The sequence below is a fragment of the Dermacentor andersoni genome, chromosome 4, assembly GCF_023375885.2.
Source record: "Dermacentor andersoni chromosome 4, qqDerAnde1_hic_scaffold, whole genome shotgun sequence".
Lineage (NCBI taxonomy): Eukaryota > Metazoa > Arthropoda > Arachnida > Ixodida > Ixodidae > Dermacentor > Dermacentor andersoni.
Window position 1 is genome coordinate 30,078,650 of NC_092817.1, and position 57,113 is coordinate 30,135,762.

The following is a 57,113-nucleotide window of genomic DNA, read 5'->3' on the forward strand; positions in this document are numbered from 1 at the left end:
CATGGTGGTTGTGGCGTACGCGGCAACTGCGTTCGAATGGTGGAGGAATGCGAAAGTTCTCGTGTGCAGTGCTTTGGGTGCCTGTTACGTAAACCCAGGCAGAGAAAACTAATCCGAGACCGTCCACCGTCGTAGCACCTGCGTTACTCCAGGGCATTAAACTCCCTCAGTAATCATCATTCAATCGAGCCTTGTCAACTCAGGCGCCATTGAACATAGGAGCTGCGATAACGTCAACGTAACATCGCAGGAGACACCGAAGCGCGACGCGAAATTGCTGGAGTGACGTTATACGATCCTGCTGTTTCTTGCCTTGCAGAGAACGGTATTGGGCAACTTTCGGCGTGCTACTTTTGGAATTGAAAAGCATACTCGTTGCACAGAACGAAACTCAACCATGGAAGCTTATTCCTAACAAGAAAGAAAGAAAGAAAGAAAGAAAGAAAGAAAGAGCCCCTATACAAATGGCAGATACAGCAACGTACACCTGGTGTGAGCTGTTCAATTGAACATGGCCTAGAAGTGATTCCACAAAGCCACTTGATCCACACGAGTTGGGCTGACGGACCAAGTAGGTGAGCACGAAAGTTCCTCCTAGTACATGTGACGAAATATAAGCTGTGTGGACAAGAAGGCTTGTTTCCGCGAACGTTTTATTTTATGAACGAGACTAAGATTAAGAAATGTCCACTTTTTGGTCTCGCTGCTACAACAAAAACTCGCCCTTGCCAGTTATGTCTCCCCATATGCTGCACAATAACTCCGGGCATATGTACTTACGCAACCAGGGCAGAGTGGAAACCTCCAGTGGAGGAAGAAGTTTATTAGTAGCAGCCCTAGAGTTGCTGTTAAATTATGTACTCTGGGAAATACCAAGTACCTAAACAAGGTTTGTATAAGCGCAAGTATAGAGTTCTAAGTTATGGTACTCGAAAGCTTTGACAACGGACGGTAGATAAATGCGCGAGAAAGATACGCAGCCTCAAGTAATTGAGTCCTTTAACAACGAACAAAAGAAAACAAACTGTATTGTGGAAACAGACACCCGCTTACTACTAGAAATAGCAGCGAAATCCCAGTAAAATTGACAAAGATGGAGTCCCGAGAGAATAATTTGAGTTTAAAATGATTTATCGTTTCTCATTAGCTTTGCTCCCTTTAAGCGACGTGCACAAAGCTAAACCTCGATATGACGAAGTGAATGGGTCCAGATAATTATTTCACTAAATCGAGAGGTTCTTTAAAATAATAACATTTAAAACACGCACGCGAATACAACACTCACGTTTATTCAGGAGCGAAAAAGATGTAATTCTTCGTGCACTTATCGTATACAGCGAACGCGTTGAGCGCGTCTTGTTTCCCTTGATTGGAGTGGCACACCTTAACAGGTCAATGGCGTCAGGCACATGTTATATTCAGATTCAGATTCAGATAAAACTCGCCATACAAATATTTCAAGCCATAGTTGCCCCCAAAACGTCGTTAAATCGGGTGACAAGTTGAATTCACTTCTTTGTTTTGAATCTTTTGACGAGGTAGCACTATGAACTTGTGCCGGGAACTCAAAATAACTTAGTTCTAAAGTTTCGTAAAAAGGATTTACTTAATTCGAGGTTTCTCGACAGAAAGCAGTCTGTCCTGTCGCTGCTCAGCCAGGCACGAATGACGCCGCGTATAATCAGATCGAACGAACCTTGACACTAGTTATTTGTTTTATCTTAGCACATAGAAAAACAAAACTAAGTTTCTTGTCCTGCGAATAAGGCCTTAACAAGCAACACTTTGTGAGCACCGTACTCGTCAACACTTCCATCTGCATACGTACGTTAAACGAGCGGTGAAGCGATGAAGTGCATGGATGCCGTCGCAGCTGCGGCGAGCGACAGTCGCTCTTGCTCGTACATCGCGACCCGAACTCGCGCGGCATTGTTTCCTTTGGAGCTGGTCTTGTTCAGGATGAATTGTTTTCAGGCGCATGCGTACCTTCATTAAGCGTTTCGAAGCGCTTTGTTGCAGCGACTGCTTAGCTGTGTGTGGAAGCGTGCTCGGCAACAACTGCTAGCGCGCTTTGACAAAACCGCTCGTGAGCAATGAAGGACGCACTCGGGCGACCGCGTTAGCTCAATAAACGAACCAAAAACTGTGTAAAGGCGTGTTGCCACCGTGTGACAATCTTAAACAGGCTCTTTTTTTTTTTTTTTTTTTTTTTGAAAGCGAAGCTATTTCTGCCTGGCCCACCACGGTGTGTGTGACAGAGAAAGCGTTTACGGCATACAATAAAATAAGAAACCCTATATGCACGCCGGTTGCAAGCTTCAACAAACTGGCCTATATTAACACAAAAAAATGACTGATAAAGTAGAGCCAGTGGGATCACCTCCGTTCTCTGCACACGTGGAAGCAAGTGAAGCGATGCTGCAATGTGCGAGCAGCAAACGTCTTCATATAACGACACTCAAAATTATACAACCGAGGCCATTCAGCGCGTATGAAAAATCCAAACAGACTGAACCCGCGTTGACAAATTCTTAATTTTATCACGATAATTTGTCAACTGCGGCTGACATTTGCATTACGTACATTTCAACTGGAAATGTCAACAACGTGTCGTGTTAATATACCCACCGGCCACAGTTACACATATATACCAGTGGCACATATTTTTAGACTGCACAATCTGCGGGATCGGCCCGCGAAAACACCGAGATCCACGCCAAAGACTGGGTTGACTCGGAGAAGAATGCTTCGCATTAAAGTTCTGCTTCGCCAGATTAATATATCCACCAACCCTGGAATCATTTAATCCTAGCCACTCCCACGCGGCTCACGTGTAACCTGGCCGATGTCGCTCGAACTGTTGCTCTCGGTTGTTTACACAAAAATCACCCATCCCTTCGATCTTCTCCGTCGCGCCGCATTCCACCAACGACACCTGCTGGAACACCAATCAACAGGTCGCCTTAAAAATGCAATGTGGCGCCACTTGCGCGGATATTTGTTTGTTTGACAGAGTATCTTTTTGTTTAATTTTGGGCTCTTCCGTCCAGAGAATATGGGAAGAGCGGCCACACGCGTTGGAATGCGGTGACAACATAGTTTACCGAACTGCAGTCCGGTAAACTATTACCTTGTGCCATGACCGGACTGTAGTCCGGACATGGCACGAGGTAATAGGCGCTGCTTAGTTCGATTCGCGGCCACATCTCTCTGAGGTGGGGTGAAAAAATGTGTCTCGCTTTGCGTCCCCGTTGAAGAACGCCACGTAGTGAAAATAATATAAACTTTCCATTACGGCGCCTCTCACAGCCCTTGTGTAGCGCTTTGGCACTAAACCCCAACGATCGATAGCTCGGCGTATACGTGCCTTCGCCCTCGCACTTGCGGGTGGTTGATGCTCCGCCGCCGCTAGCTCTCCCGACAACGCCAGCAGTTATCACACGAAGGTGCCAACTTGCGAGACCTGCGCAATCGACAATAGAGTGCGTAAATCCAACTTTAATAGATGGTTACGAGGTTGGTCCCAAAAGTTCATGCCCTGAGTCAGCAAAAAAGTGGGAGACGGTGCAGCGGTGCCGCTTTCTCCACTATAAACTAAGGACTAGGTTGACCTCTAGTACGAGCCGGACTGCTGTATGACAAGGCACAATATTATGCATACGCCTTTTTGTGCAACACAATTTTAGTCTTTGTCGAAATGGAGATCGGCGAACAGTCTCGTTACAAAGAATCGACCAATATCGAATTTCTTGTGAAATTGGGCAAGAGCGGTGCAGAAATTCGTCAAGCCTACGGCAAGGATGTCCTGAAGGAAAGAACTGTGTTCGAGTGGGTGCAGCATTTGCGGGAAGGCCGCGAAGGCACCAAGGACAATGCAAGATCAGCCCCCATCCTTCATAACCTCGTGCGAAGATGAAAACATTGATCGTTTGCGTTCTCTTGAGTCCAGTGTGCGCCGACTGATTGTTATAATGATAGCAGCAGCTCTTTTTGTTTGTCAAAATTGTCCGTTCACAGGATATTGACAGAAATTTTGGAAACAAAAAGAAAGGAAAGAGAGAAACGCAACTGCCGACTCCCGAGCAAAGGTTGCGACGAAAAGAATGTTGCATTGATCGAAGAACAGCGACGAATTCTTGCAAAAGTTAGTCACCGGCAACGAAACATGGATTTACGGATGCTTATAATTTACGAATACACTGTGATGAAGTCACACGGCAAGGGGTTGAAAAATAAAGGCGATTAAAAAGCCAAATAAAAAAAAGTGCGTGGGAGCGAAAATTAGCATGCTGACCGCGTTTTCTTGAGTGCCATGAAATCGTGCACCACGAAGTTGCATCTGAAAGTCAAACTGTTAGTTGTGTGCGATCAAATTTCTCGAAAGAAGGGCGAATTGGTTCTCCACAACAATAACGCACCTGCGCGCGCACTCTGCATTGACAGTGCGCGAGGTTTTCGTACGCAATTCTGTGCTGGAACACTTTCCATATACGCACCGTATTCAAAGCACCGTGCAACTTTTTTTTTTTTTTCCCAGACACAAACTAGTGCTCCGAGGGCTGCATTTCCGAGATTTCACGACAGCTTAAAAAAAAAAAAAACGACATCGCTGCTGAAGTGCTTAACAGAAGAGGATTTCGAAGGGTGCTTTCCAGCAATGGAGGGAGAAGTGGAAGCAGTGTATTGTAGCTTGAGCCCAACAGGGAATGTAGGACGACAGAGGAGACGAAGACACAGCGCTCTAGCGCTCCTTGACATCCTGCGTGCCCTGCTGCGCTGTACCTCAAGTTATGCAGTACGTTAAATATGTCGAATCTCGAATGGGAAGTGATATGAAGGTCACCAGTGATCACGCTGATGTATCTGAAAAAATGTGAACTTTCTTTTTAAACGTACTGCGCTAACTTATGGGGCACACCTCGTAGGTGCCCATTTGATGGCGTACTCGGAAATTTTTATTTGGAGATGAAAGGTGTCTGTGTGCGTGTTTACGGTTACGTGATTACATGGTGCACACCACCTGAACACTTAGAGTGGCTATACATCGACTGCTATACAGGGTGTCCCACGTAAGTTGAGCCAGACATTAAATATATGCACATAACACGTAGATCGGCGGAAAATAAGCGCACTGGAAAATACACACAACAGCCGAGAAAGGCACAGGACAGGCGCTAACTCACACCTGTTTTATTTGCAGCCACACCGGAAAAGATATGCGGAAAGGATGACATGCGCAGTGCATAACAATGGAAAAAACGTAGTGACAAGGCAACCCAAATCATTAAACCTATAACACACGTTCAAGAAACTTGATTTCTGCCCTGAAGAGCTTCACAGACGTATCGCTCACATATTTATCCCCCCTTCTCCTGATATAAAAGGCTTCCAATTATTCAGGCGCAGTCTTATCGCGATCTTTGCCTAGGATTCTTATATCACTCAGTCGCGGTTCACACGCTGTGCAGTTGGCGCAATGATCAGCCAAATTTGTCCCACCTCCCCTAATAGCCCTTAATGATTTGGGTTGCGTTGTCACTACGCTTTTTCCATTGTTATGCACTGCGCATGTCATCCTTTCCGCATATATTTGCCGGCGTGGCTGCAAATAAAATGTGAGTTAGCGCCTGTCCTGTGTCTTTCTCGCCTGTTGTGTGCGTTTTCCGGAGCGCTTATTTTTCGTCGATCTGCAATGCACCATATAGCCTGTATGCAGGTGTTGTTAAACATGAGACGTCGCTGGATAGAACCAAGGTAATGTTTGCCATCACTTGGAGATGCTCAGGTTATATTTTTTTTCTTTCAGCCTAATTATATTATTCTTAATTCATTAATCAACTTCTCAAATATTGAAAGGTGATAAAAAGTGTCAATGACAACATTGTAGAGCAACATGAAAAACTGCCCATAAAACTTTCTGTTGCTCGATACGTGCTACATAAAACTGTTTTTCCGAGCGTGAAAGTAGCCCGCGAACACACACAAAGTGCCTCGAGCGGCCAGTGTCAATGACAACATTGTAGAGCAATATGAAAAACTGCCCATACAACTTTATGTTGCTCGATACGTGCTACATAAGTGTCAATGACAACATTGTAGAGCAACATGAAAAACTGCCCATACAACTTTCTGTTGCTCGATACGTGCTACATAAGTGTTTTTCTGAGCGTGAAAGAAGGCCGCGAATACACGCAACTCCCTATACAACTTTCTGTTGCTCGATACGTGCTACATAAAACTGTTTTTCCGAGCGTGAAAGTAGCCCGCGAACACACGCAAAGTGCTTCGAGCGGCCAGTCACGCGACAATCTCTCTTTAGCTGCGATCTTGTGACAATAAGTAGTACCATGTAGCGTATACACTGTGCCGCCCAACCTTACCAGATTAGCTTGCGCTGTCAACGGTCTACGAAAACATGTGTGAAGGAAATAACTAATAGGGTGCGTTAATTGTGCAACACAAGTGAAAATAGTCAATCCAACACGTGATCACGTCACGGTAAGATTGTCTTCCACCGCCGCCCTCAGCGCACGCTCTTCCGAAAAGACAACGGGTGCGACAGCAGCATGCGGCTGCCGCACTCGAACGTTGCAACGAAGACGATAAATTTATACGTTGCAATGCATGACCGGAGTTACACAAGCATATCGGAAGAAAACGTGCATAGAGCATTTGGAAAGGCACCCCCCCCCCCCCCCCCCCAACGAGTGCGCGTCAATTAAAACCTACCAGGAATCAAGCACACTGGGCTGTACTGGGCAGTCTGCCAAAATAGGGTCACGTGTTGGGCCGACCTTTTGTGGGAGAAACTGCATAGAGCATTGTCTTCAAGAAGAATTTGCTTGCGTAGGCTGGATGTGTGACGCAATCCTCCACCCTATAGTTTACTTCCTTCCTCCGTGTACGCTGGTCATGAAAACGTTGCGCGTGTTGCATGCCGCAGACCTCATATGCTCTTCTCCAGAATGCTCGGAACAGCGTCACATATTAAAATGAGATCTCCTAACGACAAGCTATGTGCGTGCCAAACGGGTAGTTCTAAATAGAAGGATCTAAATGGGCGGCTTGTGCCTAAAAGCAGAAGCACCTCGTGTGGTGAAGCCGACCACGACGGCTGCATGCTGTCGAAACCGCAAAGCGGTGCCGTCCACTGTCCCCGACACCCCGTGCTGACAACGGTGCACAAGCCTTACCGGCACAGTGCGACTCTACGGAAGCCGCTCAGCAGGGACGGTTGCTTCCCTTGACCCTGCTTCAGGAGCCGAATTCTTCCCGAAGGCTTTGGGTTCTTGATGTTCGCAAAGGTCCTTGTTGCCCTAGTTCCATGCTTTAAAATGCCCGTGCCTTGAGTGATCGAGGCACTACGAGGGCGCCGTGGATGGAGCTGTCTTGACATCGCCCACTTAATGGCGATGCTGATAGCGAGACACCGTTTTGACTAATTTCCGCATGGCCGCGTTTTGTCAAGCGCTCTTCTTCCGAAGTCGAACACATATAGCGCTAAAGCACAGTGCCTTGAAGGCGCGCACAGTTTAATGCGCAAGCTTTTTCCCGCCAAATTAGGGTGCCTCGGCAAGATAAAAGACATTCTTTTACCTTACCGCCGAAGCCGGCTAACGAGGACAGGCGAGGTGGTCCGGTGCTTATCTGCGCCTCACAGTTGGTGCGTGGAGCGAAGTCGCGTGGTTCGCGCTCGCGCAGTTCCCGTGGAAACAAGTGCTCGATCTGCTAGAGCATCTGCGCCTTTTGTTCTCTATTTTTCACTTGCACCAGCGCCATGAAAGCACAGCGCGGCGATCAAGAGCAAACAGATGACGAGCGGCGAGTGAAGACGCGTGCGGTGAGGGCAGGAGGAGTGTCGTTATCTTTTAGTTTATTCAGGGGGCTTCCGCCAAATAACGCATGTTCGCCCTCTCCGGCAAAATGACGAATTAACGACTACCGCCGTGAGCTGCCTACCCTGTCTCAACACAGCATAATATTATGAAAAGTGAACGAAAGTAAAAAATAGCAGAGACGAATTCTCCAATGACATGTTGGAGTAGGTAAATACACGTTTCGTGCCTGAATTCGGTGCAGCCGCATAATCATACCTACATAACTATCGCTAAATGTGTTTCACAGCTTATCCAAGGCTTGTGTTGCTGTCCTTAGAATGACAAACTAAAAAAATCTACATTTTGTATTTGATTGCAATCTGCATTGTAAAAACACCACAAATGGTATGTCGAATATGCTTTTCTTCCTCTCTCTTTAAAGTGTCATGTAGGAAAACACACTATAATAGTTGTCTGGTAAATTTCCTGAATACATGAATTTCCGATATTATTTGTTGGTGGTGCTGAAAACACCTTGCAGTCCCTTTATTTTAATTTTTGCCGAGACCCACAAAGCTGGGAGAGCCCATAAATATGTAACAGTGATTACATGCATGTCACGCAGCAAGCAACAACTGAATCGTGCTACGACAAAAATTAAACGTTTTTTTCTCGCAGCTGGAGTTTCCATTGGCATTTGCACACAAGTTGGAACTTATTTCCCGCAATACTACATAAGTTTACCTCAGGACCGAGAATAAAATGCATCCCTTAAAAAGCTTTGTCAATCTTTGCTGACGGTGCAAATTAACAGATGAGATCTTTCAGTTATCTCCACAACAAAAAGCGATTACAATTTAGAATTTAGAAAAAGCTGTGCAACTTACTGTGCAGTCAGGGAATCAATATGCACACAAAAAACACAATCAGTAAAATTGTGTATGTTTATTCACAAACAGGGTGAACATGTAAAAATACATTTCTTCATGCTATTTACTTTTAACAATCCAAGCAACAGTGCTCTTCACAAGGGTTTTGGTGCTCAAGTGTAAACAGTAAAAATGGACGGAATACAGATTCTGGTGGCCAACAAGCACGTAGAGAAAGTGCTGCACAACGTGGCCACTCTTAGTGTTATCTGTTTTAAGCAAAATAAATCAGCACATTCTTAAAACATGATTGCTTGCAGCGAAGTACTAAGTGAAAGATGGACACAGAATGCATAAAACAATTGGCATAAAATCAAATGACTGTGATACAATGTTCAGCAAGAAAATAAAGAACTCCATAGTAAGCAGCATTATAACATAGTTTGTACATGTGATCAAAGTCCCCAACAATCTTGCTTGAACATTTCTGTGCCAAAAATAACAATTCATAAAAACTAATTTCACATGCCCACTTAATGTTCATAAATGCATCCACCAAAATGAATCAAAACAATGCAACAAATTAAAAGTATAAGGCACATAAAAAAGTTGTCAACGTGGTTTGGAATGTCACAAAATTTAAGGGATCATGCAACGTGTTTCGAACACGATAAAGAAACTTGCTCAGTCACTGTGTATTACTATCATGAGCGTCTGAGCTAAATATTTCTGTGAATCCACTGAGAGTCCACAATTTCATTTAAAAGGCTGCCTCCCATTTCGTTCAGCTTTTCAACACCCCTGGCAACACAATGGCTATGGGGCAGATTTGTTGAAATGCCATGGGTAGAAAGCAAAACCGAATTGGAGGAATGTTATAACTGACAAGCAGTGGTCAGATCTGATGGTGGAAAATCATACCATTGCACATTACAATAGCCTCAAAGATTTGTAGCCTGATGCTACACATCTCAGCTTGATATGTAGATCTGAAGGCAACATCAATACAAAAGTAATGGTGGATAGATCAACACTGTTGATCATGTTGGCAGCATCGTTCCATGTGGGTGTGGTGCATAACATTGAGTGCAGTAGGAATGATGAAAAGGAGGAGGTCAGAAGGGTGCATTAGTGGCAGCACTTCTTGCTGACAATTTCATTAATGCATAGCTCCTTCCAGAGCTTTCTATTGGAAATGATTTGTGAGGATATGCCTTTTAGCATCAGTTAAATTCTACACTTTCATTAAACATGTTGTAGAACCCACTCTACAAAAAAAAAAAGAGAAAAAAAAAGGAGAAATTTCTAGTGTTATGACAATGTTGGATAGTGCTAAAGAATGATAGTATAATATCTGGTGAAGGAAAAGCTGATAAAAATGTGGGCCAAATTTTTACATGTTCCTAACCTCACTAGAGAAGTCACCATTGTATTTAAGTTACATTAACCATTGTATTTAAGTTACATTACGTCAATTCTGAAAGCTTCCATAGTCAGCTGCCGTCAGTGAAGGAGTCGTTACCAAACGAAACGGCTCCTTTCGCGAAGATGGTTAAAGGGAGCATTCAGAAAACACCTGCTTCTTCCATCCATGCTTCATGGTAAGGAGGCATGAAGTGCCCCTCACATAAGGTTAAGAAGTGTCCAGAGGAAGGGAAGGTTTTATCATTTGGCCCAGAGGGTAATTAATGGTGCATAACACTACTCTCCATTAGCAGTTACTTGAAGAGTATTAAATGTTGCGGGTAATATACACAGCCAATTTTGGGAGCAACATGGATTATCTACCAGGGTGTGGCCGATCTAAAGAAAAAAGATTGTTTTTGATCAGAGTTTGACTCTTCGGAAGTATACACCGGGAGCAGACTATAGTCCATAGATTACAGTACAAACCATTACAAGTTCTTTACAAAGCTACTGAACTTAGACAAACGCAGGAACATGAAATGACAGTTCACAAACTCTAGTGAAATGCAGCAATGTTATCAAAAAGTCGCAGTTTCGCCCGAAAGGTGAAGCATCGATTGCGACAACAAATTAGTGGACAGCTAGCTATACGAAATAAGGATAGTAGTTTTATCGGCCATATGAATTTGTAAACATTGGCACACTAACTAAACTAACATCTCACTCAATGACTGCGGAAGCTCGCTGGTCATGAGGAAGCACGGCAGCAGCAGCGAGCGAATTTACCTTTGTGCTGCATCTTGCATCAACGCGAACTAAGCTGCAAAAAGGCAGCATGCAGTGGACTCTGTCCCCATCACAGATGGCTTTCAAGATACAGAGACATGGACGGCCGCGCACATGCCCAGGCTGTCCGGAGTAGAATGCGCCCCCCCCACCCCCTCACCAGCCCCAAAGCCTTGCGCGTAACGGAAGATGGCACAGTTCCTCTCCGCTTTCCTCGCTTGCGTGCGCGAGATTAAGCTGCGTTCACCGGCTCACCCTCGCACGCTTTCACTCGCACAAACAGCATACGGCACGCGGCAACTATTTTGTTGCCCTTGGATTTTATATGGAACCTCACGGCGACAGCAGATATGCACCTGGAGTGTCCATATAATTTCTATCACAATAAAAAGCCTTGAAATATGATTGAATTTGCAATGAGATTCATTTTGGTTCATGGCTTGCCCACAGCACAATATCCAAATGCAGCTTCGCATCATTACACTGCCAGCAAGTCTTGGTTGTGCAACCGTAGTTGAAATGTGTCATGCTCCCTTAAAACCCACAGAAGAATCTTATTTCATGCATAGGCTACCACACTTTCAGATGTGCAAAAACAATCTCAAAGCATCAAAGAAGCCAAATGAGTCCACTCATGACAACCCATACACAATGGATGCTTACATGTAAGCAACCAAAAAGGAAACATATTACAGCTTTTCGAAGTATTACAAACATTAGGTTTCCGCAACAAATGAGAAAATCTGGGATGTCACAAATGCATATCAAAGTATGCAAGATGGTGATAATTTAACATTTTAAAGGGTAAGTCGCCTATATTTACTGACTGAAATTCCTGAAAATGTGTCGTATATTCTCAATGGGAGCCACTTTTCAATAAGCAAAGCAGTTTAGAGAAACCAAATGCGAGAGTAAAATAGTGTTAATAATGTGGTTGTAAAAGAAACAAGACCACTCGCTACACAACCTCAAGCCACTTTTCACATGTCTGTGGCAAAGCAGTTGCCTTTGCACACCTTGCAATGTTCATGTACTTATGTTGAACTAGTTTCTGTTAACTACACTAAATGTGACAGATTGAAAGTCAAAAGCCACAATATGAAAATCTACCGTAATTGCTCGAATCTAACGCACACAATTTTCCCAATGCAATGGTTAAAATATTGCGTGGGCGTTAGAATCTAGTACGACCCTAAATATGTGTTACCATATCGCCATCGGCATTTGAAAATGGCCGCCTTGTACGCGCTTTAAGCGTAGCTGCCGTACCTTGCTCCATGTGCTGTAGTACGTATGGTTAGGTTAGTCCACCGTCCATCTTCTCGTTTTCTGCGTGTGCTCTATCAGAATGGAAGTGCCAACTGCGAAGACACACCGAGTGTTCCTCACGATGATGCAATTAAAAGGAAAGTGATCATGTGTGTGGAGAGGGGTGTTCGTAGTTCCTGAAACATGTGTGCGGGATTGGCGCAAACAGGAGAAGCGTTCTACTCCGGTGCCTGCTGCGTAGGCATGGCTGCGCGGCCCCTATCTTGAAAGAGATCTGCGATCTGAAGACAGTCTACGCACCTAGGCGCACCGTGCTGTGTTCTCGTCGCTTAGTTCACGTTGAAGTGAGAGGCTGCACAAAGGTCAATTTGCCCACTTCTGCTACTGCACCTCCTCACTCCAGCATTCTCATAAAAAGTTTACACAGTCATTGAGTAAGGTGTGTTCATGTTTGCTTGCGCACGCGTGACACCATGCTTGTTAATTTAGTTAGGAAACGAATGTTTAAAAGTTTAAATGGTCAATAAAACTACTATCCTTACTTTTTGTATAGCTGCCTATTAATTTTCTATCGCAATCGATGCTTCACCTTTCGGGCGAAACAGTGACTTTTTTTATTAATCGTAACTTTAGTACATTGGGAGTAAATCTTTGTTTTTCCAAATGAGAGAAAGTTGTATTTCTGTATGAAATAATGAGGTGCGCGGTATTGTAAAGGATTTTTGTTTTTGTAGGTCACGGCAAAAGGGTGTGCGTTAAAATCTAGGATGTTTTTTTTCTTTCTTTTTGGTCATGGAAAACGGGTGCGCATTAGAATCGAGTAAATACAGTATTACATAAAGGACCACACTTTGGTGAATTGCTCAAAGGAAGAAACTGCATTCAGAATTTTTATGTTCCTAGTTGTTTGGCTGGAATACACATGTAACACACATTGGTAGTACATTACAACGGGAATGAAAACAGCCTCAGTATGCCCAATTTCAAAGAAGCGCTAGAGATTCTTACTCCACAGGTGGGTGTTGCCCTAAGAAAACAAAAATGCTAAAATGCAGGCCAGTGCAGACAAAGCCATGAAGTGCCATATAATACAAACGAACAAGTCAATGTACGGTCACCCTTTACAAGCTACTATTTGAATGACAGCATCTAATTTGGTTATTTAAGAAGTCTCTGAAAACATAAGACAAAATCTTACACAGCCTATCGTGATTAAAGATCATATAGACACAGCCTTCTATCATGTGTACGTGCACCTAAATGACATGAAAATCAGTTTAAAGTTGTCACACGAAATGTGCCACAACACTTCTGGACAGCTATGTTGGTATTCGAAAATTGGCCAAAACAATTTGTTTTAGACATATGAGGTAGAAAGCAGAGCACAGGGCAGTAGAACTCTGGACTTTTTAGGATCAAATCATTTATGTATAATTTACTCAGAATTACTGTTATTTATGAAGTGCTGTCCCACAGGTACATAGCGTGTTCAGATCAAAATCGTTCTTTAGTACACTTCAGTAGGATGATGAAAGTGTAGCATAGATAAAGTTTACAAAAGAATGCCATCTCACTGTGAACAACATGCTTAACTGACTCGATAGCTTATGAAAAAAACTACAAACCTTACAAAGCTATTTCAAGACATAACACCATCAGAAAGTGCGAAACTGCACACACCACTTACTGAAAAGCAAAAGAGTTAGGAATAGATTACTGTCTTTGTATATGAAGGCTACATATACTCCCATAAAATAAAGATTTAAAGCCAAACTTTACTACAAAATGTTATACAAACTATTGTGTGTGCTCTATGCCGTAAAACGATTCAGTTTAGTTTTACTCTTGTCCAACAAAGCAAACTTTGTTCACTTGTCATACTGAGGCCACATATAAAAACAACTGCCTCTCATTTGTAAAAGAAAAAAGCAGTGTCTGTACAACTGGTCATTCATTCCAGCTTATCCTATGACCATACCACAGCATATCTGGTACTAGTGGCTTGTAAAATGCAACCAATAAACATATATTCATGTAATAGAACTTCACAGAGAACAAAAAGGCCAGCAGTTCACTCTTATGCTGATGCTGTAGACAATGAGCCCTTGGCACTAGTTGTGGACTGAAAGCTGATGTTGTGCGGAGTCATGCTGTGAGAATTCTTCATGGAGTCAATGGAATGATGAGAAACAGATCGTGATGCATTGAGGCTGCTCAGAGTTCCGAGCTAAAAAGAGAACGAGAGAACAAAGAAGAACAACATTAACAAAGACCACAAGGTTACAAATGAGTGGCTGTTTGTAACTAAAAATTTTTTATATAAATTATTTTCTGTTCAAATAGTGCCACTACTATAACTTCAGCACTGTCCAATACACCTACGCGTCATGCAAATGCTCTCTACTAATTCTTGAGCTGGGATAAACTGGAGCGATAATGTACGTTTCGATGGTAGTGGTCTCAAAAGGATGCAAGGGTTTCCTGCATCTGTTTTTGTTTACACTTTCAGCCACATGCACAGAAAAATAATGTGGGCTTAAATTCTACCCTAGAAACGTGAAGGCGGACATTATTTAAACCAACCACTAGCACTATTTTACAAAGACAATGTGGTGTTATTGACAAGCCACAGAAAGAAACCTGAAATATATTTGTTTTATTATCTGTTTCGAAGAGGACCGAGTCTTTGGGAGTGTTACAATACCAAGGGATCAGGTCACAGCTCCAGAGAGTGCTTACTACAGACGCAGTATGTAACCTAGACATAGCCATGCCAACTATTCTCAATTACGTCCAGAGATTTGGGAAAGAACTGTACACAAAAAAAGTTATGCACCATGTTTTCCTTGGCTCATGGGCGCTGTAAGCTTTCAGCCACCTTGAAATAGCCGCGCCATGTGGAAAGTTGTAGTGGTACTATGGTTGACCTTCGGCAATTCTGGTATATGCCTGTAGGCCTACCAGCAAGCCCTGAAGACTAAGCAGCATGAAGTCATACTGCCTTTGGTACCCGCAGTACTACATTAATTAAACCTTTGCAACTCTATGTACACAATTGTGCACATTCTACAAATGCAATAATTGCAGCATATTTCTTCAAAGCTAGGCATATTTAATTTACCCATACGTTGTGCTTCTGCTCTGTTAATTTGCATGTTTACAGAGCCATCTGACTAAAGAAGCATTAATTATTTACCGAAACAAACAGCTAGGTCACACCTGTGGTAGCTACAGCTGGTAAGCGCAAATAATTATTTTTTGTTTTTTGCATTTCTCAAGTGTCCTGCGATGTTTACAAATTTGTCAAATGTATGAAATTCTTCAGACTGCACATGTACAGTAGCAGACCGATTTTCCAGACCTTGAGGGGACCGAAAATAGTCGAAATAAAAGAACAGTCCAAAAGATCCGCGAGTCGCAAAACCAAACATTATTCCAGCTAAACTGGACTGAAGATGTCACGGATGGTCCCTTGTTTTAAATTCCTGCTTTTTGTAACGACGTCTGCTTGCATCTGTGCAAGCGTCATGTTCTCATCATGCACACTAGACAACAATATTAGAGCGTTGACGTCTTGTGTTGATGGTTGCGGGCGGCCGGAGGTGTCGTCGTCGGAGTCAGAGTCTTTTCGTAACGGTGCAGTCACCTGGCGCACAATCTCGTCGTCCGTAAGCTCCACGCACAACTCTGTTGTTGTCGATCACGGTAAACTCAAGAAAAATAACACCAGCGGTAAGGTCCATCCCACTGCTGCGCAAGTCGGCAATCAGCTGCTCGCCGGTGTAAATGTCTTCAGCAGTACTGTTTGCTTCTTCAGTAACGGGCTCTTCAAAGTTGTAAAATCCAGCATTCCTAAAACAATTTGCAATTGTCGAAGGCTGAACAGCCTTCCAGGCGTCCGCTAGCATACCGAGTGCCAAGAACAGGTTAATGGAGTACGTCTTCCCGTTGTCAAAGCACACGACTATGCAGTCAAGTAAACGGGCCCGGTAGTGCACCTTGAGGTTTTTAATGGCCCCTTGGTCCATTAGCTAGAGCACACTCATTGTATTCGGCGGCAAGAATTCAAGACAAACAGCTTGCAGGTTGTTTACGGCGCCATGCGCCCCGCAGTTGTCTACGACCATTGCCACTTGTCTCTTCTGACGCTGAAACATCCTTTCCAGACGGCGGACATCATCTTCGAACAAGCTTTGTGTAATCCAGACCTTTGTATTGCTGTTGTACCACACAGGCAGGTTCATTGCACCCTTAAAGCAAAGCGGGTTTTTCGCCTTCCCTATCGCTAGAAGGGGCAGCTTCTTGGTGCCAACCGCACTTGCCCCGACCATGACAGTTACCCTTTCCTTACTTGCTTCCCACCAGTCTCGTTAGTAAAGGAAAGAGAATGGTCCGGCAGCATTTTGAAGAATACGCCTGTCTCGTCACAATTAAAAAAATCTGCAGGAGCATAACTCTTGTAGCAGAGCCTTCAACTAACTCATCAGGTAATCCGTGACAGTAGATTGATCCCCGGAACCGCTTTCCCCCTAAACTTTCTTGAAAGAGACTCCGTGCCTTTTCTTAAACCCACGGATCCACCCATTGAAGTGAGCATCTCTGCTTTCTGCTTGAGCATGTTGCCTGAAACAGGGAGGTTCTTTGCTAAGACTCCTTTCAACCACAGCTGCAGGGCTGCACAGCTGCAAGCTTCTGATGTTGTCCTTTCCGGTCATTTTTGTAGTTTTGCAGTGCAACTGGTCGACTGCAGACGTGATCTTTGTTTTTCATGTAATCAGACAAGGTCTTTTTGGAGATATTAAACTCCTTCATGACGTCGACTTGGGTCCGCTCTTGCTCGATAAGCCTGATGATGGTGGCCTTTTTGTCCAGCGCCATGGTCGAATATTTTCCACGCTTCTTCGACACATTTGGTTGTGGCGGGGGAAGAGAAGGGGCCATGGCGTTGAAAACACGTCGGCGTTGCGCTGAATGAATGGCCGCAACACACTGAAGTAGCGATGATATGTTGTATGGCGGCTAGTGATGGCAGGCGATGATTTCAACTGCACTGTACTGGTTAAAAGGTGGTAGATCACTGCTGGACAAAAATGTCCGTGACAACACCTACGACACCAAGGCAAAACTGATGATGATGGTGGTTATCATGAGCATTACCTGGTGTTCATAGGTGGTGTCCAAAACTGCCCGCGCATAAATGGTTTCCGGCTCTAAAAATCGCTTCCGCCGCAGGCTACAGGCAAAAGCATGGCCTTTAAGATCGACGTTTCTTACAACAGGCGCCACCGTCGCCACGTGGATTTGTACTTCGCCTATACTTGCTAATCAAATTACTATACCGATCCATGCCAATTCAGGTCTGATCCGAAGCTAGTCAGGCGGCTCAAGATTAAAAAAAATCTTGTCCGGAAAATCGAACTTCTGGCTTTATGTTGTCCGAAAAATCGGTCGCGAAAATGCATTATCTCTATGGGAACCCTGATGGTGCATTTATGAAGTCAAGAATATCCATCAAGTCTGAATTTTTGGAGTCCGAAAAATCGATCAGCTACCGTAACAAGGTTTGTAGCCTTGCTCCTAAGAGTATTTTGCCAGCAGTGGAATTAGTGCATGGTTACAAATGTGTACAAAGCGTGAAAATGGACGCGAAGTAACGCCCCGCTGGTACTTATGCTCTTTCTTGTGTGTACCCTGCACAACATTCTACAGGAAAAAGTCTCATAAGCAGAAAAGTCGCACAAAAGCAGAAAGGACGCTGCTTGAAGACATTGATTCCAGTAACGCATCAGATTTTGGTGAAAGCGATGGAAATGACGTTGACTAGGAAATACTCATTCGCAGCGTTCTTCTGACCACAAAAATAAAAAAAGCTGCTGGATATATTACAGCAAGAAAATACTTTTGTCAGCAAATGTTCAGAGGAACTTTTAATAGAGGAGACAATATTTTTCTCTGCCTAAGACGGAGTTCTGCAGCCTCATTGACAGCAAGATGAATCGTATATTCTATACAACTGCTTTGAAATGTATGTGCTTGAATCTCTTTTTGAGTATGTTGCAGAGCACACCTACACAGCATCTTGACATTCTGAAAATAAGCACATCTCACATCTGGAGAGAAAGAAAAGCTCTTTATTGCCCATTACGGGTTATCTAACAGGACAGATGACAAAGCTTCAAGTCGATGCACTTGTGACGAGAGTTTGCAGAGGTACTCATTGCATCTGAGCCAAGCACAAAGAAGCATTCAAAACTAGAACTTCAAATTTAAGGCCTATCGCCTGAACTTTTCTGGGAGAAAACGTGTTCAGTGGCCCAATCTCGATGCCCAGTACTATGCTGCTGTTGAGCAAGGGCCTGAATCTCGGGGAACAAGTACGTTCGTCCAGTTGGAATTGTGAAGGATGCAAGCGTGACTCAAGAATATTTTGCTGATGTGCCAGGTGTCACTGTGTCTTAGCAAGAAGGGGAGTCGATCCTTCAAACATTTTACAAATAGAATCCCTCTGCCAGCTACATGACCACTGAGATGCTTTGTACACAACTGAGTACACTTCCTTAAAAAATAAACCGTGTTCGTTTTTTCTCAACAACCTTGCGATTTGGTCTTATCTGATCACATAGACGGTTTCAGGCGAAAATAAAGTTTCTTTTGGGAGGAAAAGTAAACAGCATCTGAAAAGGTTAAATGAAGCAGTACAAAGGGACAATGACTGGTCTTCCTTTGAAGTTCAGGAAACTGTAGCAAGGCTTGCTTACCAGCACCACCTCAACGAGGTGCAGGATGGCGATTGGGCTAGATAGGTTTCTATTATAGAGAAATCTTCTGTTCCATAAACATATATTAAATAACACATACAAGATGCCTGATAGTGTCGTACATAGCCCCTGTCATCGAACTTGTTGAAGCACTCAAGCAAATCAATGGCAGACAGTCTTGGAATTCCAAAGAAAAAACTAGAAAGGTGGAAAAATCAATGAAATAGACTGCACTGAACCTGTATGTGACTGGTAACAAGAGTGATTTTGTAAAGGAGGTTTGTTTTATAGCAACTACAGGGCAGTGGGCTACTTATACGAGGCCTGCAGCAGAATTTCCCGATGTGTTTACTGGATGTGAAGTACATGCCCAACGTCGCCACAATTTGTTGCAACAATTTGCAGAAATACTTACAGGATGTTGTGCTGCAAAAGCCCAGCTTTGAAACTTGCAGCAGCTAGCAGACCCCCCCCCCCCCCCCCCTACTCATGTTCCACTAATCAAAACACTACGCAAAGCTACCACAAGAGTACTGGCTTTGTTACTTTGCTTTCCTAAAGAGGGTGAGGGTCCACACTGAGTCACTTGCCCCATGGTGTAACCAATTACAATTGAACCTCGATATAAAGAACCTCGACTTAGCAAAAGCCCCAATATAAAAAGCTTGTTTCATTTCCCAATCTTACTTCCATTAGACTCCATGTATTTTTCCACAGAACATGCATTTCAGTTGAACAAGCTATAAGCAACAATAAACTCCAACTGCCAAGTGAAGGACAGAATGCGTCACTGTGCCATCTATAGTGCAGTGCGAAAACTACAAGGAGCCACCATTTGTTCCTGTAATCTCACAGATGCTCCTAAATGCACCTGCGGTCAGTCCAAAAAGGAAAACACCAATCAGGTTAGATTCTGGAGTTTTACATGCCAAAACTACGATATGATTATGAGGGATGCCATAGTTGAGAGCTATGAATAAAATTTGACCAGCTGAGGTTCTTAACATGCACCCTAAATGTAAGTACCACTAGCATTTTTGCATTTTGCCCCTACTGAAATGCGGCTGCCACGACCGGGATAGAACCCGCAACCTCGAGCTCAGCAGCGTGACGGCGTAATCAATGGGCTAGCACGGCAAATCACACAAAACGGAACCAAAATTACCAGCACCTCGATAATGACACAAGGAACGTGTATTCTTTCTGCATCATAATAGCCATGTTACTTGGCCTCAGAAGGTACAGTAGGCAGTTTCCATTAAATATTTCTTGACTAGATCCTGTCCTCGTTGCACACAGTGCAGCTGCAAGAGCAACAGCAGAGGAGGCCTTTTCAAAACAGCACAAGCTACGTACACACTTTAGCTTCCGTCCAACAACCCCTTTGGGTATCACCCAGTCTTGAGTTCATCTATGGTGCCTTCCACTCACAATAAATGTGTACCTTGCATTGCTGCTTTGCGAACATTATGCCAAAGAGATGTCAGTGCTCATGCATGGTCTAACATGTTGAGCCATGCTCATCAGAAGCAAAAGTAGACAAACATTGCACTATGCTCTCAAAACTCGGCCCTTGGCAATTCCCAGAATATGCAGCACAGCCGTGGGAAGCATTCCTTCTTTCATGGCATGTTGTGGAAAAATTTTTTTTGCAGTGGTCATGTCTGCCGTGGTCAGTGTTTTGCTAATAATTCGTCAATCAGCAGTGAATTGTATAGTGAAACTTAGAAGTGGTGGCAGAAAAGCAGAGAGAAATCAGACAAGCTTTGGACATATTCTATCATGATCTGGTAGGACACCCACACTGCTGAAGTACTATCAGTATCAAAAGTGTATAGGGCATAGGTTGAGCAAAAAGGCTGAATTCTTTTCTGTGCATTTGTATTTGCAGGCTGTAACACAGTACAACACTGAGTTGACCACACTTGGCAGGGCAGACTAGAAATCTTGTATGCCGGAACATTCACCTTTTCAACAATTCCTGAACCCAGCAATCTTTTTATACCAACATCATGTATGGGTATACATATTTTCTTTAAACCTAGTGCAGTTCCTAGTCTTAATTAAGCTTGCATACGATAAATGGTTATCATGCTCACCTTCAGTTTTGCCATATCCTCAAGCCTTGTGATGTCTGTCAACTCCTGATAATTAGAATACACGATAAGCCAAGCAAATACCTGAAAAGAAAACAAGAGCGATCTGCTACAGTGAATTCAGATCACTGAACATCCCCAGTAACAAACAATGAAAAGTGCTTAAATCACATCGCTACTCGTTAAGGGGGAAACGCTGATATAGCAATTTCCTGCCTTAAAAGGAAGCTTGTGTATTTGAGACCCAGCTTGTCTAACCATGTAGGAACATAGGTTCTCATGCTCATCAATGGCCCGCAAGAAAAACACAGCGACTACAACATGCTTCTTCCCGTGAAGCCAGGTCAGCTCAGACTACTCAACATCTCAAGTGGGCAGACCAGAGCTCGCCTTGTGCCACATGCCACAGCCAGTCATTCTCCCAGCAGCCAACAAGAACAATGATAAATGCTTGAATGCATTTATCAGGCAATCGGTGAACTTACATAAATCAAATATGTTAGCTTGAAAATTAAATGACAAATTCTTTGAGATGCAAAAGAAGGAACATGCACCAAGGCCCTCAATTTCTAAAAAATAATTCAGGCACAATATCTTGAGGCAGCAAGTATGCAAGTAGGGCTGCAGCAATACTAAAATTTATTATTTTAGAAACCACATCTATTAGGAAACTTTTAACTTTGGCCTTTTAACTCTTTAATCGTGGAATTATTAAAGGTACCACAGCAAAAAATTGTTACAGGAAATTTTATCTTCTTTTAGCCCTCGTAATTGAATGCATTAGGCATATGCCATCTGCCTCCCTCCCACCCTCGTACCTCTGAAATTTATGTGTACCAGGGCACAAAATGACATGTGACAACACCCGTCTGTCACCCCCCACCTCACCCCGGTCAAGTGCATACCCTTAAACCCTGAAAAGAAATTTCTAGCTAGAGGCCACTTCCCATGACTTCTCTTCCTCTTAGGCAGATGTTGTCACTTATATCCTCCAGCAGAAGGCATGAGCAAAGCCCCTTCTTACTGCATAACAAGCTAATGCCAATTTCTTGCCAAAAAAACATGGCACTTTCCTGGTCTTTGGGCAACAAGTTGCTACAGTCATTGAGTACCCTAAATGCCAAAAGTAGCGAATTTGCAACATACCGTAGCAATAATGCTAAAGTTAACGGGACCCTGAAACGATTTTGACGATCTTGTACCAACGTACCGAGTCATTAGAGTAGGTCCTTCTGATCCTTCATTGACACATCTAAGTGTTCTGCGTAAGGCATGTAATTTATTATAATGTTTTAAAAATGTACCTCGCTGCCGATCGCAGCACATCGCTCGGCTGAATTTTAAGCCGCCCCTTTCCCATATGACGTCATTTCCCCTACTAACGTTAGTAGGGCGAGCTATCTCATTGGCTGCCCAGGGCGCGTAATCAATAATCTTTCCAACTTTAAGGAGAACAAATGTTGTTCGTAATAGTTGGAATGTTAGTTAATTCGTTTCTATAAGAAGAAAGTAGCAGAAAGAGAACGCACAAAAACAATTTCTCACTAAAGCACTGCCAGCACACAACAAGCATCGTCTGCTTGTGTTATAACGTGCTTCATTTTGACGAGAGCTCCGCGGCCAGAGTAAGTCTCAGTCTTTTCGCGAGCACCATGATTTCATTTTGTTGCATTGTGGGCTGCAAACGTAGTGACTGGCAATATGTCAAGCTGCAACATCGTGTCCCTCTGCAAGGTAGCAGACGAGTGGAGTGGCTGCAGCCCATTGTACTATCGCTATCCGATCTGCGCCAGGATTTGCGCATTTGTGGCCGTCACATTACACTGGATGATTACTACCACAACAGTGTTTCGAGAGTCTGGTATTCAGGTAAACGCAAGAGCAAGGGGACAAGGCCTGGCCGTTTGACCATGCCATTTCACGGAATGAGCAGAAGCGCAAACGTGAATGGTCTGTGTGATGGAGCCACCTGGTGGCACAGAGCTCAACCAAACACAGTAGCAGTAACGAAGCGTATTTTTTTTTGCCGCTGGTGTAAATTTTTCGCAGGAGCGTAATCGTTAACATGTTGTTTTTGTATATGTTTAAAATGTTTTACAATTGGTTAGAGCAATATTAGCTCATTGTTTGACTGGTTAAGCTCTGTGCCAACAGGTGGCTGGACCATGGAGACCAATCAGGCAGCTCATGGATGTCTACGCTACAGTTCCTTCATCAGCTTGACTTTATGCCTCCACCACTCTGTGGAAACGCCCAGCTCGCATGTGGTTACCAGAATACGAGACATGTTCGGCACTGCGACAGAATGCTCGCCACACACGCTACTTCGATAGCTGTTGCTTGGGGTCGACTGCCAAGCAGCTGGCGGAGAGGTTGGAGAGGCTTCGCACGCTCGCTCCTAGAGAACCAGAACTAGACGACACGACATGCCATCTTGACGCAGAGCTAGTGAAGGCAGAGCTTAGCCCCGATCACTTGACGAACGAGTTGAGGAGGGTAACTTGTTATCATCCGTAGCTCTTTTAATATGAAACGCTTCACACAAATTGTGGCGTGAATGATTAATTTTAGCTGTATCCTACGCGTCTATAAAAATTTTTCTGAACCGTTTCAGGGGCCCTTTATAGGGTCCCTGAAACAGTTCAGACAAAAATCAGGAAAATTGCAGTAATCACTCATTGTGAGTTATTTACAAAGCTGAGAACAAACTTGGTTTCAACATTATTGCTGCTGTGGTGACAAAGGACTTACATTCGCTGCAATCAGAACAATCCAGATGATAAGGACAGCTTGATGGTACGAGTAGTACAAGTCCTAAAAAATAAAGATAAATATAACAAACACCATTTAATTAATTTATTCCCTTAATTATTACACTGTGTCAAGTTCTACAGAAATTTGAGTATGTACACTAACACACAAGAAAGTGTTAAGCTATAGGCGCATGCTTGTGGAGTATGCTGCCAGTGCAGTACAGAAAATTGTCACTGGTTGCTGTACTACTGCACATTATCACTAGCTGCAAATGACAGCCATTTATTACAATTGTGGCCATGAGCTTGCAGCTAGTCATACTTATCAAGAAATAGGTGATGTGAAGAGTAGGCTCAAGTAGAGAGAGAGAAAGAGAGAGAGAGAAAGCAAGGAGGGTAAAGGCAGGGAGGTCCACCAGATGAAGGTTCGGTTTGCTACCCTGTACTGGAGGTAAGGGAAAGGAAGAACGGAGAGAGAAAAAGAGGAAAAGAGCAAACACTATGTGCACACAATAGGGCGACTATAATTGCTCAGTGAGGCTGGAGTTCTTTGAAAACTGCAGTAGCACACGTATATAGCTTTCTGTGCCAGTGACAGATGTGGCCAGAGTCCAAGAACCCAGTAGGCTTGGCGCAGTCTGTAGAGATGCACTGGACATCGTATTGAGGGCATGTGTACGACAGATGTTCGCTAATTTCTTCAGCTTCACAAGTACAGCATGTTGGTGTATTACCCATTCCAGTACACTAAGAATAATCGTTCGTAAATGGCATATTCAGCCATAGGTGGTAGAGCAATGTTGTATCACTCTAGAAGAGGCTATTTGCCACTTGTAGCCATAACAAAAGGTCCAGAGTATATGGTCTCCGTGTAACTATATCATCTACCAGTATGACCACAAAGATATGCAAGCTTGAAGAGCAAGCTTGCACATCATCCGGTAGGTTTGCCAAAGTACGTAGATTACACTAAGTAGATTTGGTATATTACGATGCAATCCCTCCATTTATGTCCTTGTGACTGCTCACTAACTTCTATCTAGAAGTTAGCCTGTGTAACCTTCATTTTCTCATCCTCATCAGCTTTCAAGAATCCATTTAGATCAAGCCAGAATATGGCATCAGCAATCTATGATACAGTAAAACCTCGTTAAATCGTACCCACTTAAACAGTAGTGAAGTCAAATCCCTGACTCAGCAGCCATTGAACATAATGTGTTTTGTATCCACATAAACTGTACCAGCTTATTGCGTACATATCGATTAACACGTAGTGCTTCCATTTATCGGCGCGCAAACACGGCGGTGCTTCGTCTCCATCGGGTGGCCCGACAGAACAAGCCTCAGAAATCTGAACAACGGCCTCCAAGCGCCCTGTGCGTTTGCGCATGAAGCCACATCAACATCATTTCGGCGCCGTCCCAGAGAGCATTGTGGCGTCATGTAAGCGAGGACTCGCATCATGCCGAAGCTCAGAAAAAAAAACGCTGGGTGCTCAGCATAGAAGAAAAATTAGACATCGCTCGTGCTGTCAAACGTGACACAAAGAAGTCGGCGCTGGCACGCAACATGAGTCTACTGTTGACTATGGTGCGTGGCATCTGGAATATGAAGAAGTAGCTTGGCAGTGCTGCTGCGACCGCGAATAGATGTCGTCTGCGAGGTTCGACTTTTCGCCATCGTTGCCTCTGTTATGCCGAAGTGTCGCCCAGCGACAGTGATAAGGATGACACGAAAACCGACAGCACGCGCGATTCAGGCCCGACAGTGGCAGAAGCTGCGCGTTATGTCAGCCTCACGAATGCAATCGTCGCGACGAGAACAGCACCCCGCATTGAAAAGGTGCCCCGCAACTTCTGCAACGCTACCGCGCACATGCACAGAGAATATGCAATGCCAGCGAGGAATCTGCCATGCGAGTGTTTGCCGAGAAAAAGGGGCAGGCTGGAAAGCTGGCTCGCAGCTTCAGTAATTTCGAGGCCGCTGTCGTCGCTGCTAGGCTGCTGCAGCATCAAATGAAGATAACACATTTGTTGTGCGAAGTGAATAAATACTGCATGTCTTTTCCCCCTTTTATAGCACTCTCTCCGAGTTTCGTTTTTGACAGGTAATTGGGCGATCCCATGCTATTTCGGTTAAGCAGTACTACCGTTCAGTACGTACTTTTTCCAAGCTCCAGCCGACTACGGTTTAACGAGGTTTCACTGTATTAAAAATAGGGCAGCACATACAGGGTGTTTCATTTAACTTCGGTCAAACCTTCAATATATGCAAATGCTACATAGCTGGACAGAATCAAGGTGATGTTTGCTGTCGCTTGGAGATACTCAGATTATATTTTGCATTCCACCTAATTCGAAAATTAGACTTTATTAACCCTTTCAGGGTCAATAACGTAAATATACAGTGCCGCGAGCAAGTCCAAAATGGTCGATGCCGAATATTTACGGTGCCGTCTGTACATTTATAAAGAGCGCCAATTTACTCATTTTTTCTTTCCTGGCATGTGCTGCCACTATGTGGGAATACAGGGAATTTTTTTCTCACACCTCCCTCTCTCGGTTTTCGTCGCATGGTTTGCTTTAGGGCTAGTTTGCTCCAGTGCATCTATATACAACCGCTCGCGCATTGGCACGCGTGTGGGCGGGCGGCAGTTTGGGTTTTGTTCCGCGGGCGGTTTCAGCTTCTTGCACTCACAAAACCGATGGCTATCTCCTTACTAATCGCTCAAAGGGCGGCCGCCTGTTTCTCGCTCGTTTAGTGCTCACAGGGGTGAGCATAGGAAGGATGCTGCCGTGCATGCGTTTCCTTTTCTTTCTTCCTTTTCTTTTCTTTCTTAGTGTAGATGAAGATGAAGAATAGCAGAAGTTCGTCACACATTTTGCTTTTTGACGGGCACACAACCACAGTTTTCTTGGATGCGCTCACCCACGCAGTTCGATTAGGCTATGGACGTAAATATTAATGTAAGAGCAGGAACGTTTGAGACTTGCGAAATATTCTCGTGTACACATATTCTAAGCCTTGAACTATAACCACGCATCAAATTTTTAATCCTTATAAGTCTATTTTCTTGTTTTATTGTTGTTATTCAGGAATAAAGAGTACATGTATACCAAGGCAAAATATTCTTTTTTCTCACTTTACGGTCAGCCTAAAAAAGTTATGGTAAACTTTTTTTCAAAATGGGTCCCTTAGAAGAATTGGAATCTGCAATAAAAGAAATCGACCCTGGGCGATTGCATATGGTGAAAAAAATCGACCCTCAGAGGGTTAATTAATTAATCAACACCTCAATTATTACAACTAGATGGAAAGTGTGAATGAGAAAATTGCAGAGCAACATGCGAAACTCCTGATACAGCTTTCTGTTGCTCAATAAGTGCTACATAAAGGGGTTTTTCTAACCATGAAGGAAGCCCGTGAATACACGCAAAGTTCCTTGAGCGGTCAGTCGCGCTTCAATTTTGCTTGTATTCGTGGGCAGCTTTCATGCTCTGAAAAACACTGACATGACCACCAACTCCCTAATTACTGGGTACATACTTGCTGTAACAACCCATTTAATTAATCGTTCTAATTCAAAACCTTTGATGACTGGTACAAACAAAAGGTAACCTCGCAGTTCTCACACTCCTGCACTTTGACATGCTTCAGCACTAATAGTGGAAGATATAAATGCACTCTCAACAAACCGCTGGCTGATTTTGTCTTTAGTTCCACACAAAGGCAGCATTGGGGACACATATATTCTGTCCTATGTCGAGAGTGCACCAGTAGCTGCCTATGAAGTGCTTGATTATGAAGACATCATTAAAGCAGTACTGACACATATTTATGAAGGTGTTTCACACCAAAGTGTTATTATAATAAATTATTAGGGCACTCTACCACTTGCCAATATTTTTTGTAACTAAGATTTAGAAGACTGGGATCTCCCTATAACTGTAAGAAAACGTCTAGTCCAAAATGTCATATCAGTACTCCTCTAAGGCACATAAGGTTACTGATGCTCTCTATAAAGCCAGTTTCTTTTACAGCTAGTTGATTAGACCAGATGAAGCCACGTGTACTCTACATAAATTCATAAAACCTAGAGACTACGACTTAAAGAATGGATTAAGAAATCCATTGCTGCAGCGTGACAATAGCATCCAACAATAAAATAAACAAATTACAATTACATGATCAAAGCTTTCCTATGGATTGTTTTTTATGTGTACTAAGGAGTCATATATAGGATTCCCTTGTCAGGAATGGAAGCAGATGAAGATGAATAACAAGGCAGTCATGGAAGAGAAGAAGAAGAAGTTGGAAGAGAGAAATCAAATATGGTGATTAACATATCATAATGAATGCTCGAAGCCTCCCAGCTTTCGGAGACTTCTACATCATATTCAGAATAATTTTTAACTAGCAACTGTGTTCTCGCCGTCAAATCCCAGCATGCCTCTTTTACGCTTGGACTGTCCATCCTGATTCACCATATCACATTGGCTTTCTGCACAAATTTATAGTTGACAGTTAAAGAGGCGTTGAAGCGCCTTTAAAAAAGAATATGGGTTTTTACATGCCAAAACCATGATCTGATTATGAGGCACGCCGTAGTGGGGGAGTCCAGAAATACGGACCACCTGGGGTTCTTTAATGTGCACTTAAATCTACGTACACGGATGTTTTCGCATTTTGCCCCCATTAAAATGGGGCCGCTGTGGCCGAAATTCGATCCCGCAACCTCATGCTTAGCAGCCCAACATCATAGCCACTAAGCAACCACGGTGGGTAAAGCACTATTTAATGAAGTTGAGACATGCATTTTAAGTTTAACTAGACTATTTCAGAAATACATTGCAGCAAAATGTACTTCAATGTATGCAGCAGAAGCAGAGTTACTGGCTCTCAAAGATTGCCTCTAATCCCCTTAGTGGTGCTCCCACTCCTCCTTCAGTGCCTTGCAGTGCGAAGGCTACGGCAGAGTGGGGCGTGCCCACAACGCCCCGCCTACAATATGTCACCGTGGTGCACAATTTAAATTTGATTTTGTGTGCTCACGCAGATGCCCCTATTTCCGATTTTGGCACTGCGGCTCACTGTTGGCCTCAGTGAGCCGCAGTGCGCTCACCGAGCAATCTCGTCGATGAACTCCACAGTGGCCGCAGTATCTACACTACATAGCAGACCGCAGCTACATGCAACCGTAGTGCGGATGCGAAGCGTTTGCTTTGTGGCCGACAAGGCTGGAGTGCACGCTCATGCTCACGTGCTCCAGATTGGCCGTGCTACATGTGCATGGACAAGCTTTGTCCTGCACAAGCTTGACTGATGGATAGTAGCCACATCCAATTTGCACATTTTGAAGTGCTGTCAATTGCTCACTACGAAGCGATGTCTGCCAAGGCATTTAGCCAGGGGCGGCCAGGAGTGAGTGCATGCCAGCAAGCATACGTTTGGTCCGACCTTAGGTTTCACATTGTTTGAGGCTAGTCGAGTGTTCAAAACTAATACAATTAGGAAGACCCAACAGCTACGACACTGATAAGCAGTGTGGCCAAAGCTTAATTCCTACACGGGTGGCCACAACTAAGTTTCAGCAAATGACAGTCAGCTTCTTCAGGAAGTTCGTAATTGTTATCGAAACTCAAAAGCAGATTCTTGCTTACTTCAGCCTGTATAACTGCATCAATACATAACATAGAGACAGTAGGAAGAAGCACACTGATACAAACACCTTTCTTGATTGATGTCAGCTATTAGCCAACAGCAGTTGCGTATGGGAATCTGCTACATGATAAAATATAGCAAGCGGAAAAGAGTGAGGAGAAGGCTTCTGTTGAAAAGAGAGTGTTTGAGAAAAAAGTGACTTCATGCTCTGCTTGCGAGCTCCATGCACCGTGCATGACTGCAAAATTTGACTGAGATATTCACAGGAGCATATGCTATCCACAGACTGCATTTTTTCACCAATCCCAAGGGGTGTTTCAGGACTTCTTTAAGGCTCAATTCTATATACTATTGTTTTCTGCTTCTTACAGATTCCAACATGATGGTTTACACAATGACTTCAAGTTTTATGAAATTTTAGCATGAGGTATAAGCAGGTGAAAGTACAAGCATTGAACAGGAACATTAAACAGCTATGAAAACACGGGCATACAAAACTCAGAGAGAACAGCAACGAAAAGGACAACACAAACGCCTATTCTTTACATTCTTTTTGTGTCAGTCTATTGTACGCCAACTGCTCAGCTTTTTGCCAAACTAAAAACAACAGCATGAACAACTTCATGAACAACACATACAGCACTATACTACTTCAGTGATTATTTTATTACAATTCCTGTCCTGTGAAAAACAATAGACAGTCATGAGAAATGAAAGAAACGAAAATTACCAACAGCAGTTCCTAGATACAATGTACCGCTACGTTATGCTGATGAGTAAAAGTAAAGTTGTAAATTGACAGACAGGAAAATACAAAAGCCACTTACATTGCAAATAGAACGGAAGATAATAGCAAAGAATCTCCACGCAGTGAATGCGAACATAATGAACAACCAGGGACGAAACTTTGCTTCTTTCTCCTGGAAAACAAACAATTCAATTCACATAAAGTCCTCTGTACAACATTTGAAATGTTAAAGCCACAATAAACATATTCTTTAGCCTTTAATAGTGATATTAGGTGCTCAGAACATATAGCACTTATAAAAACCGACGATAAAGCTAGTGCTAGGACAGGCATGTACCATCAATACTATACTCTTAGGTAAAAACCAGGTTATAACTGAACTCGTCCTGACTGATATGAGTGAAGCAACAGAAAAAACAAAAATGTGGCAGCAACAGACGACAAGATATGAAAAGAATTGGAACCACTGCTTCTACTTCAAGTGGTCATTGTTACTGTATCCATATTTTTGGCACTAACATGCACTTCATTTTCCCAGTATGCTGTGTGAAGTGACATCAAAACTATGAAAGAATACAATAACCTCTGAAGTTTTCACAAGCTGTGATGTTGCAAAAATCTAACACAAAGTGAAAAGAAGACCTACATAAGCTTTCTTTTGCTGGCACTACAAAATGGCACTGAACCTTGAAAACATATGGTTCAAGCTAATGCAGGTTGCTGATAATGAATGAAGTCATTATAAAATTAACATTTGTTCAAAGTTCCTGGCCATTCGGCCACAAAGTTGTGGTCATAAGTTGTAGTTGCAGACAAGTGTTCTCCGACACCCTATTTTACCAAGTTACAGACACCAAATTAGCAGAGAAATCTTAGGATGTCCCTAATTAAAAACATGGGGGACGCTTGTGTCAGTCAGCCATCTATTTTGCTGATGGAAAAGGAACACGCACATCTGTATAGTACATGTTGTGGGATTAAACGAGAAGAAACAGGGTCGACTGAGGGGCCCAATGTTTATTAGTCATATCATAAGAAGCCAACAAACATTGACATCAAGGAAAACAGGGGAAATTACTTGTGCTTAATAAATGAAATAAGGAAATGATTAATTAATGGAAATGAAAGTGGATGAAGAAACAACTTGGCGCAGGCGGGGAACGATCCCACAACCTTCGTATTTCGCATGCGATGCTCTACCGATTGAGCTACCGCGGCACCATTTTGCCCTCCACTTTCTTGGGTATTTATGTTTCCTAGCAGAACCCTGGGAGTGTTAGCCAGTGCCACCACTCACAGACCTTGGCGGCAGACGTGGAACGCCCTTTCTGCCGCAGGCGTCACGAGAATGTGATCTTTCTTTTGGGGGGGTGGGGGGGTGAAGGCAACTGGTCAATAAACCCACACATGCTACCTGAAGGCATCAATGTTGCCAGATTTGAGACCCTCGTTATGTAATAAACGAGAAGAAAGGGGGTTAACCGAGGGGCCCAATTTTTATGACTAATAAAAATCAGGCCCCTCGTATAACCCTCTTTCTTCTTGTGGCTGAAAACAATGAAAATTGCAATAAATCTGGCTATTTGTAATAAGCATTAAAGATTAACATTCTTACATAACAGAGAATGAGTTTTGCAGTAGTGGAAAAAAGCAATAAAATAATTTTGCAGTTTCACAATCTATTTTCACTTCTGTATGCAATGTTCAAGGTGTCCTCTTGACACCAAGAAATCTCTCAAGGTGGTACTTCCCACAGTGAGGTGATAAACCATGATTTTTTTTTCAAAGAAATCGGAGATGTTCAACAAGACACGTTAACTTGAGATGTAATGACCCTGATAAATACCCTCAGTACAATGTACTATTAAGTAAATCTTGAAAATAGCTTTGCAAATGACTGCCAGATGTGATGATGAACGTGAAGAAGCTGCTCTAATGCTTGCTTTTCTTTTTCTTAAACATATAAGACACCTAGTCCTAGAACAGATTGACTGAAGTAAACATGGTACAAAACAGTCCTATTATATGCAATAATAATTGCACAAAGCCAAATAAGTCTCTTGTGCACGAAATTACACTTGATGTATTATTTTATTCTCAGAAAGCAATAAGTATGCCATGAAATATACCATAGGGCAGGGCTCTAGACTAATTTTGCCAACCTGAGTTCTTTAACATCCACCAAACATTCAGAGTGAGCACTTTTGCATTTTTCACCTTTCCGCAATATGCAACCATACGGCTGGGTATAGAATTTGCAAGCTTGTGCTCAATAGCACAAAGACACAACCACTGAACCACCACAACATGTTTAATTAAAAATTGGCATGTAGCAACTCAGGAGCTTAAGCTACCTAGCTTCAATCTTAAACACTCAAAAGCAAGTCTGCAGAAATCACTGTCTCTATATTAGACAAAAAGCCTTACCTTTCTTAAAGCCATCACCATCATGACAGAAGTGATCAAGAGTGCAACACTCATCACGAATGAGATCACAGAGACAGTAATTAGCAGGTTTCGAACTGAAAACAAGAAATATATATTAAAACATGTGAGTAATAGAGTAAAGAAGTGGTGCTCACACAATTGCCCAAAAGGAAATAATTTGTTTGTGTTGCTACTACACATGTTCTTGAAGGAAGAGGCCATGCTTAGATGCTGAGAATCATAAAAATCTGTTATAAACATTCTGTGGTTTCAGGTATACTCTGTTCTCCCAACTAAAAAAACATGGCCTTATTAAACATCAATGAACGTTGAGCAAGGTATCTGTAGTGTGCTGCAGTATACCCTCACTTAGTCAGCAAAGGTGAAAGAGCTTTCATAACAATGCAGTCACTAAAACAATACCAAAGAATCAGAAATTGACAATGGCTTTACTGGGCCCACACAATATGTTCACAAGACTGCCGTAAGAACACCAGTGCAGGCTTTGTTAACCGAGGCCATATTCTCTACCAACCACATTTGGAGATGCCTTAACTTTTACATGGTGCGACATCTGGTACAGCACCTCGCATGGGTTGTATTTTTGAGTGATCACCGTTGAGGATATTTTTACTTTTACGAGAATTCGTGTGACTAGTTATGGGCACATTAGGATTCAAACGCAACAGCGTTCCTGGCACAGTGGCGAGCACGATGTCTTGGCCCAGTGCCGCAAATGTTGTCGCCCATAGATTCGAACGCACCTGGCATTAGTCACACGTCAAGAATGCGAAAGTAAGTCAGAAAGCAATCACCCGAGAATACTATCCCTGGAGAGACAGACATCCAGTCTTCTGGCTCAGTGAACCTCAATACACCCTGACAGTGATGTCTCCAAAAGTGATCCATCAGGAATGTGTCCCCAGTACTTATTGAAGTGATAGCTGTGCCCACTTCACAGGGCTTATGGCAATTTGATATTATTCATGCAAAGTGCAGCATACATGGCCTGCTTTAAATGTAAAAAAAAAAACACAGACAAATTAAATGATCTAGTGACTACAGAATTCAAATTCAAGTTGCCTTAGTTGTGCAAGTGCACTGTCTTAAGCTAGACCATGCCAGTGACAGTAACTCTTGGAACAAATGCAAGGCCTTTATAAGCTATATAACAAAATTGGCAACAATGCTTTTTTAAGTTTGGTGATTGCCGCAACTAAGCAACTGTTTGCATAATAATAAACAATCACATCTCTATGGAGCCATTTGGAAATAATACTTCTGAGCAAAGATGACTGCAGCAGTGAAAAAACTAAAGAGGAGAGAGAGCATGAAATTAAATGGTGCAATGTTTTAACAGCACCTCTCAAGACATGATACAAGAAAAGAAAGAGGTAGAATCACACCAGAAATTCTTCCAATATAGTGCTAGCTGTTGCTGCCAAAGCTACACACTTTTGGCAAAACTACTCAGACAACTACTTATACAGTTACACTTCGATATAACAAATTTCAATATAACAAAATTCTCAATATTAAGAAAGTATTTAGTTATCCATAACTTCTGTGCATGGCTGTCAGCGTGACTGAGCGCATATGCAGCTCGGGCACCCTGTTTTAGAGGGAATCCGATACTGTCGTCCCACTGCGTCATGACCAATGTCATACCACTATGGGCGACACAATCAGCCACCAGAGTGGAGCGAACGCAATAGCATGGCTGGCTTTGCTTCATACTGCTAATTTTAAGATATCATTGACCTAGCATGAAACCGTATCTCTTGTTGCTGACTCTCAAATTCAACCAAATGAATTTCTTTCTCACTCAAATTGGCCTTTTCTGATTGCCCGATAAGTCGGACAATTTTGCAACATCTTACACGTAAGAAAAATTAATTGTCAACTGTACTAACATTGAATAAAAGGTTGAATTTCAATATAATGAAATTTCGATATAATGAAGCAAACTTCCAATTTTTCCAACTTGGTTACATCAAGGTTTCAATGCATATATAAAAGATGGCACAGTGAAGCATTGTCGTCAAATAAAATATAAAACTTATTTTGTCAACTGTTTTAAGAGTGGAACTCTCTGTAGGGCAGGGCAGAAGCCACGGCATCTTCAGACAATCCCTTGACTGGCATGGTGGCTCCGCACTGACTATGCTCCCCCACCACACACAATAATGCAAGCACACATGTTGCGGCAAAATGCTTATGCCATACCTGTAAGCCTCTGTAAGAGACTCCAGTTTAGAAGCATGTTGAGAGCAACAAAGCAAACTAACCACCCTCTCCTGCAAATGCATTCAAAGGTGATGGAAGTCACTGCCGTTGGAGCATTGTGCAACCGCAACAAACACCACATAAACTTGGAAACTTTCAACCTGCCCTGACGAAGACAGTTCCATTGGTAACTGTTCAAATAACAAATTATAGGTTTTACTTTACGATAACACTTCATTATGCCATCATAATTTTCAAATAACACCTTCTACTTTCTCCTATAAACTATACATCATGTTTCTATAAAGACATTAAGCAACCTTTAAAAATGTGGCAGATAGCACAGTTATAATTCTTAAGCTGGATTACAAAAGCAGACGGACATTACTTGGACAACAAATCAAAATGCACAATTGACTAATTAACCAAAATACACAAATTAAGTACTTAACTAATTGTGACAACAAATCAAAATGCACAATTGACTAATTAACCAAAATACACCCATTAAGTACTTAACTAATTGCCTTACAGCACATACTGCAAGTTACAAATTCGCAAAGCAGATCCAATTGGAACAAATTGTCACGATGACACCAGTTCCAAGATATTAATTCCTCAACTCTGGGAAGAAATACACTGGCAGTCCAGTTACTTTTGTGCTTCAATGCATAAAACAGACTTTTGTTAAAGAAAGTAAGTGGAACGACAGTGCACATCTACAGCAAGTTTTATGGTGCATATCTCGAAAATGATGTCATCTACAGAATTCTTTTCAAGTGGATATGCCTTGCAGTTTCACGAGCTACAATTTGTAAATTGCAACATGCAAGCTAAGCTAATTGTTTATCAACTTAAGTAGTTAATTTTTTGTTAATTGGTTGATTATGCTTTGCGATTTATCGTGCAAGTAATGTCCATTTCTTCGAGTGGATTAGTTCGAGGACTATAACTGTGCTATCAACCAAAGCCGATTTTTAGAAATTATTTAATGTCTTCACAAAAACACCTGGTATGTATGTATGCATGTATGTGTGTATGTGTGTGTGCGTGCGAACAAGAAGAAAGGGGGTTAACTGAGGGGCCCAATTTTTAATAATTAATAATCATATCGTAAGAAGCCAACAAACAATGACACCAAGAGCAACATAGGGGAAATTAATTATACTTACTAATTGAATTGAACAAATGATAAATTAATGGAAATGAAGGTGGATGAACATACAACTTGAAATATATATATATATATATATATATATATATATATGCATGCACACAAATGCACACTGTGTTTTTTTTTTTTCTTCATCAAATACTTTGTTAAAAAAGCCTACAATGGTTACTAGACACTGCAGATTAAGTATCTGCCTAGGTAAACATCATCTGCATGAAAAGTCAAACAATTATTCCAGTAATTACCCTAATGACATTAACTTCCTAGTCAACAACAACATTACAGCACATATTTATCATAAAAAGTTTAAGGTAATCATGCTGCTTGCATAATCAGATGAGTTGAAGAATAACTTGATGCCAGTAATTGCAGTTACATGGCCATTTTTAAATGTGGAAACATAGGACTAGAATCTATTCATGGTTATATTGCGCTCAGTTTTACAAACACGATTTAAGGAAGGACAGGACGTGGACGGATGTAGCGCAAACTACCAACTGTTTAATACTGGTAAAGAACGCGCTTATATACAAGGAGATATGGAGCGGGAGGGGGGGGGAAGGGTTACATATAAGATATGACAAGGTGACGACGTGTGATCATAGTTCGGGTCAGGCATACATTGTTCACATGCACCCGTTCGCCCTGGCAAACTCGACCTCAGCTTTGATAAGCGCGATGGACGGAGTGCTTACGCACATCTCTTTTTCTTTAGCTATCGCAAGCGCCTCCCATATTTCTCGCTCCGTTTTCGTTTTTGATGTTCCAATGACTGTGGTGCTTTCTATTAGCGGGGAGCATTTGCATTGTTTGCAATGTGCGGCCAAGTTGCTAGGTGCTGTCAGAAGCTGACACGTGTATTTGTGCTCCCGTAACCTATCATTTAGACAACGTCCAGTTTGCCCAATGTATACTTTCCCGCAATCTAGTGGGATTTGGTAAACAACTGAAGTAGCGCATTCCACGTACTTTTTCGTGTGCTTAGTCTGACAGACCGTAGCACTAGGGTTGGCCTCTTTGGATCCTGCGTTAACCCTCTTGCACATGCCTTTTAGTTTTTGCGGGGCGGAGAACAGAACTTGAACATCATGGCGTTGGGCTGTCTTTTTTATCCGATGTGACAAGCCATGGATGTAAGGTAACACCACGCGTTTTTTCAATTTTTGCTGTGTTTTCTGCCTTTTCCTGTTGGCTCTGATTTCGGGCAACAAGTTTTCACAGATTTGTACCACCATGCTGTTCGGGTACCCACTGTTTCTTAAGCGGCTTACTTGCAAATCGATGCTCTCCCTCACAGCATGGTGGCATGATTTTTCAATTGCTTGACTGATGCAAGCCTTGGCGATGCCTCTTTTTATGATTTTAGAATGGCCAGAGTCATACCTCAGAATTTCTTTTTCTCCTCTAGTTTTGTAGCACCAGCAGATGTGGGAGCCTCTGATCCTAATGTTTATATCAAGGTACTGCAATCGGCCTTCGGTAGGAGTCTCGTACGTGAACTCTAAACCTTCATGCGCTTTTTTGAACATGCTGATGACGGTTTCTACGCTAAATGGATCGGTTTGGTTTTCTTTCATGCACACCAAATAATCGTCAACATATCTGAAACAGGTAGTTATGTTCGTTTCTTCAAACAAGGCGGCAAGTTTCCTGTCTCCCACACTCAAAAATAAGTCGGAAAGCACGGGGGCTATACAAGAACCAATAGCGATGCCATCCTTCTGCTCATACACACTGTCACCATATTCGATAAACGCACCATGTAGATACAGTTTTAACAAGTTCACAAAACTAGAAATACTGCACTTGCACACGTCCTGAAATTTGGTGTAGCCCAACGTGTCGATGGCTTCTTCTACTGCTTGTACCACCGCTTGCCTCGGGACACTGTAGAACAGGTCCTTCACGTCGATTGAAAAACAAGACGTCGGCGGGCTACTCTTTAGTGTTGCAATAACTTCGTCAGAGTTGCGGATCAAGAACGGGTCGTCGAAGGGTAAAGAGTTCAAGCAGGCCTGAAGGTAGTCCGCGATGCACCTTTGCCATGTTCCGCGATCTTCAATAATCGTCCTAAAAGGAATTCCCTCTTTGTGGGTTTTTACCGTGAAAAATGGCTTCAGAGTGAGTTCTTTGCTCTCTTTCACGCGCTTTGCCAATCTTGTCAAGCCCATGCTTTCACATGTTTTGCCTGCTTCATTTTTCAGTTTTGCAATTGCTTTGTACGTAATGTCGCTTATTGCGAAATTCTTACGGATCGCTTCTTGGGCGGATTTTTCGTATTCAGGAGCGTTCATCACGACAAACACGCCTGTTTTGTCTGAGAGGAGCAGTTTTAGATTTTCTTTCTTGAGGTACCTAGTCACTCTGCTTGTTCCTGCAGGTTTGGGTTTTTCTACTAGGCTCTTTTTTGACACTCCCGTCAAAACTTCTTGGATGCAAGTCACTTTTTCTGGCTCAGGGGTTCTTTCCGCGACTGAGCGTACCATGGCCAGGAACTGTACTGCCGTTACTGAAGGTTCAATTGCGTATTTTGGTCCCTTATTTAGGGTCTGTTGCACATAATCTGGGATGTTTCGACCGGATAGGTTGACAGCACCGCTTCCTTGAGGCTTACGCTTTTCTCTTCTAGGGAGGCTCTTGAATGAGCCTTTCCACAAACTTTCGGCATGCAACTCTGCCAAGTTGTAGAAATACCTGATCATTGCTGTTGAAGCCGCCGGGTCCATTGTTTCCTCGCTTATCGCCGCAATGTGGTCTCGGAAGAGGCGAATCTGTCGCCACGTTTCCGCTCGAAGTATCTTGCAGAGGCGTCTTGCCGTTCTTTCGGTAGGTGCGACGTTTCCGAGTAGACCAGCCAACACAGGTGAAGACAGACCGTTGTTCAAGGCGTACGTGAGGGTGCGAGTTCTGTGCCTGGCCTTCGCAATGTTGTCGACGAAATATAAGGTACGAGGAAGCGGAGGAAGGTTAGGGATGTAGAAGCCCGATGTACTCGAAATCACATTTAGTAAAGCAATGAAGGGGGCTAGTTGGTGAACGTTCATGGTTATATTGCGCTCAGTTTTACAAACACGATTTAAGGAAGGACAGGACGTGGACGGATGTAGCGCAAACTACCAACTGTTTAATACTGGTAAAGAACGCGCTTATATACAAGGAGATATGGAGCGGGAGGGGGGGGGAAGGGTTACATATAAGATATGACAAGGTGACGACGTGTGATCATAGTTCGGGTCAGGCATACATTGTTCACATGCACCCGTTCGCCCTGGCAAACTCGACCTCAGCTTTGATAAGCGCGATGGACGGAGTGCTTACGCACATCTCTTTTTCTTTAGCTATCGCAAGCGCCTCCCATATTTCTCGCTCCGTTTTCGTTTTTGATGTTCCAATGACTGTGGTGCTTTCTATTAGCGGGGAGCATTTGCATTGTTTGCAATGTGCGGCCAAGTTGCTAGGTGCTGTCAGAAGCTGACACGTGTATTTGTGCTCCCGTAACCTATCATTTAGACAACGTCCAGTTTGCCCAATGTATACTTTCCCGCAATCTAGTGGGATTTGGTAAACAACTGAAGTAGCGCATTCCACGTACTTTTTCGTGTGCTTAGTCTGACAGACCGTAGCACTAGGGTTGGCCTCTTTGGATCCTGCGTTAACCCTCTTGCACATGCCTTTTAGTTTTTGCGGGGCGGAGAACAGAACTTGAACATCATGGCGTTGGGCTGTCTTTTTTATCCGATGTGACAAGCCATGGATGTAAGGTAACACCACGCGTTTTTTCAATTTTTGCTGTGTTTTCTGCCTTTTCCTGTTGGCTCTGATTTCGGGCAACAAGTTTTCACAGATTTGTACCACCATGCTGTTCGGGTACCCACTGTTTCTTAAGCGGCTTACTTGCAAATCGATGCTCTCCCTCACAGCATGGTGGCATGATTTTTCAATTGCTTGACTGATGCAAGCCTTGGCGATGCCTCTTTTTATGATTTTAGAATGGCCAGAGTCATACCTCAGAATTTCTTTTTCTCCTCTAGTTTTGTAGCACCAGCAGATGTGGGAGCCTCTGATCCTAATGTTTATATCAAGGTACTGCAATCGGCCTTCGGTAGGAGTCTCGTACGTGAACTCTAAACCTTCATGCGCTTTGGAAACCGTCATCAGCATGTTCAAAAAAGCGCATGAAGGTTTAGAGTTCACGTACGAGACTCCTACCGAAGGCCGATTGCAGTACCTTGATATAAACATTAGGATCAGAGGCTCCCACATCTGCTGGTGCTACAAAACTAGAGGAGAAAAAGAAATTCTGAGGTATGACTCTGGCCATTCTAAAATCATAAAAAGAGGCATCGCCAAGGCTTGCATCAGTCAAGCAATTGAAAAATCATGCCACCATGCTGTGAGGGAGAGCATCGATTTGCAAGTAAGCCGCTTAAGAAACAGTGGGTACCCGAACAGCATGGTGGTACAAATCTGTGAAAACTTGTTGCCCGAAATCAGAGCCAACAGGAAAAGGCAGAAAACACAGCAAAAATTGAAAAAACGCGTGGTGTTACCTTACATCCATGGCTTGTCACATCGGATAAAAAAGACAGCCCAACGCCATGATGTTCAAGTTCTGTTCTCCGCCCCGCAAAAACTAAAAGGCATGTGCAAGAGGGTTAACGCAGGATCCAAAGAGGCCAACCCTAGTGCTACGGTCTGTCAGACTAAGCACACGAAAAAGTACGTGGAATGCGCTACTTCAGTTGTTTACCAAATCCCACTAGATTGCGGGAAAGTATACATTGGGCAAACTGGACGTTGTCTAAATGATAGGTTACGGGAGCACAAATACACGTGTCAGCTTCTGACAGCACCTAGCAACTTGGCCGCACATTGCAAACAATGCAAATGCTCCCCGCTAATAGAAAGCACCACAGTCATTGGAACATCAAAAACGAAAACGGAGCGAGAAATATGGGAGGCGCTTGCGATAGCTAAAGAAAAAGAGATGTGCGTAAGCACTCCGTCCATCGCGCTTATCAAAGCTGAGGTCGAGTTTGCCAGGGCGAACGGGTGCATGTGAACAATGTATGCCTGACCCGAACTATGATCACACGTCGTCACCTTGTCATATCTTATATGTAACCCTTCCCCCCCCCTCCCGCTCCATATCTCCTTGTATATAAGCGCGTTCTTTACCAGTATTAAACAGTTGGTAGTTTGCGCTACATCCGTCCACGTCCTGTCCTTCCTTAAATCGTGTTTGTAAAACTGAGCGCAATATAACCATGAACGTTCACCAACTAGCCCCCTTCATTGCTTTACTAAATGTGATTTCGAGTACATCGGGCTTCTACATCCCTAACCTTCCTCCGCTTCCTCGTACCTTATATTTCGTCGACAACATTGCGAAGGCCAGGCACAGAACTCGCACCCTCACGTACGCCTTGAACAACGGTCTGTCTTCACCTGTGTTGGCTGGTCTACTCGGAAACGTCGCACCTACCGAAAGAACGGCAAGACGCCTCTGCAAGATACTTCGAGCGGAAACGTGGCGACAGATTCGCCTCTTCCGAGACCACATTGCGGCGATAAGCGAGGAAACAATGGACCCGGCGGCTTCAACAGCAATGATCAGGTATTTCTACAACTTGGCAGAGTTGCATGCCGAAAGTTTGTGGAAAGGCTCATTCAAGAGCCTCCCTAGAAGAGAAAAGCGTAAGCCTCAAGGAAGCGGTGCTGTCAACCTATCCGGTCGAAACATCCCAGATTATGTGCAACAGACCCTAAATAAGGGACCAAAATACGCAATTGAACCTTCAGTAACGGCAGTACAGTTCCTGGCCATGGTACGCTCAGTCGCGGAAAGAACCCCTGAGCCAGAAAAAGTGACTTGCATCCAAGAAGTTTTGACGGGAGTGTCAAAAAAGAGCCTAGTAGAAAAACCCAAACCTGCAGGAACAAGCAGAGTGACTAGGTACCTCAAGAAAGAAAATCTAAAACTGCTCCTCTCAGACAAAACAGGCGTGTTTGTCGTGATGAACGCTCCTGAATACGAAAAATCCGCCCAAGAAGCGATCCGTAAGAATTTCGCAATAAGCGACATTACGTACAAAGCAATTGCAAAACTGAAAAATGAAGCAGGCAAAACATGTGAAAGCATGGGCTTGACAAGATTGGCAAAGCGCGTGAAAGAGAGCAAAGAACTCACTCTGAAGCCATTTTTCACGGTAAAAACCCACAAAGAGGGAATTCCTTTTAGGACGATTATTGAAGATCGCGGAACATGGCAAAGGTGCATCGCGGACTACCTTCAGGCCTGCTTGAACTCTTTACCCTTCGACGACCCGTTCTTGATCCGCAACTCTGACGAAGTTATTGCAACACTAAAGAGTAGCCCGCCGACGTCTTGTTTTTCAATCGACGTGAAGGACCTGTTCTACAGTGTCCCGAGGCAAGCGGTGGTACAAGCAGTAGAAGAAGCCATCGACACGTTGGGCTACACCAAATTTCAGGACGTGTGCAAGTGCAGTATTTCTAGTTTTGTGAACTTGTTAAAACTGTATCTACATGGTGCGTTTATCGAATATGGTGACAGTGTGTATGAGCAGAAGGATGGCATCGCTATTGGTTCTTGTATAGCCCCCGTGCTTTCCGACTTATTTTTGAGTGTGGGAGACAGGAAACTTGCCGCCTTGTTTGAAGAAACGAACATAACTACCTGTTTCAGATATGTTGACGATTATTTGGTGTGCATGAAAGAAAACCAAACCGATCCATTTAGCGTAGAAACCGTCATCAGCATGTTCAAAAAAGCGCATGAAGGTTTAGAGTTCACGTACGAGACTCCTACCGAAGGCCGATTGCAGTACCTTGATATAAACATTAGGATCAGAGGCTCCCACATCTGCTGGTGCTACAAAACTAGAGGAGAAAAAGAAATTCTGAGGTATGACTCTGGCCATTCTAAAATCATAAAAAGAGGCATCGCCAAGGCTTGCATCAGTCAAGCAATTGAAAAATCATGCCACCATGCTGTGAGGGAGAGCATCGATTTGCAAGTAAGCCGCTTAAGAAACAGTGGGTACCCGAACAGCATGGTGGTACAAATCTGTGAAAACTTGTTGCCCGAAATCAGAGCCAACAGGAAAAGGCAGAAAACACAGCAAAAATTGAAAAAACGCGTGGTGTTACCTTACATCCATGGCTTGTCACATCGGATAAAAAAGACAGCCCAACGCCATGATGTTCAAGTTCTGTTCTCCGCCCCGCAAAAACTAAAAGGCATGTGCAAGAGGGTTAACGCAGGATCCAAAGAGGCCAACCCTAGTGCTACGGTCTGTCAGACTAAGCACACGAAAAAGTACGTGGAATGCGCTACTTCAGTTGTTTACCAAATCCCACTAGATTGCGGGAAAGTATACATTGGGCAAACTGGACGTTGTCTAAATGATAGGTTACGGGAGCACAAATACACGTGTCAGCTTCTGACAGCACCTAGCAACTTGGCCGCACATTGCAAACAATGCAAATGCTCCCCGCTAATAGAAAGCACCACAGTCATTGGAACATCAAAAACGAAAACGGAGCGAGAAATATGGGAGGCGCTTGCGATAGCTAAAGAAAAAGAGATGTGCGTAAGCACTCCGTCCATCGCGCTTATCAAAGCTGAGGTCGAGTTTGCCAGGGCGAACGGGTGCATGTGAACAATGTATGCCTGACCCGAACTATGATCACACGTCGTCACCTTGTCATATCTTATATGTAACCCTTCCCCCCCCCTCCCGCTCCATATCTCCTTGTATATAAGCGCGTTCTTTACCAGTATTAAACAGTTGGTAGTTTGCGCTACATCCGTCCACGTCCTGTCCTTCCTTAAATCGTGTTTGTAAAACTGAGCGCAATATAACCATGAACGTTCACCAACTAGCCCCCTTCATTGCTTTACTAAATGTGATTTCGAGTACATCGGGCTTCTACATCCCTAACCTTCCTCCGCTTCCTCGTACCTTATATTTCGTCGACAACATTGCGAAGGCCAGGCACAGAACTCGCACCCTCACGTACGCCCTGAACAACGGTCTGTCTTCACCTGTGTTGGCTGGTCTACTCGGAAACGTCGCACCTACCGAAAGAACGGCAAGACGCCTCTGCAAGATACTTCGAGCGGAAACGTGGCGACAGATTCGCCTCTTCCGAGACCACATTGCGGCGATAAGCGAGGAAACAATGGACCCGGCGGCTTCAACAGCAATGATCAGGTATTTCTACAACTTGGCAGAGTTGCATGCCGAAAGTTTGTGGAAAGGCTCATTCAAGAGCCTCCCTAGAAGAGAAAAGCGTAAGCCTCAAGGAAGCGGTGCTGTCAACCTATCCGGTCGAAACATCCCAGATTATGTGCAACAGACCCTAAATAAGGGACCAAAATACGCAATTGAACCTTCAGTAACGGCAGTACAGTTCCTGGCCATGGTACGCTCAGTCGCGGAAAGAACCCCTGAGCCAGAAAAAGTGACTTGCATCCAAGAAGTTTTGACGGGAGTGTCAAAAAAGAGCCTAGTAGAAAAACCCAAACCTGCAGGAACAAGCAGAGTGACTAGGTACCTCAAGAAAGAAAATCTAAAACTGCTCCTCTCAGACAAAACAGGCGTGTTTGTCGTGATGAACGCTCCTGAATACGAAAAATCCGCCCAAGAAGCGATCCGTAAGAATTTCGCAATAAGCGACATTACGTACAAAGCAATTGCAAAACTGAAAAATGAAGCAGGCAAAACATGTGAAAGCATGGGCTTGACAAGATTGGCAAAGCGCGTGAAAGAGAGCAAAGAACTCACTCTGAAGCCATTTTTCACGGTAAAAACCCACAAAGAGGGAATTCCTTTTAGGACGATTATTGAAGATCGCGGAACATGGCAAAGGTGCATCGCGGACTACCTTCAGGCCTGCTTGAACTCTTTACCCTTCGACGACCCGTTCTTGATCCGCAACTCTGACGAAGTTATTGCAACACTAAAGAGTAGCCCGCCGACGTCTTGTTTTTCAATCGACGTGAAGGACCTGTTCTACAGTGTCCCGAGGCAAGCGGTGGTACAAGCAGTAGAAGAAGCCATCGACACGTTGGGCTACACCAAATTTCAGGACGTGTGCAAGTGCAGTATTTCTAGTTTTGTGAACTTGTTAAAACTGTATCTACATGGTGCGTTTATCGAATATGGTGACAGTGTGTATGAGCAGAAGGATGGCATCGCTATTGGTTCTTGTATAGCCCCCGTGCTTTCCGACTTATTTTTGAGTGTGGGAGACAGGAAACTTGCCGCCTTGTTTGAAGAAACGAACATAACTACCTGTTTCAGATATGTTGACGATTATTTGGTGTGCATGAAAGAAAACCAAACCGATCCATTTAGCGTAGAAACCGTCATCAGCATGTTCAAAAAAGCGCATGAAGGTTTAGAGTTCACGTACGAGACTCCTACCGAAGGCCGATTGCAGTACCTTGATATAAACATTAGGATCAGAGGCTCCCACATCTGCTGGTGCTACAAAACTAGAGGAGAAAAAGAAATTCTGAGGTATGACTCTGGCCATTCTAAAATCATAAAAAGAGGCATCGCCAAGGCTTGCATCAGTCAAGCAATTGAAAAATCATGCCACCATGCTGTGAGGGAGAGCATCGATTTGCAAGTAAGCCGCTTAAGAAACAGTGGGTACCCGAACAGCATGGTGGTACAAATCTGTGAAAACTTGTTGCCCGAAATCAGAGCCAACAGGAAAAGGCAGAAAACACAGCAAAAATTGAAAAAACGCGTGGTGTTACCTTACATCCATGGCTTGTCACATCGGATAAAAAAGACAGCCCAACGCCATGATGTTCAAGTTCTGTTCTCCGCCCCGCAAAAACTAAAAGGCATGTGCAAGAGGGTTAACGCAGGATCCAAAGAGGCCAACCCTAGTGCTACGGTCTGTCAGACTAAGCACACGAAAAAGTACGTGGAATGCGCTACTTCAGTTGTTTACCAAATCCCACTAGATTGCGGGAAAGTATACATTGGGCAAACTGGACGTTGTCTAAATGATAGGTTACGGGAGCACAAATACACGTGTCAGCTTCTGACAGCACCTAGCAACTTGGCCGCACATTGCAAACAATGCAAATGCTCCCCGCTAATAGAAAGCACCACAGTCATTGGAACATCAAAAACGAAAACGGAGCGAGAAATATGGGAGGCGCTTGCGATAGCTAAAGAAAAAGAGATGTGCGTAAGCACTCCGTCCATCGCGCTTATCAAAGCTGAGGTCGAGTTTGCCAGGGCGAACGGGTGCATGTGAACAATGTATGCCTGACCCGAACTATGATCACACGTCGTCACCTTGTCATATCTTATATGTAACCCTTCCCCCCCCCTCCCGCTCCATATCTCCTTGTATATAAGCGCGTTCTTTACCAGTATTAAACAGTTGGTAGTTTGCGCTACATCCGTCCACGTCCTGTCCTTCCTTAAATCGTGTTTGTAAAACTGAGCGCAATATAACCATGAACGTTCACCAACTAGCCCCCTTCATTGCTTTACTAGAATCTATGATGATTCTTTTCAACTTTCCAATACAAACATATGCAGTAAAGTTTGTAACTAGAAAGTTCATTATTGTAATAATTAGTGAAACAATTGCTTTGTATTTTCTTGCATATAATGCCTGCCTGTGCAGAAAATTCATCTCCAGTAGTGTGACTCAAGTAACTTTTTAGGTTGGAAGTATATATATAAACGAGAAGAGAGGGGGTTAACCGAGGGTCCCGAATATATATATATATATTGTTTCAAGGTTTCAGTACCTGAGGCTGTTAGGTAATTTGGCCTCGCACTACTGTCTGTTGTAAGCTTCCTGGTTAGGTCATATGGTAGGTATGTGCCTTGGGGAAGTGGTGGACAGCTGGGGGTGCAATTCTTGAGCCACACGAAAATTTTAATCATAGGAGAAGGCTTGCTTTTCAAGGAGACTGAAAGGCTCCCTTCATAACATTCTAGCATAGTTAGGGAAATATCCATTTTTTATTCCACAAGCAGAGACTTAGTATGAACAACATGCAACACAAACAAACATTGGCTCTCTGTCCTCCTCTTCTGTTACCATTACTATAGGATCCGAAAAACTGTGGAATTATGTACATTGTCAGAATTAACTTTAGCATGTGCATGCCTGACATACCTTTTTCGTGACATGTTCTAGATTGAAAGTTCGACTCAAAACAGTAGGCTCTGCTAAATGTGCAGTTTGAACGATATTATGCGAAAGTTCACACGAATGTCCCCACCATCAGCACACCAAACTCTCAACCTTTCACATTATAGTGCCTAAGCACGCGGTCATAACTTGTTAACAGCCCCAGTTTCCATGACCCCACTTACCATGTTGGTTGCCGCTGTACACAAATAAAAAGCTGAACCCAAAGTATCGGTAATGCGTCGAGCCAGGAGATGCCTCCGCAAGGCAGTAGATGTCAAAGACGGTCAGCAGGATCATGAAGATGCTTTCGACCTAAACAAAAGCAAGTAAAGGCAGAAAGTGATAGTTAAGACAACGGCACGAATGATGCGGACCCTGCCTAGGAACCACCAGAGCTGAGGACAGTATGCCCAAAATTCGGCGCTGTTTGCGGCAGACGCAATATCTCTAACCTTACAATTTTAGACGATTTCAAGCATCTAATTTATTACTGCTGCTACTTATTCCCCTGCGGTGCTTTTATTGACATGTTAACGCAAAGCACACATACATACATAATAAAACCCACGATCAACGCGCCGCGCAGTAGAGGGCACTTGGGAACTACAAGATGCGCTGCGGCCCGAAAATGTGACCTAATTTAGATCGGTCAGCGGAATCGCAGGTCGTAACCAGCTCACAATCGAAGGCAAACTTTGATGCGATACAAGCATACTCCAGCACAGAATCGAACTTCAGGAACCGTGGCATTTCTAGCGTCTCTAGACGCATGAGCGACCACTGAACCGAACGACCGAACACACCCAAACATCACGGACAAGCTGACGATCAACTTACGATGGAGCAGATTCCAGCGATGTAGCTGCCGTATTGCAGGTCCGTGAAATATGCTGTTCTCAACAGTGGACGCCGATGGTACCATTTCTGCCGAGATCGATCCAGCACCGAAGGCATAGTTCCAAAATTGCTAGCGAAATATTTCGAATGCCAAGGCAAACCTCTTTGACACACCAAACGGCCTGCAGTCTACGGTTGTTGTTGGTCGGAAAGCGGATGTGACGCAGTGGATGCAGTGGCCTCTATGCAGCGCATCCCTTTGATAGGCGTCGCTGTCGTCGGAATCCTCTAAACAAGACGCTAGGGCTAGGCCTGTTAACGCTGTGGGCTCATTTTATATCTTGGATTATTTGTTTTCCTTTCTTTTTTCGAGCTATTTATTTATTAACCAACTTATTTTATTTTATGTATTGAGTCATATTACCACCCGATTCGTGGCCTATCCCCCTCAGTGGGTTTGTGCCATTACCTGAGGCTTCATCATCATCATCATCTGGTAGCGGTTGGTTCATCATTCTATGGTCGTGTCTGTGGCGTTGTGGTCTGCGCAACGTTGAGCGTCAGTGTGTTGTTTGGTTGTCTCTTGGTGCTGAGTTGTTTACCTTTTTGCTCGTAATTTTACTGAAGGAACGCTTTTGCTGGATCCCAGAAAATCGGCGCATGAAATGCTGAAGCAATCATCTAACAACGGAGTATGTCTGTGTCGCTTGTGATTCTCAAGTTAGAAGTGGCCAGTGACTTCCCACTTTTGCCTCACATCAACTACGTCTCTGCGAGAGCTCGAAGGCTCCCATATTGCGCTGCCGCACCTTTTCGGGGTGGAGAGTGGCACTCAAGTAAGCTGGAAGAAATTATCAAGGAGAGCCGTGGTTGCCGTAAGCCGCACGATATTGTGATCGAAACAGTCATAATAGAACCTGATGATATGGCCTCGAAGCAAGTTGCGCGATGCGAGAGAGAGGAGGAGCCGTCGGGTGATCGTACATGCACCGAGTCATCTGCGTCCAAGGAAGGCGATGTCAAATGCAAAGATGCTGTAGGCACATTGGACTCTGTCACAGGGTGCCCTACGGAGAGGCCCAAGCCGCCCGCGCCTAGCCAAATTCCGTTCTTCAGTGGCAACCATAATGTTGAAGTCACGAAAGGAATACTGCACCTTTTTAAAGAGAATCAGCAGACTCCGTTGGGCGAGGCAGAGCGCAGTGAAATGCTGTGCATGTTAGCTGTTCCTGCTCTGATGACCCTTCACGACTTGTTGCAGTTTATCGCGCCTGTCAGTGCGCACGTCGAAAGCATCCGCGTCATCCGTGACTCTAAACCGAATCTCTACATGGTGCTGCTCAAGTTTCGTGACCAAAAGTGGGCCGACGACTTTTATCAGAGTTTCAACGGTGAGCGGTTCAACTCGATCGAGCCGGAGGTGTGTCATTTGGCGTATGTCTCACAAATGGAAATGGTAAAAGAAGGAGAAGGCGACGCTGTGCCAGGCCACACTGAGCTCCCAACTTGTCCTGTGTGCCTGGAACGCATGGACGAATCTGTGGAAGGAATCTTGACCATCCTCTGCAACCACACTTTCCATGACGGCTGTTTGGCCAAGTGGGGCGACTCTAGCTGCCCAGTGTGCCGATACTGCCAGACGCCGGAACTGGTGCCGGACAATCGCTGTTTCAGCTGTGGTTCTCAGGACAATCTCTGGATATGTCTCATCTGTGGCCACATAGGCTGTGGGCGGTATGTTGAAGCACACGCATACAACCATTATGCACGCACGGACCACACTTTCGCAATGCAACTGGGCAACAACAGCGTGTGGGACTATGCAGGTGACAACTATGTTCATCGCCTTGTACAAAACAAGACTGACGGGAAGTTAGTGGAACTGGAAACTTCTCGCACTGACAGTGATGAGAAGCTTGACTCTGTACAGTTGGAGTATACATACCTTCTTACAAGTCAGCTTGAGAAGCAGCGACGGTACTTCGAAGACTGCATGGACATGCTGCAGAAAGATAATAATCGACAGATAAATGAGCTGAAGGAGAAGACTCAGATTGCAGTTGAAGAACGTAAAGATCTTGAGCAAAAACTTCGACAGGTTGGTGCTTCCTTTGTGATAGCATGCCTCTTGGTTTTGAGCACACGAGTATTTGAGATTTTGTGTGCAAACTGACTATTTCTTGCTATAGGATTCAGATTTCGTCAAATGGTTTGATGTGCAGTAATACTATTCTAGACCTAATGTGCGTCATTGATGACTTCTTGATACTGCATGGGAGAAGACCCTTGTCGGCTGTCATATTCTACAGGCTGCCGAAAGGGCCTGCTCTTATGCCAAACTGAAATTACAGTGACCAGCATATTTACTGGAACAACTTAACGAAAAAGCAAGAAAGAGAAACAGAAGAAAAGAACTGTTTGTGCTTGCCCTGCTTCATTGGCACTCAAATTTCACTAAGTGCTGCCCTTTTAAACCACATTGCAAACTAAAGATTGGCATTAGTGCATGCCTGGTTCATGTACAAGAAGTTTCAAAACAGTTTCTGTGTTCATCTTACAGTCAGAAAATTAACTTGCCAGGTAAATATTCTGAGCACCCCTTTTTAATCATAGAGGCAGTTTCTAGAAGCCAAGAAGCTCACTTTACATATATGCTGTATATCTAGCTGCGGCCCTTAAGATAAGCCATTAAGCCTCTGAATATTTTTTACGTATTAGGCTAAATTTGTATAACATGTGGCGGCTCCGTTCATTGTTTTTTACCTCCTACCTCTGAGCCATCAATCCTCCAGCCATCTCTTATTCCACCATAGAATAATGTTTCTCCTACTGTCCTTAGACTGCCCAAAGGTCTTGGGCAGTCTGACTGTAAATATATATGGCTTGCACGCGACGTCACAAACACAGCTTCTCACCATGATGGTTCTCTGATATGGCACCTAGGATGATATCAATGTATCATATCCACTGCCATGAGTAACCTGCTTCTATGAGGAAGGAAAGCTTATAAGCTCCTGCCTTACCGGCTGTGTTGGATAGTGTTGAAGCTGCACGAGATGCCAACAGGCACTACTGGTTACGGTTCTGGTTTACCAACATAGTGCCTAGGATGACGTCAGTGCCAGCCATCTATATTTACCTTTGGACAGGTAAACAAACATTCAAAAAGCCTATTCAGTGATTTCCGTACCATTTAATATCTAGCAGCCTAAGCACTGCATGGGCTCAGGACTCCCTGAAAACCCGGGCCTGGCTCAACCCGGTCGGGCTGCGTTGGGTCTCGTTTACCTGCCTGAGCCACCAAGCCGGGCCCAGGCAGGTACATAAATGTTTACAAGGGCCAGGCCTTGGCCTAGAATCATGGCCTGTGCGTTGCTGTATGGGAGGCACCCAAATTAGGTGTAAACAACAAAGGCATCATTGGATGATGTGCCCAAGAAGGCGAGACACAACCATGTCCGCATGGAATACAAGTTGAGAAACACTTCTGCTTGAAAAAATAGTGGTGTTAAAGCACTTGTAGCTGATTTAATGTAGTGCGCTTTGATAAAATTTTTGTCAGAAAGCATCCTATGAGCGATAGCCTTCTTGTCTAGGTGGTACTCTTCAGTAAGACAAAAATAATTTTCGAGGCCCTTCAATCGTCATGAGGGAGTACTGGCACAAATTTTTTCTCCAATTTTCTTATTCCTTTCTTTAATGGCTAGCTATCAACTCGGTAATTACGGTAGAGGGCGCCAACTTCTCGGGAGCTCAGCAAATAATTGCATACCTTTTACTGTAACCAGTTCAACACACATACAAGCTGCAGCATGGCCTCATATTTAAAGCAGGAAGTTGGATATGCCACAACGTGGAGACAATGGTCATAGAGTACCACCACAGCACTGACACATACAACCAAACTGTAAATGTACCGCCATGTGCGGCGACCATGGAGTGTTCAGTGGGAATTTGATAAGGGCAGAGGAAGTTGGAGGAATCCTCCATGCTAGCAAAAATGCAAAAGCAGAAGACTAGGCTTAACCCTTGCCAAATGTGGAGAATGCAGAATAAAGCAAGATGGAACAGCTCGTATAGTGGCATGCAGACAACTTTCAGCAACGCAGTCAGTGTGTGGCCTTCAGCCACTGAACTACACTGGGCTGACTGGCAAATGCATGAGTGACTTGTATAATACGTGACCACAACCTCCAGTTTTTACTACACATCCAGTTTGTAGCTTCATGTCCATAGCCACACTGCACCTGGTGTACATCTTCAACTAGTAGATGTGTTATAATTGATTTATTTATTCATAATACCTCAAAGGTGCCGAGAATCGGGACAATACATGAGGGACTGTGGTATTATCTAAAATTTATACCAAGTGGTATTGTTTGCCTGAGTTAGACATTACAGCAATCAGACTACTCTTCATGCATGTAGAGTTTGTATATTACATAAGCTGCAATAAATTTGGCCATAAAATTCATAAGTACCATTGTTTTCATTAGCTATTGTTTCTGTTGTTCCTGAGCTCACCATTTTGCATTACAGGTCACCAAAGACCGAGAAGCTGTGCGCCGCAAGTCTGAGCAGTTGTCTCAACAGCTGAGCAAGACAAAAGCCGAACTGCAGGAAGAAAAAGAAATGAACAAGTGCCTGCGCGAGAACCAGGTTGTGTGGCAGTCAAGACTGAAGGATGTTGAAACCAAGTTGCAGGAACTTCAAAAAACTAAAGACAAAGAAATTGAGGACCTACAGGAACAGATGAGGGACCTAATGTTCTACCTTGACGCAAAAGAAAAGATCAGTTCTAGCTCAAATGAGGTGCAACAGGAAATGCAGGAGGGTACAATTATTGTTGGAGCACCCGGACCTTCAGGTACACCAACACACAAGCAGCGCAGACGAAGAAACCGCTGATTTATTAAAGTGTATAACAATGACAATTTGTTATTTATCTCAATTTAGCATGCAAAGTATGCTATTTTCAAATGTATGCCTTGCCTGTTCTGTGCCTCTTAAATAGCTTTAGAGACAAGGTCTTTGCAAGTGTCAGGCTTGTGGCAATTGCAGAGTGGCTTCAAGAGTTTTTTGCTTTTTAGCTGGTGCTATGTCATCTGAGTTGTATATATTAAAAGCTTTGAGCATTTTCACATCTTGCTTATTGATATACCTTTTGGAAGGATGCAATAGTAAAAGAGCTATTAAAAGACTTGCCAGCTGGCAGAGTGAATCTTAAAACTTCCCAGCAAAAGAATATGCACGTTGTGTTCAAAAGTTCAGTGGTTACATGTGCAAAATGACATTGCTTAATTAGATCGTTTTGTTTCTTTCTTGTTGTGTCTTTACTGTTATTAAAATATTCAATAGTCTGAACAACTTGAATCATAGTAGTGACACTATGCACTGTGATATAGCACTATGAGCATATTTACTAGTCGTGTATTCTGCTAGTAACCTTTCAAGCTTTAACTTTACATCATAAGTTTATTGGCTCAGATCAGGTAGCCTTTTACCAGCTGCTATAGTTAAACACCAAACTATGCGGAAATTTAAAATGGTATGTACCACTGCTCCTAAGCCATTGTGTTCTTTGGTTCAGTTAAAGCATGGCTGTTGGTATATGTGCTTTGATTCATATGTGCACAAATTGAGTTGTGACCATTCTCACGGAATAGCCACAGGTGATGGTGCATATAAATAGGGTCCTTTGTTTTCGGGTTTTGCATATATTTAGATTCGGGGGCTAAAAATTGGATGTTATGTTTAAAAAGTACAACCAGAGAGAAATTCGTGGTTTTGTTTTCTGGCAGCCTAAAGTTCAGGATTCTGCTAAATTTTACAAACAATTAACACAAACAGTGGTCTCCTAGCCACAAACTTGCGGGAACATGTAATGGCAAAGAGAGCTGCTTGCAAATTATTTGACAAGCTCATCTCTTTAAATCCTAATTGACAGGCATTATTAGTCTATATAAAAGAAACTAAATTAATAAAAACAACAAATGGAGGTGGGTTTGGCAATCTCTGCATACTTTATTCTCTGAAATTGAAAAAAATTAATTGTGCACACGCCCATGTTTCGCAGGAAGTGCAATGCTTTTCCTTATATTACAAGCTCTTGTTGGCATACTTTCTATTTCTGCACACCCTAGACTTTTTATGCATTTTGTCCTCCACTGTTGTCTTGTTTCACTAGTTGCCAGTGTGCTCTTGCAGCAAAATGGAATGCCAACTGGACAAATCAGCCACCATTTGAACGTAACATAGTAAGGTGGACAGCATTCCTTATTTTTATGACACCTCCATTTATCATCCTTTACGAAGAGCCAAAGTTCGGGTGGAAATCTGGTATAACTTGGTTTTCATAAATTTTCTTCAGGGTGCAAAAAAATGTTTATTATTGGATTTTACATGAAAATGAAGGACCCTACATATAAATTAGCATTTTATTGTTGTGTTAAACATTGTAAAACAGGTTGATTACGTTTAGACTACTTCAGTTCAGAATATTTTTATTTCTTTGATAAATGGTCTATTTGGATTGTCAACACTGAGAGTGTACAGTTGTTTTTGAGCTATGTACACCACAAAAGACTTTTCGCAATGCGAAATGAACAGTCTTGTTTCAATAGGATGCTTAATGTAAAGCTTTTAACTCACCTTGTCTGTAATTTTAAACTGTTATGTGGAATTATATAAACCATCGTACGTGAGAGGCAATACCTCTGACTGACACATTCATTGCACGTGGTTATTTCCATATATTCAGTTGCATTGCCACAGTGAATGTTAGGCTTATGTCGGAAATTGTACTGCACTGTACCATGGGCAGTAATAACTATTGGGCATGTGGTACAATTTACATTTGCCGACACCTGTATTTCATGTCAGTTTGTAAGAAATCTTTCAATATGACTATTATTAGATTGTTGCTTTTGCAGATTATTAACATCCGATTAAAGCATTGAAAATGAGCTTTTACTTTTATGTCGCTCCCCTGTACAGACATAATAATGTAGGCAAGCAGGGTAGGAGATGTTATCCAGCATGTTTCACTGGAAAACCGCAAATAAAGCACACTTTGTTTCACTTTGCACCTTTACTTTGGTGCACTGCTTTTACATTCAGTCCCATGACCATCATTGTTATAGGGGATATTCTGAAGAAGCAAGCATCACTGTCAAGCATTATTGTCCAAGGCTTATGATGCAAAATATGATTGCACAATAAGCAGAAATTCAAATTTTGCTGAATTTGATGTTTCCTAAAGCACATTACAACTTTCTTTTTGGATGTTTGTTACAGGCACATGAAGCGAAAGAAAGCAGAAAAGATTGTTGTAGAAATGCTAACGTGAAGGGGAGTGAAAGTGGACGAAAAGACAACTTGCCACTGGTGAAAGTCGAACACACATCTTCTGTGTTATGCATTGGATGCTCTACCATTGAGTTACAGTGGCAGCTGTCTCACCATTCACTTCCTTCGGTAGTTGTGTGTGTGCACTACGTCTATCCCAGGGAATGTTAGCCAGCATCATCACTCGTGGCTGTAATTGTGAATGGGGAACATTCTTTCAATTACAGGCTCCACATAATATGTGCACCATCATCACATCTCCGTACCAGCATCATCAATTGTTGTCGTCATCCTTCAATTGTAATTATGCCACCGTTCTCATACCATCGTCATGGTGCCGTCATGGTCATTCCATAATTGTCATTGCAGCTTCATCATGGCATCAGTGTAATACAATAATCATCACACATGATTGTCATGCCCTCGTCGTCATCGTCACGCTGTCGTCATTATACCATTGTCATAACTTCAAAATAATCCCATTGTTGCTGCACTGTCGTCATCATATCACCTTCGTCATTCCATCATTGTCGCATCATCGTCGTCATAGTCATGGCTGACCCTGGCGAGCAAGTGACGTACTAATGTGGGTCAATCCGGGAGACAGTGTCGCATCTAACCACAGCAATTGAAGTCTCAGGATGACCTCGTACTACAGGTTGTAAATAAAGGTGTCTTCAGCAATATGGCGTGTCGGTACATTGCTTGAATGCTAATCGCATTAACATCGACAGTCAAAGTGAGATGGGTTCTGCGCTACTGAATAACAATCAACTAAACCAGATTTCTTTTTATAACATCTGAGAGCTATCTTAGGTGCACATGATTCTCTTGGGTCTTCTGTTGCATTGTCATAAACATAAAGGCATTTTCATTGTTGTTGCAGATCTGTTCATGTTCACTTGTGCGCGTGTGGCACTGTCTGTGTGAATTTAATTAGTAAGCGAATGTTTACTGCAACTTATATCGCAATGATAGGCGATACCTTGCTATGCTATCAGTGCTTTCTCTTTCACATGAAACTGAATTTTTTTTACAACTACATAAAGCCTACAACGTCGCCAAGAAATCATTGAAGCTTTTCTCTAAATTTAGGGCTTGCAAAAATGATTAGGTAATTTTGACTATTTATACAACCAAACAAAATACAAAAGAATGTGTGCTTTGCTCCATAGATGGGCCAACAGCAAATTTCTAGTGGCATGCTCCTATAGCACACGCAAGTATGTATTTCTAAACCAAGGCAAAAGTTTGCTTGGACACCATGTATAGTAATAAATCACAAGTTACAATACAGATGTTGCATTCAGAGCCTCTGCTATAAGTATGCTGACAATTAACATGTTCAGTTTACTATATTGATGTTGCTGTTTGCTGTTAAAAGGTGTGATGTGTCCCAACAACTCAAGCACTAGTGCTTGTGCTTGCGGAATGCTCCCATGTGTACACGAGCTATTATGTATGTACAGGCGCCGACAAAAGTGGTATACTCCACGCAGATTGCTACTGCAGCGGCGTCGCTCGGCATTTTGGCGAGCTGAAGCACGAAACATTGACACGAGTCAAGCGACATGCTTGCAGATAATAAAGGGCACCCATTGGCTGTCTCGATCCCAGACGCTGCCTGTAGATGGCGTTGCGATGCAGTTTGCCGTTCGTGGAGTATACCACTTTTGTCGGCACCTGTACATATGTGTGCAAGGAAAGAAGGAAAAAATAAGCTATTTGAAGAT

The 57,113-nt window shown here is 43.3% G+C and overlaps 2 protein-coding genes and 1 pseudogene across 3 annotated transcripts; 1 reads left to right on the forward strand and 2 right to left on the reverse strand.

Moving 5' to 3' along the window:
- Positions 1-8,747: 8,747 nt before the first annotated feature.
- Positions 8,748-48,262, reverse strand: pasi2 (Protein). Of its 2 annotated transcripts, none has more exons than XM_050183863.3 (7): positions 48,034-48,261; positions 47,379-47,508; positions 32,592-32,686; positions 30,244-30,336; positions 23,754-23,816; positions 21,006-21,086; positions 8,748-14,375 (listed from the first exon to the last, which is right to left on the reverse strand). In XM_050183863.3, exons 1-7 carry the CDS (start codon positions 48,148-48,150, stop codon positions 14,226-14,228), a joined length of 729 nt encoding a protein of 242 aa, XP_050039820.1. In that variant the 5' UTR covers positions 48,151-48,261; the 3' UTR covers positions 8,748-14,225. The 2 variants fall into 2 exon arrangements, with proteins under 2 accessions (XP_050039820.1, XP_054929530.1); XM_055073555.2 differs by lacking the exon at positions 8,748-14,375 and adding an exon at positions 18,270-18,371 and having other exon boundaries at positions 48,034-48,262.
- Positions 15,056-16,550, reverse strand: LOC140217092 (tigger transposable element-derived protein 4-like; annotated as a pseudogene).
- Positions 48,263-48,531: 269 nt separating the features above from the next.
- On the forward strand, positions 48,532-55,145 carry LOC126536846 (BRCA1-associated protein). Its single transcript, XM_050183861.2, has 2 exons — positions 48,532-50,131; positions 52,573-55,145. Exons 1-2 carry the CDS (start codon positions 48,728-48,730, stop codon positions 52,939-52,941), a joined length of 1,773 nt encoding a protein of 590 aa, XP_050039818.1. The 5' UTR covers positions 48,532-48,727; the 3' UTR covers positions 52,942-55,145.
- The last annotated feature ends 1,968 nt before the right edge of the window (positions 55,146-57,113 follow it).

Coding starts and splice junctions, on each gene's coding strand:
- pasi2 (XM_050183863.3), bottom strand. CDS start 48,150: ATGCCTTCGGTGCTGGATCGATCTCGGCAGAAATGGTACCATCGGCGT. Junction 47,509..48,033: donor TCGCTGGAATCTGCTCCATC/GTAAGTTGATCG, acceptor GCTTTTGTTTAG/GTCGAAAGCATCTTCATGAT. Junction 32,687..47,378: donor GTACAGCGGCAACCAACATG/GTAAGTGGGGTC, acceptor TCTTGTTTTCAG/TTCGAAACCTGCTAATTACT.
- LOC126536846 (XM_050183861.2), top strand. CDS start 48,728: ATGTCTGTGTCGCTTGTGATTCTCAAGTTAGAAGTGGCCAGTGACTTC. Junction 50,132..52,572: donor TTGAGCAAAAACTTCGACAG/GTTGGTGCTTCC, acceptor TTTGCATTACAG/GTCACCAAAGACCGAGAAGC.